The 65,506-nt window shown below is 47.5% G+C and overlaps 1 protein-coding gene across 1 annotated transcript; it reads right to left on the reverse strand.

Annotated features, from left to right (window-relative positions):
• Positions 1 to 32,539: 32,539 nt before the first annotated feature.
• On the reverse strand, positions 32,540 to 60,557 carry MYH3 (myosin heavy chain 3). Its single transcript, XM_026456292.1, has 40 exons — positions 60,503 to 60,557; positions 59,264 to 59,475; positions 57,290 to 57,433; positions 56,365 to 56,521; positions 55,221 to 55,248; positions 54,415 to 54,523; positions 53,068 to 53,160; positions 51,869 to 51,932; positions 51,689 to 51,787; positions 50,129 to 50,232; positions 49,907 to 50,045; positions 48,433 to 48,551; positions 48,200 to 48,349; positions 46,676 to 46,846; positions 46,272 to 46,578; positions 46,095 to 46,165; positions 45,124 to 45,211; positions 44,924 to 45,041; positions 44,416 to 44,539; positions 44,187 to 44,323; positions 43,850 to 44,105; positions 43,412 to 43,654; positions 43,150 to 43,326; positions 42,897 to 43,042; positions 42,726 to 42,816; positions 41,903 to 42,292; positions 41,669 to 41,795; positions 39,732 to 39,850; positions 39,371 to 39,567; positions 38,845 to 39,028; positions 38,021 to 38,186; positions 37,598 to 37,722; positions 36,471 to 36,779; positions 35,831 to 36,034; positions 35,630 to 35,755; positions 34,305 to 34,475; positions 34,110 to 34,214; positions 33,848 to 33,943; positions 33,603 to 33,740; positions 32,540 to 32,692 (listed from the first exon to the last, which is right to left on the reverse strand). Exons 2-40 carry the CDS (start codon positions 59,465 to 59,467, stop codon positions 32,666 to 32,668), a joined length of 5,823 nt encoding a protein of 1,940 aa, XP_026312077.1. The 5' UTR covers positions 59,468 to 59,475; positions 60,503 to 60,557; the 3' UTR covers positions 32,540 to 32,665.
• Positions 60,558 to 65,506: the final 4,949 nt, after the last annotated feature.

Here is a 65,506-nt window from a genome sequence, read left to right on the forward strand (position 1 = left end):
ACTTTGGGAGGCTGAGGCAGGAGGATCACCTGAGGTTGGGAGTTCGAGACCAGCCTGACCAACATGGCGAAACCCTGTCTCTACTAAAAATACAAAAATTAGCCAGACATGGTGGTACATGCCTGTAATCCCAGCTACTCAGGAGGCTGAGGCAAGAGAATTGCTTGAACCTGGGAGGCGGAGGTTGCAGTGAGCTGAGGTCACGCCACTGCACTCTATCTTGGGTGACAGAGTGAGACTCCGTCTCAAAAAAAAAAAAAAAAATAACAATGAGATAGACTTTTTAATCTTTCAGACTGGCAAAAATTAAAATGATCAATAATATCCAGTGTGACAGTAGGAGACAGGAAAACCTTTTTTTTTTTTTTGAGACGGTGTCTCGCTGTGTCACCCAGGCTGGAGTACAATGGTGCGATCTTGGCTCACTGCAAGCTCCACCTCCCGGGTTCACACCATTCTCCTGCCTCAGCCTCTCAAGTAGCTGGGACTACAGGCTCCCACCACCACGCCCGGCTAATTTCTTTTTGTATTTTTAGTAGAGATGGGGTTTCACCGTGTTAGACAGGATGGTCTCGATCTCCTGACCTCGTGATCCACCCACCTCAGCCTCCCACAGTGCTGGGATTACAGGCGTAAGCCACCACGCCAGGCCAGGAAAACATTTTATATACAACTAGTGGAGAGGTAAACCACCACCAGTATAACAACCTTAGAGAGAGTTTGTCAGTTGAATTACAGATTACACATATGCGTATCCCAGGGCCAGGCAGTTCCCTCCTTGGCCTCCCTGCTACAGAAACACTTGTACCACCCATAATCCCAGGACTTTGGGAGATCGAGGCAGGCAGATCACCTGATGCCAGGAGTTCCAGACCAGCCTGGCCAACATGGTGAAACCCCAACATGGTGAAACCCCATCTCTACCAAAAAATACAAAAATTAGCCTAGTGTGGTGGCACGCACCTGTAGTCCCAGCTGCTCTGGAGGCTGAGGTGGGAGAATTGCTTGAACTCGGCAGGCAGAGGTTGCAGTGAGCCAAGATTGTGCCACTGCACTCCAGCCTAGACTACAGAGTGAGACGTTATCTCAAAAACAACAACAACAAAACAAACAAAAAAACACAGGTACACACACACACTTGTACTAGTAGTGCATAAAATGATGAATAAAAGATATTCATATGCATCATGCTGTTTTTGTAATGGTAAACAGCCCAAGTGTCCATCACTAGAGAAATGCCTGAGTACACTAAGCCAGCCTTAGTATGGAGTCTAGGCAGCAAGTGACAAGGATGAGGTGGCTCTACATGTGCACGTGTAGAACTGTCCCCAAGACACTGTGAAATGCAAAGGCAAGTTGCACACACACAGATCAAATACGGTTTGTGGTCTATGTAAAATATCTGGAATGGAGAAAACATCTGGAATGGAAGTGTAGACAAAGAGACTTCAGCCTTATCTATAATTTTAAAATTTCTGCTAAGATTATGTATCCAAGTATTTTTTGAGCAATAAAAAATGACTTTGGGGAGTGAAAAAAAAAATCTGTGGAAATAATATACTAGATTAATGGTATGTTATGGTATACTTCACCATTTTTGGTCACAAACCTCTGATAATCTGACAAAAGTTTCCCATCCCCCACAAAGGCAAGAACATGTTTGTTCAATTTGAAGGAATTCATAGATACCCTGAAGCCCGCTCATAGACCCCTTAGGGCTTCCTGACCCCAAGTCGAGAGCTTCTGGGCTGCTCAGCCTTTAAGGGTTCTAAGTAGTTTTACTCTTCTGTCCTGGGCTCCATGACCCCTTCTTCTTCGTATGTGTCTCAGAGGAGTCATAATGTCTGACAGCTATTTTTATGAGCATCAGCAGCCCTTCTCCTGCAGATTCAATTTCACCAGAAGGTAGATTTTCGCTGACATCTTAATACTTGGAAAGGAGCAGATGATCCTTGAGGAGTGAGTGAACACAGCATATGGTTTGCTGAGCTGCAAACAGAAGCTGATCTATGTCAAGGAAGTTTCAAGTGTTACACATGTGCTCTTCAGCATCATCAGGTTCTGTTTTTAAGTTCTGCAGTGTCACTCTCCCCAAGCACACAGACCCTTTTCAGTGTTTTCCACTTGGCTTATATATGAAAAGAAGAAAATGACAGGAAAAGATTGTCTTTCCACTGCTGTATTTTCAATCGATATTCTGTTATTCCAAAATGGTGGCAGAACGAAGGTTGTTATTTGCCTTATTTTCATCTACCTTGAAGTGTCTTAAAGGGCAAAGCCGGTTCTCATAAAAATGAAGCTCCTTGGTAACCTACTTTTTATTAAGTCCCAGAGCTGCCAATAGATTTATGGTTCTTAGGTAGTAAGTCTGATTAAATGTGATGTGCCTGCCTTTTCCATGGATGTCTTGCACACACTGTCGACCTCGTCTCTGTGTGCCCACCCAGGTCCCCATTGCTGCTCACCCTGTAGCAGATTTGAGAGAGCTCTGAACAAGTTGACTACATGTGGATTTATTTCTCCTTTCTCTAGCCTCCCATGGATGCTCTTACATTCTAAGTAGGAAAAGACAGATCTAAATATTATATGATGTTATCTAAGAAATGTGGATGGTCATTCCTTTAAAAAAATAAACTATGGATTTTATTCAGTAGGGATGCAACTGGATATTCTTGAGTCCTTTCCCACCTGGAATAGTAATTTCTGCAGCTGGTATTGAAGCCTGCCCCTTCATGAGCTGGTCCAACCTCTCTTTGCAAGTTCATCTCTCATGCTTTCTCCGTGAACTATTGCTCCCAGCCACATTGGCATCCTTTCCCTGATGAAAATCCTTTTTGTTCTTCTGCGTCTTTACTCATGCTCTGCTAACTTGCCCTCATATGGCCCCTACCATGTTCATTTATTTTATTCATTATCATCCAGATGCAAATCTAGAGTTTTCAGAAATTTGAGAGAGCTCTGGACAAGCTGACTACAGATGGATTTATTTCTCCTTTCTCTAGCCTCCCATGGATGCTCTTACATTCTAAGTAGGAAAAGACAGATCTAAATATTATGTGATATTATCTAAGAAATTTGGATGGTCATTCCAAATGACCATCCAAAAATTTCTAGAAAATCTAGAAATTTCTGTAATATCTAGATGTTCATTCGCCAGTCAACCCCATCAACAGTGCTGAGTCTCCTTTGTATCTTTGCAAAACCTTGTCTCTTCTGCTCATAAGGTACTTCACTGTGAAAGGTGGCATTGTACCTGCCCTCAGTAAATGTATGTTGAGCACTGACTGTATTTCAGGCATTCTTCAGTTTCTGGAGATATGAACAAGTTTTGTTCTCATGGAGCTTATCTTCAAATATGTGAGGCAGGATAAATAAGTACTATACACAAATAAATTCAATGATTCCAAAGAGTGAAGAAAATGAAGCAAGATGGTATGATAAAGTGACTAACGAGGGAGAGGCTGCTCAGTGAAGATCTTTTGAGAAGAACGCATTTGACTCGAAATGTGTATGATAGAAGGTGATAGTCATGCAAAAATGAGGGGAAAGAGCCTTCCAGGCAGCGGGAATAGCAAGTGCAAAGGGCCTGTGGTAGGAAGGAGCTTGGCATGTGGGTGATCAAAACTCCTAGATGGCAAAGGATTTTTTAAAAGATATTTGTATTTCTCCTACATCATCTAGCACATAATAAAGCAATCAGCTGCAAGACCTTTAGCTCCATAAGGGTAGATTTCATGCCTGTCTTCCTTCCATGACCAGCCCAGTAATGGCACATATAGGCACTCAAATTAATGAATGTGTGGATGGATTTTCATTGAGTAACTGAATGCCTTATCTCTGATCCGACAGCAGTTTTGCAGCAGAACCAGAAAGGACAAAATAACTCCATCATCTCCTAGAGGCTACTCTGTGCTGAGCCAGCTTCTCTCAAATCTCTATCTCCATAGTTTGGTGTCACCATTCATTGAATGAAGTAAGAACAGGGCACTTCCTTTCTGGAGGAACGTTGTACAGTTAAGTGCAATTGCATATAGGAAATGTTTGGAACTTTTGGAAGCAGCTCAGTAAATTCAGACAATTCCTACGGCATGGCTCAGCAGGCAGGAAGCCAGAAGTCATTGTATATTAAACTTTACCCACTCAACAGTGGGAATGCAGTGTGATCAGTCCCTGTCCTCGCCACTATGGGATTTCCAAGGCTGGCACCCTTTTAAGCTTTTGGAATGTAGATAAAGCATTCCATCATGTTAGCGGGCCCTCTTTTACCTCCCCTGCTGCCGGGTTTATTGTAGTACTAATTCCAGGGCTCCCATCTGGCTCTTCTCTTGCATTCTCCCATGGAGAAGCCTGTGTTACACTCATTCAAAGTAATCCCTACTGGCACGGTGTTTTTTAGCGTATGGAAGATACGCTAAAAAGTCCATTCATAGAAGCAGTAATGTGGTAAGATCATTTTTCAAGAGCATCAGGTTTAATAAAGAATAGAATCAAAAGGTTTCTTAAAGTCAGGAACCTCCCCAAAACTTCCCCACCCCCTCAAAACTATAGTTGAAACTGCAGGCCTGCTTTGGTTTTCAATGGCAATGAAAGAAGCTTAAAACTACTGCAGGCCAAGCGCGGTGGCTCACACCTATAATCCCAGCACTTTGGGAGGCCACGGCAGGTGGATCACTTGAGGTCAGGAGTCCCAGGCCAGCCTGGCCAACATGGGGAAACCCCACCTCTACTAAAAATTCAAAAATTAGCTGGGCATGGTGGCAGGTGCCTGTAATTCCCAGCTACTGGGGAAGTTGAGGCAGGAGAATCGCTTGAACCCAAGAGGCGGAGGTTTTAGTGAGCCGAGATCTGCCATTGCACTCCAGCCTGGGCGACAAGAACAAAACTCTGTCTCAAAACAAAAAACCAAAAAGCTACAGTATACATTTTTGAAATGTTTAATTTCTTCTCTCAGTGTGGCAGTGGATTATTAGAATATGGAATTACAAAATGGTAAAGATAGGGACCACTTTATTCAAATAGGGAAACTGATGCCCATATGGATAAAGTACTGTGATACTCTCCTTCCAACAAAACCAAGACAAGCCAGTTCACCCTACGAAGAGGCCAAATTTTTCCTAAACAGCAAAAAGTAGATGCTTTACAAGCAATAGTTCCTAAAAATGATCCTCATTCTCAGCACTCTGCTGCTGTTAGCACTGCTGATGGCAGTCCGGAGCTGAATACATGTGCAGAGAACTTCCATTTGTTAACAACCAGTTGGGGAACCCAGGAGCCACCCTAACTTCAGAGCTAAGCTTCATTTTTTTGCCCAACAGCATTTATTAACACAACCTTGTTGTTTTTAACCAATCGACTCTAAGTGTCAGGTCCATCCATGACCTGGTGGTGGCCAGGGTTTCATATTGTGTGTACAATAATATGTAGCTGACTAAGGTGGGAAGGAGAGTTGGAATGAAATGGTAGGGTCCACACCTTCTGGCTTATCACCTGTTACCACCTCACAATTACTATCTGGGCGGGCAATGCTTGAGATAGAGTTTGAGCTTAGACAGACACGTTAGTGATGGACCTAATCATTTGACACACCTGTTTGCCAATTGAATTGGAGTCCAGTTTGGTGGCTAAATTCCCCAAATATTTCCTGCTTCACAAGTCACACCCCCAAAGCACTGGCCAGTCGGTAACATCAGAGGGTCTCCTACATCCCAGGACCCATGGTCCAGATGGCTCCTACGCCAGGCAACCACAGTCATGCAAACACAGTCTGTGGTTTCTCTGGCTGGTGTAGAACCCAGTCTGGAATGAACTAGGAAGTCTCTCATAGCCACATGGGGGCACATTAGGGGGGAGTATTATTTGCCAAGCAGTTAAAATAGAACTTATTGCTATTTGGTTTCTACCAGTTTCCAGTATAAGCAATATCCTGTCTTTTTCACATGGTTCCCAAAAAGAAATATTTGACTATTGGAAGTCAGTAGATGGGGAAAGTCTCCTTAAATCCTTCTGAATAAAAATCTTCCTATTAAATCCTATGTGTCATCACAGCCAGTTTTGACGACAAACCTTCCATCTTGGACCACATAAAAATTCACAATTAGGAGGTTCCAACCTAAGGCTAAAGGTTTGCTCAATGGACTGACACCGGTTTTAATTTAACTTTCCCCCTTTATTCTTTCATACTTTGGGTAGTGTGACTCTGAGTCAATTGCTGTGAGCCATAGAGTCTGCAAATGCAAACTAAATCCTATGCTACCATTCATCTCCAAAGTCCTAATTATATTTCCTAATTAAAGCTCATTTTGGCGGGGCGCGGTGGCTCAAGCCTGTAATCCCAGCACTTTGGGAGGCCGAGATGGGCGGATCACGAGGTCAGGAGATCGAGACCATCCTGGCTAATGCAGTGAAACCCCGTTTCTACTAAAAATACAAAAAATTAGCCGGGCAAGGTAGCGGGTGCCTGTAGTCCCAGCTACTAGGGAGGCTGAGGCAGGAGAATGGCGCAAACCCGGGAGGCGGAGCTTGCAGTGAGCTGAGATCCGGCCACTGCACTCCAGCCTGGGCGACAGAGCGAGACTCTGTCTCAAAAAAAAAAAGCTCATTTTACACATTTGCTCATACAATAGAGAGGACAATAGATATTTTCAGCCTCCAAGATGCATTTAGTATGATAGGACTGGTACTTACTCACTCTGAGAGTGAGTAAGATAAGGTAGACAACTGTTGCCTCCACAGAGTCTAGTGGGAAGGACTCATGAATTAAAAAAAAATAGCAAACAACAATATGTTAGGAGCTAGATTTGAGAGTGTCTTCTCACAGTGTGGCAGGAACACAGTGGGGACACGAAAAGTAATTCTTGCAAGGGTAGGAAAGGCTTCCCTGAAGAGGAGACAACATTGCAATTTATTATTGAAAGAGGGATTGGTGGACAGGGAATGGAGGAAGAGCATCCACAGAAGGTAGCACCACACGAGCACAGATTCCATGTGGAGTGGTAGGAAAGCCTGATAAGTTTGGAGAAAAGTCAATGGTCCAGGGTGGCTGCTGTATAAGGTATGGCAGGGAGAGTGAGCCCAGAAGCATCTGGAAAGATAGGTAGAGGTGGGAGTCAAAGGGTCTTCAGCTAATCCGGTTGTGGATACTATGAAACAGATGCAACTGATTAGTAAAACCCAAAGGGCTCTCTCTCCCACTCATTGTTACGGCTGTGAAACCCCGAGAGTGGGATGTAGGAAGGAAGAGTGTGGACCTTGGTGCATGGAAGACTTGAGTGGCTTTCTGAGCTCCGAACCTTAATATGTGTGGTTTTAGCAAATTATTGACTCTCTCCAAACCTCAGTCCTCACTCAGGCTCATTATCTGTTAAATAGGGATAAGCATGGCACCTATTTCTTAAGTAGGAACAAAAGGAGCAATTAAAAGAATGTATGTGAAGGACTCAGTGTTGTGACTGGCCCAAGGTAAGTAATCAACAGATGCTGAGTTTTTAATAATACATGATTGGTAATATCTGATGAACAACGTGCGATTGATGATAACATTACCTTGGTCAGGGTCAGTAGAGAAACCCAGCCTGTCAGGTAGTTCAGCTGAGGTCAGGTTTCCTCATCACTTGGTTTCTGAGAATAGCCCCGGAGGGATTTGCAAGTTCAGCCCCATCCCTCGGCCAGATCTGCAATGTCAGGAGGACATGACTGGCAGGCTCATTCTGTCCTCAGATTTCTTACCCCATGGGGATCAAGGAGGGGGAGCCCAAGCCTTGGATTATAAAGACATTCTTGCATCTCCCTGTGTAAAATGATAATGCCAAAGGATCCTGGCACCAGGCAAGGGCATGTGGCCCCCAGCCAAGTCTCCTTGTCCCCACATCGATTACTAGGTGCCTACTGATATTAGACCCTGGGGACTGTCTTGAAAGTCCTTGTTTCATTCCCCTTAATGTATTTGTTCATTTAATAACTGCATTGTACAACTGGGTATGGTGTGTATTTGTGTCTCCTGGCAGTGGTTGTTGACTTTTAAAAAATGTTTTAATCCCAGCACTTTGGGAGGCCAAGGTGGGAGGATTGCTGGAGGCCAAGGTGGGAGGATTGCTTGAGGCCAGGAGTCCGAGAGCAACCTAGGCAACATGGCGAGATCCTATCTCTACAGAAATTTTTTTTTGAAATTTAAAAATATGTTAATACACTTTAATTTTTAGAACAATTTTAGGTTTATAGCAAAACTTAGTGGAAAGTACAGAGATTTCCCGGATACTCCCTGCCTTCATACACAGCATAGCCTCCCCGATTGTCAACATCCCACACCATGTGGTACATTTGTTACAGTCCACTGACACATCATTATCATCCTTTGTCCACAGTGCACACTAGGGTTCATCTTAGTGTTGCACTTTCTGTGGGAGTTGACGTTTTACACCAGTAGTTGTTCTGGGGAAGCCTCTCCAAAGAGCTCGGGGCTAGGCTGGTGATGCTAATTTATTTCCAAATAACCTGTTTTGGAAAAGGGGTTTAAGATTGAGTAGAAGTGCAAAAGAAAGAAAGAAAGAAAGGCATGGAGGAAAGAAGGGAAGAGAGAGAAGAGAAAAGAGCATCCACTCACCCAGGCCAGTCCCACCCCCAGTCTCTGAAGCTCTTGGCAGGTGAAGGCTAATGCTGTTCTTGCCTAAGATGTCCACACTCTTCTCCTGTTCCCTACATCTCCTTTACCACCCTCTTTCTGGAGTAATAGTGCTGCCGTTTCATCTTTTCCTTGCAGTTTTCTCCCTGCACACCCTCCAGGGCTGCATGGTGAGTGCCCATCCCCACCCCCAAACTGGTATAGGGCATGGTTTTATTTTGAGATAGAAGTCTCAGGAAGGGACTGAGGCTCCTCTGGAGAAATTTTTTTTTCATCACCTAAGATAACTTATTTTAATTGCTCTTGCAGTGTTCTTGTAAGGAATTCTAAGTAAGCTCCTGCTCTGACAGATGAAGCCTTCTGGGAGGTTTGCTGTCCTGGGAGCCCTGGGTGATGCTGAGATGTCCTTCCAAACAGGGACCCAAACAGCTGAAGGGCTCCAGTTACCCTAGAGGGGAGTGACACGGACACTTCCTTTGCCAGCTGGAGAAAGAGAAGGAGGAGGGGGAGGGAGGTGGTGAAGAGAAGGAGGACAGTGACAGGAGGGTGGGGGGAGTAAGGAAAACTGAAGGGGAACATGAAGAGCCACGGCTGTCCCACAGACTGGCAGAAGGGAGTGGAAAATCCTTTCTCGGCCTGCACCCTCTGCTGTACTCTAGGGCACCAGGGTGGCACCCTACTTTAAACCTCAGGGTATGAGTAGTGATTTACCAACACAAATTACACCCCCTCTGAAGTGGCACCATTCTGCCTGACTCCCCTGGGTATCATTAAGCGACTGCTATAAATGAAGCTAGCCACCTGTGTGCTAACAAGTGGCATTTGTCCTAAGTCTTTGATTCAGGATTTAAATACATATTTTACCCAAGCCATGAATTAAAATGCATGCCTATTTGCATATTTCAATTTTACCTTGGTTTTACTCACTTGGAATTTCCGTATATTTCTATAACAACTACGGATTGCTTTGGTCATGAAAAAAATAATGATTTTTAATTACAAAAACTGAATTGGCCAGGTGTGGTGGCTCACGCCTGTAATCTCAGCACTTTGGGAGGTCAAGATGGGAAAATCGCTTGAGGCCAGGAGTTGGAGGCCAGCCTGGGCAACATAGCAAGACTCTATCTCTATAAAAAGCAGAAAAAAAAATTAGCCAGGCATGATGCCTCGTGCCTTTAATCCCAGCTACTCAGGAGGCCGAGGCAGGAGGATCACGTGATCCCAGGAGGTTGAGACTGCAGTGAATCCCGAATGCACCATTGCACTCCAGCCTGGGTGAGAGAGTCTCTGTCTGAAAAATAATAATAATAATAATAACAATAATAATAACAACAACAACAACAACAACATCGGTTTGAAAAATTTTGCAAAACTATTTTAAACATTTTTATAGAGAAAGGGACGAAAGGATACATATCCAATTGTTAACCTAAGTTAACTTGTGGTGTGGGGTTGGAATTGAAATGAGAGATGAAATATAGTCTTCTGTAACTGTCTCTGTACTGCTTGACTTGTGAAATGAATACCTATTACTTTTTTAGCTTTTTAAGCAAATTCAAGAAAGAAAGAAAGTTAAAAGAATTATTTTGCCATGTGTTTTTAAAAAGCAAGGCTTTTTCATTAAGTGAAATACTTTTATCTCACTATTTTTTAAATTATATAGAAGTTTTGGTTTAACTTTAAAAAAACAAAGACAAGGTCTCATTCTGTCACCCAGGCTGGAGTGCAGTGGTGCGATCATAGCTCACTGCAGCCTCGAACTCCTGGGTTCAAGCAGTCCTCCCAGCTTGGCATCCCAAAGTGCTGGGATTACAGGCATGAGCCATCGTGTTTGGCTCTCGGGCTTTATTTTATTAACCCCTTAGCAAATTCCTTCTGCCAATTTTCTTTGTGTCTGTATCCCTAAGAAACATTGAGTTTTGCATTTGTCTCTCAATAGGACAAGGCAGGCTTTTCTGTCATGATCAGATATTTCTACCCAAGGAGTTCATGTATATATTTTTGACTCAGAGGCTTCAATGGCTTAAATAACTTTTTTTTTCAACTATAAAGTTTGAAACTGACAGAAAAGTTTGAAAACATAAATTAACAAGTCTCCATGACCCACCGTCTAGATTTAACAAATGTCATTTTTCATATTTGCTTCCGATCTTTAAAATAATTGCAATAGTAAAATACTGTACTTATCTCCTGCCTTCATCCCAGGGGCAACTGTTTCCCTAAAGTTGGTGTGTATCTTCCTGTCCAATGCTTTACGCTTTTATGATATGTGTTTATATCCATAAGCACTGTGCACTATTGTTTTATATTTTAAAACTACACCAAAATAGTATGGCACTGCATATATATGTATATGTATTTGCTGTTTTTCATCAATTTTTGAGACATATGTAACTCTTATTCATTCATTTTCAGGGCTGTATAGCATTTCATATGATTCTAGCACAGTTTATCTATCCTGTTTCCAGTTGATGAACATTCAACATATTTCTAATTTTTCTCTATTATAAAAAAGTAAGCATTGAACATCTTTCTTTATGTCTTCTTGTGCACTTGAATCAGAATCCATCCAAGGGACTTTCCCAGGAGTGGAATTGCTAGGAAATTGGTTGGTTGAACAGTCTTTTTAAATATAAAAGTGAGAGAGAAAAAGAGACATGAACAAAGTCTTAGGTTTTCTTTAGATTGGTTGGTTTAGATAAGGATTCCAGGTCGTCTCATTTTACCTGAGTATAAATTTTCCAATTCCTTTCATCACTTTTCTCCCAAATTTAAAAACTGGGAAACTTCTTAATTAAAGCCCTGATAATGGAGAATTTGTTCAAACTCAGAGAATTAACTTATCTTAAAGCTGAACTGAGAGGGAGATGGGTGAATATGTTGTTTTTTCTCTCCTTTCTCTCAGAATATTGCATATCGCTTTAGAATATATTAAACAACCTATCAAGATTAATGAGCTTATTCAAAAAAGAAAGTAAGTCCTGATAAGTAGAATAATAAATTTAAAATTCTGAATCTTTAAACCCAGGCTGAAAGATGGCCTCCAGCGTAAGCTGCATCCCTGCGCTGTGACTTTATGAGCCTTCTGTAATGGTATTTTCCCCTCCTGCTAGATCAATTTCAGCATGTTTGTATCAGCAGATTCCAGGTGATGGATAGGCAGCTTCATTTTAATAGTCTGTTGGTACAGGGTGACCTGTAGCCTTTCCAAGAGAGGTAAAATGAATCCTCCGGTTATCACCCCCTCCTTCCTCGCTCCAATCCCATCATTAACCCCTGTGTGAGGATTTGAGTGCTGCCAAGGACTGACAGACTCCATGAGGGTCAGCTGCTCCCTCGTACCTGTGGTCACCTGCAGCTTCTTCAGCCTCACATGTGAGTGACTCAGGACAAAGGTCTACAACACCTGCCTTAGACCTTCCCAAGTCTTCCCAGCACTCCCAGTACCTCAGTCATCTGTGTTTCCAAGTGTGATACATGCACAAGGCGTGATGTACAGCAGGAGCTAAGGTGGTCGACTGCGAAGTCCATCGCATCTTAATTGTTCTTAATTTTAAGGTGTATTTTACTGATTTTTATTGCTGAAGACAGGGCTAAACAGCATTATGTTTTAAAAATCATTTTTTAAAAAAAGTACATAGAGGCTGGGCGCAGTGGCTCACACTTGTAATCCCAGCACTTTGGGAGGCCGAGGTGGGTAGCTCACTTCAGGTCAGGAGTTCAAGAACAGCCTGGCCAACATGGTGAAACCCCATCTCCACTAAAAATACAAAAATTAGCCGGGCGACCCGGCGTGGTGGCGCATGCCTGTATTCCCAGCTACTCAGGAGGCTGAGGCAGGAGAATCACTTGAACCCCAGAGGCAGAGGTTGCAGGGAGCCGAGATCACGCCACTTGACAGAGTGAGACTCTGTCTCAAAATAAGTAAATAAGTAAATTAATTAAAAAGTACATAGAGATGCATGTGGCTGTGACCGTGTTGTGAGGATTGTATTCAAATGACTAGATCTTGGAGACATTGACTGCAGCAAAGCACACTCTGACTTAGGGTCCCAGATAAGCCCCTGAATTTATGTGAGTGAACTTTGGGCACATTCTTTCAGTTCCTTGGGTCTCAGTTTAGCCCCTGGAAAATCCAGGCATTGGACTAGACCAGGGATTCTCAGCCCTGCCTTCACCTTTGAGTCACCTGGACAAATATGAAAAATGCTGGCATCTGGGGCCCTCTTCAAATCAATTTCATTAACAACTTGGGGTAGGGACAGGGTTAGACCAGGCATCTGTATTTTTTTTTTTTTTTTTTTTTTTTTTTTTTATTTGAGAAGGAATTTCGCTCATGTTGCCCAGGCTGGAGTGCAATGGTGTGGTCTCAGCTCACTGCAACCTCCATCTCCCGGGTTCAAGCAATTCTCCTGCCTCAGCCTCTCGAGTAGCTGGGATTACAGGCATGTGCCACCACGCCCGGCTAATTTTGCATTTTTAGTAGAGATGGGGTTTCACCATGTTAGTCAGGCTGGTCTCGAACTCCCGACCTCAGGTGATTCACCCTCTTCTGCCTCCCAAAGTGCTGGGATTACAGGTGTGAGCCACCACGCCCGGCCAGCATCAGTGTTTTGTAAAAGCTCCTCCAGTGATTGTCATGTGTAGCTAGCATTGAGAGTCACTAAATAAGGTGATTCCTGAGGTTCCTTTCAGATCTAAGGTTGACTGATTTTCTGATCCCATGGGTAGACTGTAAATTCAAAGGAAGTTCTGATTCCGTAACAGTGGAGGAGGCTCATTATCCCTTTCAGGCTCAGCCCTAGCAAGTGTGATGTTTACTCACACTCCAGGATTGGGTCAACAGTAGTCTGGAAGCTCCCTGAGGGCAGAGGCTGTGTCCTTTATCTGGGTTTTACCAGTCCCTACCATAGAGCTTGGTAGACAGTAGCTGCTCAGTAAATGTTAGATGAGAGAATGATAGGTTGGATTCAGGAATGTGATTTATTAGGGCATCTGGAATTAATCAAGTGATCAGAAATTGGTTCATACTAACCAAACTCACAAGGCACTGAGTGTTCTACCAGAATTCCAGTTGATGATTAGCTTATTAAGGGAACTCTTCTGGGTCTAGGAAGTGAAACCAGACTCTGTTCCAGAACATTCTCTTTGTGGTAAACAATATCAGAAGGTCACTTGGTGAGCACAGAATAAAAGTTGGATCTTTTTTTTTTGGAGACCGGAGTCTCACTCTGTCACCCAGGTTGGAATGCAATGGCGAGATCTCGGCTCACTGCAACCTCCGCCTCCTGGGTTCAAGCAATTCTCCCACCTCAGCCACCCCAGTAGCTGGGATTACAGGCACCCACTATCACACCCAGCTAATTTTTGTATTTTTGTACAGGTGGGGTTTCACCATGTTGGCTAGGTTGGTCTTGAACTCCTGACCTCAGGTAATCCTCCCACCTCAGCCTCCCAAAGTGCTGGGATTACAGTCATGAACCACTGCACCCAGCCAAAAGTTGAAGCTCCTTATGTGCAATTTCCATCAAACTCTGAAGGTCTGATGGCTGGACCTCCTTTTCTGTAAGCCTGTTTTTATGTAAAGTGTCAGGATCAGTCATCCAGAATCCAAGTGGGTGTTGAACCTCCTGGTGACACACTGATAGGTTTTCATTTCCCAACTTCCCCTTTGCAAATACTCATACGACCACCACCTTGCCATTTGCATTCTTGTTACCACAACACACAGTTTACTAAGTGTTGAATTGTTTTGCCGTTTGCTAATGACATACTCAAGAGAAACACTTTAATCTCCTCTGCAAGGTCACTCCAAATCACTCTGCAAGACGGGTTACTTCTGGAAAGCTGCCCTGTAGACAGCTAATCCCATCCTTCTTGTAGGCTTGACTTACGGAGATGGCATTTGCTGACCTTACATTTTCAAGAGCCATCTTATTTTGAGGGCTGTAGCACTTTGCCCACCATCTACAATTACCATGACTAAAAATACTTCGGAGGGTGAAGAATCTTCAAGGGGACTTTGCAAGCTGGAGACCGTATTCCTTCTATTTTGGTACCATATTTCAAGGCAATAGCTTTGTTCTTGTGTTGAACTACACATTACCTGCCAGACGAATATTTCACTTTGTAGTTGATCGGAAGCCAATCTTGAAGCGGAACCTTGTGATTATGTCACCCTTGCCCCCTCGAATGTCCCCAACAGTGATTTTCTTGACAGCACCTTGACTGCTTAACCACCGTGGACAGATTTAACCACCTTCCCTGTGCATCTTGCCAGGGCTGCATTCTCCCCCGTGGAAATGGAAGCCTCCATCCGTGCACGTCAGCCGTAATCCTCCACATACCATCTCTGTCTTCCACCCCCTCATAGTATAACTTGACGGCTTCCACATAAACCTAGGATAGGAGAAACAGAGATGTATTTTGTGGCCTAGGAGCCCGTGTTTGTCTGGAGAAAAGTGTGGAAGGTGCCGCTGCAGGTCCAAACGGAGCTGTGCGCATCGCACATCTTTTTAGGTCACTGACTTGAGCAGTGATGTGTCACTCAGGGTCACTCACGTGCGAATAGGTTGCCAACCTCTGATTGCAGGCATAAATGTGTGAGGCTCTGCCACTCCCTGCTTGTTTCTGAGTGTGTTTAAATAAAAGGAAGTGCTTCTACCATGTAAACAGGTTAGAGTATTGGGAGGCCGAGGTGGACAGATCACAAGGTCAAGAGATCGAGACCATCCTGGCTAACACAGTGAAACCCCATCTCTACAAAAAATACAAAACATTAGCCGGGCATGGTGGTGGGCACCTGTAGTCCCAGCTACTCGGGAGGCTGAGGCAGGAGAATGGCGTGAACCCAGGAGGTGGAGCTGGCAGTGAGCTGAGATCGCGCCACTGCACTCTAGCCTGGGCAACAGAGTGAGACTCCGTCTCAAAAAAAAAAAAAAAAAAAAAAAAAAAGAGTAACTCTGAGGATTTGCTCATGTATTCAGGAAGCTCTTCTTTGAAATTAATTTTTTTTTTTTTTCCTACACCCTCAGTCTGACTGGACTGTAGGGGAAGTGTGTGTGTGTGTAGGTACCTGTATGTGAAGAGACCATTCATGGAAGGACATACAAGAAACTGCAAACAGTGCTTACTTCAGGGAGAGGCATGGATGAACTGGGATACAAAAGAGACTATTTTTATTTTCAGATCTTTTGTGCTGTTTTAGACTGCTTTTTCTTCCATTAAATAAGAGATTAGATCTGAATGGCCATGTGATCTTCTGAGTCCCATCTGTAAAAATCTGCATTTCTGCGGAATTGGGGGTACATTTTACATTTTCTTTCTCTAATCTTTCTACTTTACTGAATTCAACTCTGACGATTATACAGAAACACCTCATTTTCCTAGCATTACCTGAGAATGAAATTTCCCACGCTGAATTCTCCAGGTAAATGAATCTAATCCCTTTATGTTGTTGAGGTTTGAAGTAATTTCTAATGGGATATTTAGAAGATGTGTTACATACCTCCCTCTCCTCTTCATTTTACAGCTTGAGGAGACACATTCACATGCCATAACACTCACTTACTAAAAGTTCAGTGGTTTTTAGTATGGTATATTCTCTGAGATGTGCAGCCATCACCACAAGCTAATTTTAAGGCATTTTAACACCCCCAAAAGAAACTCCATACTCATTAAGCACTCACTCTCCATTCTTCCCTTCTCTCACCTTCTGGAAATGAATCATCTATTTCTTTCTCTGTGGATTTGCCTATTCTGAGCATTTCACAAACATAGATTCATACAATGCATGGTCTTTTGTGTTTCCTATCGTCTTAAACAGAGTGCAGTTAGTAGCATGTTACTTTTTCTTTACGATTTAGATTATGATTGGCATTGTGCCAAGCTCATGGCAACCTCAAGAAATATTTAGATAGGGCCCCTGTTTGCCTCTTATAGATTCCATGGCCCATTAATGTACGCATGGCTTCCTCTGGGCTCTGTGGCTGGGCCACCAGGTGACTGCTGAACACTTTGTCTTCTGATCCCTGAACTCTCATGTTAACCATCATTTCCTTTCTGGTCCCCCCATTTCTGCAAAGTTAGCTCATAGGTACATAAATGAGATCAGGCCTCAACCCTCACGCCTTCGCTTGACTCAGCCTCATAAGGTCACTCCACTGCGAGCCTTTCTGGTGTGTTTCTGCCTTTCTCCTGGAGTGATTAAACAGGCTGAAATCTTTTCTTCTTGCATTGCTATCTTCAGCATCTTATACCGTGCAGTCAGCTAAATTCCATCTTAGTGATAAATCCCCCACAAATATTTTTTTGTGATCTGTCTGATCTAAGCAGCGTTAAACCCTTTGATTCCTTGTATTCTTCCTCTCCCCTTTCTTAAAATAGTCTGCAGCGTTCATATCAAGGACCTGCTCAGCTTCCCTTTCTCTAAAATTGCATAATCCTACAAGAACATTTTCCCTTCTTTTCCTTGAGGAGCAAACATTCTCAAAACATTCTTAAATGCAAACCCGCAGGCACAGCACGTGTCTGCCAACTCCAACAGCATTTGGATGTTCGGAGGGAGAGGATGTTTGACATCTAACCCGTCGTGGGAAGTAGAGTCTTTGTGAGTATTTCTTCACTTCTTGGTAGGAATAGGGTGAAGGAAGAAGAGTCTGATTTAGGGCATTGTCTCAGCTCTGGGTCAGACTCTTATGAGGGTTATTTGAGGTTAGATGAGTCAACTTGGCAGGGAGAGAGTGGTTACTGTTCTGAATTTGGCTAAGGGCGCATGGCAGGGTCCAACTACGAGTATAGTATGGGAATTTCAGGTTTGGGGGTTTCTCATCTTATGCCTGTTGTCAGGGTAAGCCCGTAAGTGCGGGGGGCACCCTTGCAGAGAGCAGCCCAGGTTCATTCTGAATTTGGAGAGACCAAGAAATTTCACTCTGTGTCAGAGAAAACGACCCTTGGTTTGGGCCTGACCTTGGGCCAGGGAAGGGATGTCAAGTAGAACAGTGCTTGGCACATAGAGGTACCAGAAATATCTGCTGAATGACGGTGCCACTGATGTCACTGAGCCGTCGGTAGCCACGGTCTGGCGTGAGACGCCGAGAAAGATTCTCAGGCCAGGCTTGGCGGGAAATGCTGTCATTTACGAGTGCTTTGCCACAGGTGCAGGTGAGTGAGTGGAAGGGGCGCGATGCAGGTGCAGGACCTGTGGTGGGACGTCAGTACTGGAGTCTGAAGATGTTGCAGTGACCCTCCATTGCAGATAGGAACCAGAGAAGAGTCTGGGCACATCCACTTTTGGATAACCTGACACCAAGGGACTCTGCTGAGCTCAGACCTGGGCAGATTAGCAGACAGGACACCCCCAGACTCAACACAAGGCGGTTAGAATTGAGGCAGCCTCCACGCCAGCTACCCTGGTGGGCCTGCATTTGACGGGCCGTAAAGTGATTCCCCTCAAGAGTGACCCAGCCCTGCCCTCTGGTGGTCATTTCCATCAACTGCACCTTGGTTTAAAAGGATTGGTGTGGGAGCTCCTTTTCCTCACCACTTAGTGGATGTCCTCAGCATTGGGGCTTTAGGACTAATTTTACTAACCCACATGAACCCAGTTCTGCTGTGATGTGAGTGTAATAAGCAGGAAAAGTCAATGTACTTCAAGACTCCATCTGGTTCCACCCATTGTCTGAGACAATTCAGTTATGGTTATAACGTGATAGGCATCATGCAGGGCCTTGTATTTGCTTCGTAGCAGAAATCCTTTAGGGCAGGTACTATAATTATTCACATGTTACAGAGGAGGAAACTGAGGCTCGGAGAGGAACTCACTCTTGCTGCAACAATATGACATTCAGCTGGGTGTGATGGCTCACACCTGTAATTCCAGCACTTTGGGAAGCTGACAGGGCAGGATTCCTTGAGCCCAGGAGTTTGAGACCAGCCTGGGCAGCATAGTGAGACCCTGTCTGTAGAAAAAATTTTAAAAAATTATCCAGACGTAGTGGCTCGTGCTTATGGTCCCAGCCACTGGGGAGGCTGAAGCAGGAGGAACGCCTGAGCCAGGGAGGTCCAGGCTGCAGTGAGCCGAGATGGCGCCATTGCACTCCAGCCTGGGTGAGAGAATAAGACCCTGTCTCAAAAAATAGATGATTGATAGATAGATAGATAGATAGATAGATAGATAGATAGATAGATAGATAGATAGAAAGAAAGTATATGACATTCAGTTCTGGGTGCCACCAATCTGTTAACGATAGGACCTCCCCACCTTACCCCACCCCATCCCTCAGATAATGGGATTGAGGAGAATGGACAGGGCACTTTCTATTTTATGTTTCACAAACATATTTTTATTATGAGCATATGTTATCTCTATAATTCTTTTTAAAATTGTAGACTAAATTCTGGGTGTCATCCCTGATGAAGGGATCTTGCCAGTCTAGGAAGGAGGGGGCAGGATATAGGAACTGGAGCTCCTTCACCTTGAGAGAACAGGGGTTCATAGGAGTATGGTGGCTGTCTAACGACCCTGGAAGATCCAAGAGAACAGGTTTATTCCCTGTGTATCTCCAGCGCCCAGACCCAGGGCCAGGAGATGGAGTTCTCAAAAGGGAGTTCAGCTGTGTAACAAAGCATATTGCTAACCAGGAGGGGCTGCCCTCTGCTGGAAAAAGTGGGATAACTTTGAAAGAGCTTGGGTTGGAAGTTACTGGGATGTTTATACAGGAGAGTAAGTGGTAGGGAGAAGATTGGGCTTTAAAGTCTTAAAGCTACGGCAGGGTGCTGTGGCTCATGCCTGTAATTCTAGCACTTTGAGAGGTTTGAGGCTGGAGGATCATTTGGGCCCAGGAGTTCAAGACCTGGGCAACATAGTGAGACTCTGTCTCTACCAAAAACAAAATTTAAAGCATGGTGGTGTGTGGCCAGGCGGGGTGGCTCACGCCTGTAATCCCAGCACTTTGGAAGGCCGAGGCGGGCAGATCACGAGGTCAGGAGATCGAGACCATCCTGGCTAACACGGTGAAACCCTAAATTAGCCAGGCATGGTGGCGGGCGCCTGTAGTCCCAGCTACTCCGGGAGGCTGAGGCAGGAGAATGGCGTGAACCTGGGAGGTGGAACTCGCAGTGAGCCGAGATTGTGCCACTGCACTCCAGCCTGGGCGGCAGAGTAAGACTCCATCTCAAACAAACAACAAAAAAACAAAACAAACAAAACAAAACAAAAAGCATGATGGTGTGTACCTGTAGTCCCAGAGCCTGAGGCAGGAGGATCGCTTGAGCCTGGGAGGTTGAAGCTGCTGCGGGTCGTGATTGCGCCCCACCCTCCAGCAGAGCCTTTGATGTTCGGCTCTCCCAGTCTGTGATCCTACCAGTGGGCTGCAGTACCCACTCCTGCCTGTAGGTGACAGCCTTGGCTCTGTAAAACCCGGGCCTGTTTTTGGTGCCCTGGTTCCCACCCTTGGCCGGGTATTTTTTTCATCTGGAGATTTAGGGTATTGCAATCTACCGAGGCCTGGGGCTGCACTTCCGGATATTCTGATTTAATCGGTCTTGGGTGGGACCTGGGCATTGGGATTTTTGAAAGCTCCTCAGGTGGCTGTAAACCAAGATTCGGAGTGACCTAATGCTTAGACTCTGACATTTCTGTGGACTCGGTGGGCAGATTGTATCATTTTATCTTTTTTCACTGTACTCTGGAGGGGGAGACTGAACCCATGGAGAGAAAGTAGGAGCATTAAAAGAGATGTCACCAGAAGCTACAAAACATACCAGCTTTTTAAGATAGAGACAATAAAATAAAATAGGTCCCTCTACAAACAAGAGAGAGAGAAGAAACAGGAGCTTAAACAGTGCCCATGAAGGAGTTACAGGCCTTTAACTCACCCAGGAAGTGAATTTACTCCAGCCACGCAGAGGGCAGGGGAGTGCTCCAGAAGGCAGGGCAACACGCTGGCTGGGGGCCAGAGACCTCGCTTTCAATAGCAGTGGCTTTCGCATGCGGCCAGGCAGGGGCAGTTCTGGAATTCAGGACTCTCTGGGAACCTGAGGGTATGGGCTGGCAAAAGGGGATTCACAGGGAGAATGAGGGGCCTGCGGGGAATTGGCTCCAGCCAGGGACAGCGAACTGAACTGACCCAGCCCAGCGCCTCTGTCCCTAGGCATGGTGGCTGCCCTCATATCTGCCCCAGCCCAGCACTGGGATCTCACAGAGAAAAGAGCTATTGCCATAACTCTTCAAGATGCCGGACCACAAACCACATTGCTGCGGCCTTCGCCAGGACTAGAGGGACGCAAGTGAGGTACCCTCTTCAGGCTCAAATCTAAGGGGACTGCAAAAAACCCTCAGTAATCAAGGCCAGGCACAGTGTCTCATGCCTTTAATCCCAGCACTTTGCGAGGCCAAGGTCGGTGGATCAGCTGAGGTCAGGAGTTCAAGACCAGCCTGGCCAACATGCTGAAACCTGGTCTCTACTAAAAATACAAAAATTAGCCGGGTGTGGTGCCGTGCACCTGTAATCCTAGCTACTAGGGAGGCTGAGGTAGGAGAATTGCTTGAACCTGGGAGGTGGAAGTTGCAGTGAGCCAAGATCACACCACTGCATTCCAGCCTGGGTGACAGAGTGAGACTCTCTCTCTCTCTCTCTCTCTCAAAAAGAAACAAATAAAAAACCCCTCAGTAATCAAAATTAATCATATTGTATTGCAATATTTTTTAAAATTGAGGTGAGTGCAAAAAACACCCACCATGAACAAAGTTTTAAATGAAGACGGGATGGGTGTTCTTGCCTTTATGAGCCTAAATGGCTTCTCTTGCCTTTACTCTGCTGTGGCACAGCACGGCTGTGGACTTCTGTAAGGGAGTCTTCTATTTTTCACCCACACCTTGCAGGAGCCACCAGTCAGCTTTGGCATCTCAAGAACTTTAGCACTCAGGGTGAGGCGAGGCTGGAGACCCTGATGCCTGGCAGAGCAGCGGTGCCACCTAGTGGCAGGCTCTGGTGCCAAGGCATGAAGGGTGATGCCAGACAGAGCAACAGAGAGGGCCAGGAGTGGTCTGGGAGAGAGGGTTTTCCAGAGCACTGGAGCACGCGAGCCTCTGCTTGGGCAGCTGCACGGGTGTCAGCTGAGGTGGGGCAGCAGGGAAGCTGCATGAACAGATGAGGCAGGAGCAGGAAAGTGAGAGTCAGTGTTGCTGAGACGGATTTTTCCTGCAGGCAGGAAATTCCCATGCACAGTCTTAGCACAGCCACAGGCAGATGGGGTGACCTGGAAGCAGTCGCTCCTTCTTGTCCTCATCTATGAAACAGGAGGGTCAGCACAGACCGTCTGTCTCTGTGGCTTGCATACTCTTCAGAACTTGTGCCCAAGTTTCCAGTTCCAGGGACGGGTGTGAGAAATCAGCTTCCAAGCAACAAAACAGCCTCCTGTTGGCAGCTCCAGGCCACTTTTTTTTTTTTTGGAAATGGTAAGTGGTGGGGAGAAGTTGTTTCTTTTTTTTTTTTGAGGCGGAGTCTTGCTCTGTCGCCAGGCTGGAGCCCAGTGGCGTGATTTCGGCTCACTGCAAGCTCCGCCTCCCAGGTTCAAGCTATTCTCCTGCCTCAGCCTCCTGAGTAGCTGGGACTACAGGTTCGTACCACCATGCCTGGCTAATTTTTGTATTTTTAGTAGAGATGGGGTTTCATCATGTTGGTCAACATGGTCCCAATCTCTTCACCTCATGACCTGCCCACCTCGACCTCCCAAAGTGCTGGGATTACAGGCATGAGCCACCGACCCCTGCCAAGACTGGGTTTTAAAGTCTTAAAGCTATGGCAGGGTGTTGTGGCTCACTTTCCTTCTTTCATTCTCTCTCTCTCTTTCTCTCTCCTTCCTTCTCTCCCTCCCTCCCGCTCTTCTTCCTTTCTTCCTCCCTCCCTCCCTTCTTTTCTTTCTTCTTTCCTTCCTTTCTCAGACAGAGTCTCACTCTGTCATCCAAGCTGGAGTACAATGGCATGATCTTGGCTCACTGCAACCTTCGCCTCCAGGGTTCAAGTGATTCTCCTGCCTCAGCCTCCCGAGTAGCTGGGATTACAGGCATCCACCACCATGCCCAGCTGATTGTTGTATTTTTAGTAGAGTTGGGGTTTCACCAGGCTGGTCTCGAACTCCTGACCTCAGGTGATCCACCCACCTCGTCCTCCCAAAGTGCTGGGATTACAGGCGTGAGCCACCATGCCTGCCTCCCGGCCACTTTTGACATGACAGCCCCAGGAGTAGCATCACCGGCCACCACATATCCAATCCGAGGGAGAGGAGGGAGGAAGGGACTTCTCCATGTGGATGTCTTCACCCAGCCTCGAGACTGTGACTTTCTGGAAACTTTTATAACAAGTGCTGTCTGTGCCAACACCTTAGCACTTGGTGATACTGTTAATTAATTCCCAGAATCTTAGACACTAGGGTGGTGAATAGGATTTTATGAGTGCCTGAGTGCCAGAGTAGATTAGCAAGAGAAAACAAACAAACAAACAAACAAACGGAATGGAGAGATTTCACTCTTGGACATGGAGTTTTGAGAAATCCTCCAGGATCTGGTTCTCAAAGGGTGGTCCCTGGACCAGCAGCATCAGTATCATCAGGGAACTTGCTAGAACTGTAAAACCCTGAGCCCCACTCCAGACCTGAGAATCAGAACCTGGAAGGTGGGGTCTGGTGAGGTGGGTTTCAGCCAACATGCCCTGCAGAGTATTCCGAGGCATGTTCAAGTTTGAGAATCACTGATTTTGTGCCATGCTTCTCAAACCCCGCTGTGCCTGCTGGTCACCCAGGGATCTCGTTAGAATGCAGATTCTGATCCAGTGGCCTAGGAAGGGGTCAGAGACTCTGCAGTTCTGACAAGCTGCCAGATGACACAATACTGCTGGTCTTTGGAAAACTTTGTGTAGCAGGGATCTAGGTCTGCATTTCCCAGACAAGCTTTGCAATGAAAGTCACCTGGGTGCTTATTAACTATGCAGGTTACCAAGTCTCCTCTGGAAATTCCTGTTGGATCTGGCTTCGGGCCCAGGAATCCGCTTTTTAAAACAACTGCTCTAAAAGTTTACCTTTAGGCTGGTCATTAGAATCACCAGGGAGAGGCAGGCGGATCACGAGGTCGGGAGATCAAGACCATCTTGGCTAACACAGTGAAACCCCGTCTCTACTAAAAATACAAAAAATTAGCCAGGTGTGGTGGCGGGCGCCTGTAGTCCCAGCTACTCGGGAGGCTGAGGCAGGAGAATGGCGTGAACCCGGGAGGCGAAGCTTGCAGTGAGCCGAGATAGCGCCACTGCACTCTAGCCTGGGCGACAGAGTGAGACTCTGTCTCAAAAAAAAAAATTAATAATTAAAAAAAATGCAGATTCCCAAGCTCCAACCCAACCTACTAAATCAGAATCTCTAACAGTGCAGCCCTAAATTCTGAATATTTTTTTAAAAAGTAAACCAGGCAGCCAGGCATGGTGGCTCATGCCTATAATCCCAGCACTTTGGGAGGCCAAAGCAAGTGAATCACAAGGGCAGGAGTTTGAGACCAGCCTGGCTAATATGGTGAAACCCCGTCTCTACTAAAAATACAAAAATTAGCCAGGTGTGGTGGTGGGCGCCTGTAGTCCCAGCTACTTAGGAGGCTGAGGCAGGAGAATCGCTTGAACCCCGGAGGTGGAGGTTGCAGTGAGCCGAGATTACACCACTGCACTCCAGCCTGGGCAAAGGGTGAGACTCCATCTCAAAGAAAAAAAACGTAAACCAGGCAATGCTGATGCCCAGCTAGGTTTAGAAACCCTTGAAATAGTTCAGACCTCTCCTTTTTCAAGTAACTAACCAGAAACCTGGAGACTGAGATGACAAAGATTGTGAAAGAAACGGGAAGGAGTTTAGACAGAAACCCAGATTTTCTCATTCCTACTTGAGTGTTCTTCCAATGGCTGTGTGTGTGGCTTTGAAAATACAAAGCATTGGGAATAGGAACTGTGACACAAACAAAGGTAAGTAAGACAGCGTAAGTCGTGACTGCTACTCAGGGAGAGTAGAGGGAGTTTTTTAAAATGCCCCTAAAAAGGTGCACAAAGGATAGCGGCGTAACCACTGGTGGGTGGGGAGGACCAAGACAGCCTGAGGTGTGTTAAGATTTCGAGGGGAGGTGGCTGGGTGGGAGTAGCGAAGGGGAGCCATGTCTGCAGGCACAGGTGGAAGGCCAGGTTGAGCATCCATCTGAGGAGGCTGGGCATGGTGGCTCACGGCTATAATCCCAGCACTTTGGGAGGCTAAGGCGGGTGGATCACAAGGTCAGGAGTTGAGACCAGCCTGTCTAATATGGTGAAACCCTGTCTCTACTAAAAATACGAAAATTAGCTGGGTGTGGTGGTGGGCACCTGTAGTCCCAGCTACTTGGGAGGCTGAGGCAGGAGAATCGCTTGAACCCGGGAGGCAGAGGTTGAGTGAGTGGAGATAGCGCCACCGCACTGCTCTCCAGCAGAGCGAGACTCTGTCTCAAAAAAAAAAAAAAAAAAAAAGCCAATATCCATCTGAGTCAAGTGTACCAAACTGTTGGTGGGCCGGGCGGGGGCATTGACAGTGTCTGGGAAGAGCAATGACCAGTCAGAGTTGTGTTTCAAATAGGCTTGATTAAGGATGACTAAGCAGTATTAACTAAGTTGAATGGACTCAGCTGTGACATTGTCTGTCTTGAACACTACACACTTCGGGGCCAAATGGCTGCTGAACCATGTGTACCCCAGCTCACCAGATCTTCATATCACCAGCCTTTACAAGCCAAAAAGTGGTTTCCATTGAGCCATGTCATGCAGGAAGAGACTGCCCAAAACTGCCTCTTCCTTTTTCTGTAACACTTAATATTCACACTGTCTTTTTAACTCAGCAACACAGGATGATTTAAACTATAGACCTAGTATTAATATTTCCTTACAGAGGTGGCAAGAACCACCAAAACAAACAAAAAAGCTCATGTTCATCTCCACCCCTGTATTTCAGACAGTGACACGAAGGCAGTGGATTCTCAGCATTACAAGGCAAGCCAGAACTTGAAGAAGAAGGCTGGGAGGAAACCGAGGTTGAATGAACACTGACTCTGTGCTCAGCCCTGAGCTGGCAAGCAGTGGAAATGCCCCTGGGCTGTGAGCCAGGGATTCAAATCCCAGCTTGTAGAGCTGTTCTGGGGGTGAGAAGTTTGGGGTCCTCATTGCTGCACCCATTCCAGGTTTGGGGCTGGTGCTGCCCTTCTGACCCCTCCCTAAGGTGGGCACAGGAGAAGGAGCGGGGAGAAGAAACAGGTGGCCAGAAGACACCCCGTTGAGGGCTCCCTCTGCTTGCAACAGGACCTGCTGAGGTTGCCATTGAAGTGCTGGTCTTCCCAGAGAAAATGACCCCTCATTCTCAAAGGATGAGAGTGAGCCCCACGGGGCTGCGTGCTCTTGGCCATGGGAGATCAACTGTGGCCACATCCAGTGTAATCAGTGTGTGTTTATGGATCACTCACTACATGCAAGACCAGGACACAGCCGGGATTTGCTGTGGGACTGAAAGCAAGTCACTTAAAAAGGTAAAAATTCATGTCCTTTTAATCTGCTTTTCAACAGGGAACATCACGTCTGAAAGCTCATGGCCTCTGCCTACCTCGTGGGACAGTGCTGGAAATTATATTCATGTTTAGACAGCATTCCCTGAGAGTGCTGGAAATGACACTCGTGTTTAGATAGAATTCTCTGCGAGTGGCTGCTGCTGTCCTTCCGTGGTCAGCACAGACAGGTGCTGGGGTACCCACCTTGGGGTGGGGTGGCAAGAGAAGGCCAGCTTGTATCCACCTCATTGTCTTCCTTCCTTCCTGACTTGACTTTCTCCTCTGTGGCCTTCTCTGGAGGGGGATGTGGTTGAGAGGAGAATGTGTACTTTACCCCTCACCAGTCCAGAGACGGTCACATAGCCCAAACCTCTCCCCTTCCCAGAAATCTGCAAGTCCCCCTCGGTGCGCCCGTGTGATGAGAGGCAGGCTCCGATAGCCACAGGCTGGTGGGCCACTAGGGAAGCAGAAAAGCAAGACATTGGATGATTCTAGCTGGAGATAATGAATTGAAAAGCTAGTCTTTGTTTCTGGAAATGATGCCACGAGGCCCTCAAAATAAACATGCACCTGTCTTTCAGATCTCAACACCTGTTGCTCTTGGGACAGAGACCCCAGGCCCAAAATAGGCACAGCTGCTATGGATGATCTTCTCACCCTTCTGGAGCCGAGGCTGGGTCATGTTTGGAAATACATCTCCCTCCATCCCCTCCTCCCATCCTCATTCGGAGCCTTAGGGCTTTAAGAGCTCTTTCTTCATTCCCTCTCCCCAGTCTTTCTTGGGTATCTCTGCTTCTCCCATCCCCTGTTCCTGGGCATGTCATAGGCAGTTGGTAAATGACAGATGAATGAATACATGTATAAGGAAACACAGATCTGAAATTTCTAGCAGTAAAGTTTGGAGCAGGAAGCTCTGGCTGGCCCTGGGCTTTTTACTAATGGTGTCCTGGCTTTGCCCGGCAGCATCCCTCCCCCCCAGGCCTTTGCCAGGACGCTCGATCCTCTCTTCAGGCTTCTGAGCAGTGTACATTGCAAACAGCCACCCCCACTCCCCAGGCCAAGAAAACCAAGTTCATGGCCAGGATTGCTCACAGACTTGTCAGGAATGACTTCTGCCTTATTTATTCTCTCTTTATTACCGAAATGTGGAGGCAGAAAGTCAAGAGAGAAAGAGTTTGTTTTCCTCAAGGCCACACAGATTGCCCCAACACTTGGCTTTTCCTGCTAGAAACTCAGTCCAAAAGATGGGCTTTCTTTGGTTCTCTGACTATAAAAGCGTGCCACCCTGACCCCGTCCTCTATCACGCAGGACCCCTAATGGGCTTGGTTTGGTTTTTTTCTTTCATCACTATTATTTGGGAAGTTTTATTTCCTTTACCTTCCTTGAGGTGTGAGGCTTCACCTTACCTTGTCTCCCTTATCCCTGAGTCACTGAGGAGTCCTATGTCAATGACACCTCTCCCTATGCTTTACCTAAGCTGCCCCTTCTCTCAGCAAGCTCTCTCCAGGCCTCCCCATGAAGGCCACCTAAGGGTGTCTATCATCCCCCTCCTAAATCTCCCCGGGACTTTGAACAAGGACCATGTCCCATTTAACGTCACCCGAAGAAGACTCATCAAAGCCCAGGAGTTGGGAGTTCTTGCTCCTCACTACCTTGGCAAGCATGAAACATCTTAGATAAAAACAATCTGTGCCATCCCCTGGCTCCGGATGGCCTGTAGTTGGGGCATGAGCGCCTCCAGAACGTCTTGGCATGGCTGAGGGTAACCGGATCGCCGCTCAGATCCAGCAAGCAGCCTCAGAACCTCCCAGCCGCTGTTGCTTTTAGCACTGGGATTATTGATAGGGGTGTAAATAGACATCTGTGTTCTGAGTGGCTCGCTCACCCCACATTCCTAGGCACACTTGTTTTAATAAAGCTCTCAGCTGTCGGGTAATCCAGGCGTGGAGAAATGAAAGGCCGCCCTCACCAGCCGGTGGCGGGCTGCAAACTGCAACTAGTTTTCCCCCATAAGGACATGTTACTGCTATTAGAAACTGTGTCCCTCACATGTCCTTAAGAAGGGGGCCATCTGCCAACCATAAATCAAGACTTCAGCTGTTCCAAATAAAGAGTCTACCCTCCTTGCTGGCGGTCCTTTTATAGTTGACAGATTTTTTTTTTTTAATCCTGTGCTTGGCCGTGTATTTATTGTGTAATTAAAAAATTATAAAAGTAATAAAAAATACAAATCCACTGCTAAGAGATTTAAGACTCAATAAAAAATTCAGAAAGCCAGAGGTTTCCAGATAGTATGAGGATTACAGGGAGAAGGTTAATACATTCCATACCCCAACACCAGAAAGAAAGAATAAAAGAGAAAAAGCAAGCTGTTTATGAAAGGGAAAAGTAATTAGAAATGGCCCTTAATGGCTGCATGCGGTGGCTCATACCTGTAATCCCAGCACCTTGGGAGGCCGAGGCGGGTGGATCACCTGAGGTCAGAAGTTCGAGACCATTCTGGCCAACATGGCAAAACCCTGTCTCTACTAAAAATACAAAAAAATTAGCCGGACCTGGTGGCGTGTGCCTGTGGTCCCTGCTACCCTGGAGGCTGAGGCATGAGAATTGCTTGAAACCGGGCGGCGGAAGTTACAGCGAGCCGAGATCGGGCCACAGAGCTCAAGCCTGGGTGACAGCGCGAGACTCCTTCTCAATGAAAATAAAAAATATGATAAGAAATGGCCCTTGGCCGGGCGCGGTGGCTCAAGCCTGTAATCCCAGCACTTTGGGAGGCCGAGACGGGCGGATCACGAGGTCAGGAGATCGAGACCATCCTGGCTAACCCGGTGAAACCCCGTCTCTACTAAAAAAATACAAAAAACTAGCCGGGCGAGGTGGCGGGCGCCTGTAGTCCCAGCTACTCCGGAGGCTGAGGCAGGAGAATGGCGTAAACCTGGGAGGCGGAGCTTGCAGTGAGCTGAGATCCGGCCACTGCACTCCAGCCCGGGAGACAGAGCCAGACTCCGTCTCAAAAAAAAAAAAAAAAAAGAAATGGCCCTTAATTTGGAGAGGCTCACCCAAAAAAGTGAGACTCAAGGCGCCCTTCATTCTTTTGCCACCCTGCCCTGGAGCCCAGGTACGAAAGAGCCGGTGGATATTGCAAATGAGCTAAAGTCACCTAAGTTCCTACTGAATGGCCGAAGGTCTTGTCTTAAGAGAGGCTCCCTGAGGATGGGGTGGACTGAGGTGGTGAACAAGAGGAGAGTTATAGAGAAACACCTGGCGGACGCTAACAGAAACAGTCCATCATCGAAAAGAAAACACGAAGTACGCTTTGGGTTCTAGCAGCCCAGTTTCAACACAGCTGTGCCCCATGCTCCAGCTCTTTGAGGATTTCACCTGTCTATGTGGCCAGCTGCCCTGATAGAAGGTTAGTACCTTGTAGGGTAAAGGAGTCTTAGGATCCAGAGGGAATTCCAGCTCTGCCATTTTGACCTCAAACAAATCACTCAGTGGTTCGTGTCTTCATCTGTAACGCAGGGTTGATAAGGTCCATCTCCTCATGGCTGAGTCTGCGTGCTGAGGGCACGAGGGAGTGCATGCCAAGTGCACACGGATAGAGCTCAGTCAGTAAATAGTGGCTGATCTCATCCTTCTCCTCTCCATTGTCGGAGGAGACCCCTCCCCGGCTCGTGCGGCACAGCGGTTCCTGATTTGGAATGGAATTGGTGCTTTCATTTTTCTCGTAGTAACACAGCTTACATTTTCTATAGTCGTGGGCATCCTTTTTTGATGGAATAAATGAACACTGGTGACTTTGGTCATAATATTCACTCTTAGAAAAGGAATCTTTTCATTTATCCTTCACAAAATCAGAGCCTAGTAGAGATCGTCATACGTCGCTTCCAGCACCAAACTCCACACCTTCTCCTTTGTGGGAAATGTCACACTTTGCCAATAAGTGGACACAAGGGGTCCCACGGTCCCAGATATTTTCAAGTTCAGAGGCACCCCAGTTCTGCATAAAATGCATCAGGGGCCTCTTTTATTAATTCTTTAAGTCTTAAAATTCTGTAAAATAAGTTTACTTCAAAGATCTGTCGCTTACTCTTCCTTTCTGGTGTGTACGTATTTTACCACTTTTTTTTCTTTTTTCTTTTGACAGAGTCTCACTCTGTCGCCAGGCTGGAGTGCAGTGGCGTGATCTCAGTTCACTGCAACCTCCTCCTCCCAGGTTCAAGCAATTCTCCTGCCTCTGCCTCTCAAGTAGCAGGGACTACAGGTGAGCACCACCACGCCTAATTTTTGTATTATTGGTAGAAACGGGGTTTCACCATGTTGGCCAGGATGGTCTCGATCTCCTGACCTTGTGATCCGCCCACCTCAGCCTCCCAAAGTGCTGGGATTATAGGCGTGAGCCATCACATCTGACCTTTACCACGTATTTTTAAAATATAAGGACTATCTTAGAAAGCATAATCACAATATCACATTATACCTTAAAGTGAACAATAATCTCATATCACCAACAATATCCAGTCAATACTCAAATTTACCAGTTGGACTGTGTGTGTGTATGTGTGTGTGTGTGTGTGTGTATTTTTTAACAGCGTGTTTGTACAAAGCAGTATCCTAACAAGGTCCACACAGTGCAATTGGTGGATAGGTCCACTAAGTGTCTTTTAATCTACAGGTCCCCCTTCTATTTGTTTTATACTTTTCTTTTTTTTTTCTTTTTCTTTTTTTTTTTTTTTTTTTTTTTGAGGCGGAGTCTCGCTGTGTGGCCCAGGCTGGAGTGCAGTGGCACCATCTCGGCTCACTGCAAGCTCCGCCTCCAGGGTTCACGCCATTCTCCTACCTCAGCCTCCGAGTAGCTGGGACTACAGGTGCCCGCCACCACACCTGGCTAGTTTTTTGTATTTTTAGTAGAGACAGGGTTTCACCATGTTAGCCAGGATGGTCTCGATCTCCTGACCTCGTGATCCACCCACCTCGGCCTCCCAAAGTGCTGGGATTACAGGCTTGAGCCACCGCGCCCAGCCTGTTTTATATTTTTTTTCTTTGCAATTTATTTATTGAAAAAGCTAAATGATTTGTTGAGTTCCCCCACATCTGGGGAGAACACCCCTTGGCCTTTCATTCTCACCTGAGTCAAACTAGGTCCCCTAATCTGGAATCAGACAAAGAAGGGAACTTGGCAACTATTGCTAATAAATTTAATGATGACAATAAACAAAGGATCCCAGGCTAGAAGATGCTCTTTCTAGTAGCAAGTCAATCAGATGGTTATTTGACTTCCTGCCTTCCTTCCCTCTTAAGGTAAAGACAAGATTATCTTGGGTAAGGGGTGGGATTTTCTGTTGTGCAGCTTTGAAATAGTGCACACTGAGCTAAGATAACAGTAGTAGATTTAGACTGAGACCTTGAAGGGGCCAGCCTCTTTTTTTTTCATTTGTGTATTCCTGATAGCACGGTGCTTGCGTGAACAACAAATATTTACTAGATTTCAGACGTATTTCCCCAACAGAATGTAAAGAAGGGGAATGTGAGCCTTTGCTTTATAACCCTATTCAACTTGAGACAAGGGCTTTTCATGAGCCTACCTTTGTGTTCCCTTCATGTCATATTAAGAGACTTGGAATCAACCCAAATGTCCATCAGTGACAGACTGGATTAAGAAAATGTGGCACATATACACCATGGAATACTATGCAGCCATAAAAAAGGATGAGTTTGCGTCCTTTGTAGGGACATGGATGCAGCTGGAAACCATCATTCTTAGCAAACTATCACAAGAAGAGAAAACCAAACACCGCATGTTCTCACTCATAGGTGGGAACTGAACAATGAGTTCACTTGGACTCGGGAAGGGGAACATCACACACTGGGGCCTATCATGGGGAGGGGGGAGGGGGGAGGGATTGCACTGGGGAGTTATACCTGATGTAAATGATGAATTGATGGGTGCTGACGAGTTGATGGGTGCAGCACACCAACATGGCACAGATATACATATGTAACAAACCTGCACGTTATGCATATGTGCCCTAGAACTTAAACTATAATAAAAAAAATAATAATAATAAAATAAAAAAAAAAATAATAATAGAGATGACTCTTTTGAAAAGCTGTCCCTCCCACTCCTCCCCAAAGCAAAGGTTAATCCAGAAGGTTTTTTTTTTTTCCTTTTTAATTTAAGCCAAAAGTCATCACTCCCTCCGCACATGCACACACCAGTTGAATGTACCGAGCCATCTGCTTACAAGGATTTCACCTCTGACCATACAAACCATCAAACTAGGAACCATTTCTGCATGGGAAAGAGGAAAACAAATATGGCGAAACAGCCCCAGATTGAAATAAAGCAAAGTTTATTGCATGTGAAAAGGAGTCACATGGACATTAAGTATCAATGGTCAGGAACCAAGAAAATATACATTTTGCATATCTTCTGTCCTGCTCCGGAACGGCTGGCTCACTCTTCACTCTCGTGGACCACCATCTGGGAAGAAAGTAGGCACCTGGAGTTAAGTCGGGTGGCAGAGGCACATTCCCAGCCCACCACTTCGCCGGCTGGCATCAGAGAACTGCTTGCCTATTTCAATGGGACACAGGATATTTTTTGGACCTTGGGAAAATGCACGATTGCATACATGAAGTCACCCCATAGCCTGAGAAACTGGCCCTCCGAAAGAGCAAGCCCCGAACGCTGGACAGCCAGCGACCTATTGTCTGATGCCTTGTGTTCAGCGGACTCTGGAGGAGCCTCCTGCAGCAGCCTTTTATTACCAGCAGGGGGCGCGTGAGAGAGCTCAGTGGGACCCGCTCACTCCTTTTCAGGATGGCAGTTTATTTTGTTGGGATACATGTGCAGAACATGCAGGTTTGTTACATAGGAATACATGTGCCATGGTGGTTTGCTGCACCTATCAACCTGTCATCTAGGTTTTAAGCCCCACATGCATTAGCTGTTTGTCCTAATGCTCTCCCTCCTCTTGCTGCCCCCACCCCCGACAGGCCCTGGTGTGTGATGTTCCCCTCCCTGTGTCCATGTGTTCTCATTGTTCAGCTGCCAGTTATGAGTGAGAACACGTGGTGTTTGTTTTTCTGTCCTTATGATAGTTTGCTGAGAATGATGGCTTCCAGCTTCATCCATTTCCCTGCAAAGGATGTTATCTCATTCTTTTTTATGGCTGCATAGTATTCCATGGTGTACATGTGCAGGATGGCGGTTTTTGCTGTGACTCACAGACCTGGATTCTAGCGAGGGTCCAGTCGGCTAAGTGACTTTAAGCACTTTCTCTTCCTGAGCTTGAGACTCCCCACTTCTAAAGTAAAGGGTTCTCTGAGGTTCCTTCCAGCTGAGAAGTTTCTACAGTCCCTGGGGGGCTCCTCCCAGGTTAGCGACTCACCCTGCTGGAGGTGAAGTCTCGAGTCTTAGCGCGGAGCTTGTTGACTTGAGATTCTGCGATATCCGCACGTTCCTCCGCCTCCTCCAGCTCATGCTGAGCCTTTCGGAATTTGGTGAGATGAACGTTGGCTTGTTCATCCTAAAACCAAAGAGCCAAGGCAGGTTAGATCATCACGCACCCCTCTCAGAACTCACCATGGGAAACAGCCCAGTCTGCGTGCCGCAGTCAGCACCTATCTCACTTACAGCCTCCTCTGCCTGCCTCTTGTAGGACTTGACTTTCACTTGTAGTTTATCCACCAGATCCTGCAATCTCAGCACATTCTTCCTGTCCTCTTCACTCTAAGAATGAGAAAGTGGGAATGTCACTGGAGAGGAGGCAGCAGATTTGCACACGGCATGGGCAGCTTTCTGGGCTAAAGTGTTTCTTTCCGTAGTTTGGTGGAGAATCTGGAGTGGCATTTGCATGTCACAGAGGACACGATCATGGCGTTTGCTTTCCACTTACCTGGTATGTCAGCTCCTTGACCCTCCGCTCATACTTCCTCAGGCCCTTGACAGACTCTGTGTTCTTCTTCTGCTCCCCCTCAAGCTCAAACTCCAGCTCTCGGATCTGGGGGAGAGGGTGGGGATATTAGTCAGGGGCTGGAGCATGATCGGGAGGTTAAAAAACTCGGTGCAGGCGGGGTTCCTCTGCACACACCCTGGTCTCCAGTTTCTGGATCTGCTTCTTCCCGCCTTTCAGGGCCAGCTGCTCAGCTTCATCTAGACGGTGCTGCAGGTCCTTCACCGTCTGTTCCAGGTTCTTCTTCATCCGCTCAAGGTGGGCGCTGGTGTCCTGTTCCTTCTTTAGCTCCTCAGCCATCATGGCGGCCTGAAAAGCACATGGAGCTCGCTAGGATGCAGAGGAAGCTCCAGTGCCTTGGAACTGTCAAAATCTGGACCTCAGAGGACCAGAGACCATGCTAAAGAAAAAGGACAGGCCAGGCTTGGTGGCTTATGCCTGTAATCCCAGCACTTTGGGAGGCTGAGGTGGGTGGATCACCTGAGGTCAGGAGTTCAAGACCAGCCTGCTCAACATGGTGAAACCCCATCTCTCCTAAAAATACAAAAAATTAGCTGGGCGTGGTGGCAGGTGCCCGTAATCCCAGTTACTCAGGAGGCTAAGGCAGGAGAGTTGCTTGAACCCAGGAAGAGGAGGTTGCAGTGAGCCGAGATCTCGCCATTGCACTCCAGCCTGGTCAATAAGAGTGAAACTCCGTCTCGGTGGTGGGTGGCGGGTGGGGGAGGAAAGAAAGAAAAAGGATGATAGGTGAGACTGTGATGAAGCACACTCTGCCACCCTGGAAGAGGGCCAGAGCTACACCCAGTAGATAAAATAACCTAAGCAATGAGGCAATGAGAACTTCAGGGACAGGCTGGGAAACAGTTTCTTCCCTTTCTTAAGCTGGCCTCCTTTGAAACCCTCTCCTGTCCCAGGGAAAATTTGTTTTTTCATTATCACCAATATATATTTTCAAAGGAGCTTGAGCCTTAGTCTGATTTGATACCCAGCCTCACAGTTTTGGGAATAGTGAGATTAAGGGAAGGCCTCTGGAGAATGAAAGCTATATAGGAACAGCAAAATCATTTCAAGGTAAAGTTCTGCCGCCGGGCAGCAGGTGGCGCCATGAGCGCTGTGGGCCGCTGGGAGAAAGCCTCGGAGACCCAGGAAGGGAGAAATGTGTGGGATATTGACACCTCAGGTTCTTGTTTTCATATTTGGAATAAGTCAGATGTTGAAGGAAAGACGTGCACACCTCTCCATAGGCAGACCTACTAGGATATAATCCCTTCCTGCCTTTTTTTCTTATGCCCTTCTTCTAAAGTGCAGGAGGGAACAGGAGAGTTTGAGCGGAGATGGGAGCCATTGGGGAGCAGAATGTGCACCAGGTGTGTCTGGAGGAGACCGCGCCTGTCTAACTATGAGAGGGCTTTAATGCAATGCAATCCTGGCAGCCCGAGGGCAACGGGAAGGAGATGCCTTACGTCCGTGATGGCCTTCTTGGCCTTCTCCTCAGCGTTTCTTGCATCCCTGCTGGCATCTTCTACCTCACTCTGGAGCTGCATGAGGTCTGTCTCCAGCTTCTTCTTGGTGTGGATGAGGCTCGTGTTCTAGGGCAAGAGGAGGGCTGTTACCCAGGTGCGTCTGAGGCTGGAACTCGCCTCTCTTCCTCTCCCTCCCCTCACCTGGGTGTGCAGCAGCTGCACCCTCTCATTGGAGTCCAGGAGCTCCTGTTCCGCCAGTTTCCGGGCCCTCTCCGTCTGCTCCAGAGTGGCCCGCAGCTCCTCCACCTCGGCCTGCAGCAGGTTGGCTCTGCGCTCCACGATCGCCAGCTGCTCCTTCAGGTCTTCCTGGCCCCGGAGGGCATCATCCAGGTGGAGCTGCGTATCCTAGCCAGAGAAAAAGGAGCATTCTATTTGAAGTTGAGGTGTTAGGACCACGAGCCTCATCTACATCTCTAAGTTGTTGTTGTTTTCGTTTTTGTTTTGAGACAGGGTCTTGTTCTGTCACCCAAGCTGGTGTGCAGTGGCGTGATCTCAACTTACTGTAACCTCTGCCTCCTGGGCTCAAGCAATCCCCCCATCTCAGCCTCCCAAGTAGCTGAGATCATAGGCTGTGCCACCACGCCTAGCTAATTTTTAAATTTTTTGTAGAGATGAGGTTTCACTATATTGCCCAGGCTGGTCTCGAACTCCTGAGCCCAAGTGAGCCTCTTGCCTCAGTCTCCCAGAACGCTGGGACTACAGGGGTGCACCTCTGTGCCCAGCCTACATTTCTGAGTATGTGATGACGGGAGAGGCTTTTCCCCGGGGGGTTCTCTCAAACCTTCAGCTGTCCCTGGACACTCCTGAGGTGTTTGAGGGTCTCTGCCGCCTGGCGGTTGGCGTGGCTCAGCTGGATCTCGATTTCATTCAGGTCCCCCTCCATCTTCTTCTTGAGCCGGATGGCTTCATTCCTGCTCCGCACCTCGGCGTCCAGGGCGCTCTGCATGGTTTCCACTGTTCTCTGGTAGTTTCTCTTCAGCTGCTCGATCTCTTCATCCTTCTCGGCGATCTTTCTATCAATTTCTGATTTCACTTGTGTCAGTTCAAGCTGGATTCGGAGGATCTTGGCTTCTTCATGCTCAAGAGCAGCCTTTAAGAAACAAAAACAAATCAAATCGTGTCCGTGATGGTATGAAGCCAGCTCCACTACCCTGCAAGGTAACAAAGCTTCAGGGGAATAGCCCTAAATCTAATCCTACAATATTCACAACTCACTTTTTAAACGTCCCAAATTTGGCCGGCCACGGTGGCTCACGCCTGTAATCCCAGCACTTTGGCAGGCTGAGGCGGGCGGATCACCTAAGGTCAGGAGTTCGAGACCAGCCTGACCAACATAGTGAAACCCTGTCTCTATTAAAAATACAAAAATTAGCTGGGCATGGTGGTGCCTGCCTGTAATCCCAGCTACTTGGGAGGCCGAGGCAGGAGAATCACTTGAACCTGGGAGGCGGAGGTTGCAGTAAGCCAAGATAGCACCATTGCACTCCAGCCTGGGCAACAAGAGTGAAACTCCATCTCAAAAAAAAAAAAAAAGTCCCAAATTTATCTTCAGTGCATAAATAAAACTATGTTTCATTGCTTCTTGGTTTTCATTATACTATCAACCAATAATAATGTTTAAATCATCATATTTCTTAGGAGCGTAAAGCCCTTTGTAGATATTTTAATTCATCTAATATTTTGTAAAATCTTGTCTTTAGGCCTATTTTAATATGACAGTCTTCTCCAATAAATTTAAGATAATTCTCATTCAGCCTCACAGTTTCGCTGTGTGACAGGAAAGGAGCAGGCATTAGGACTGTGATTTGACAAAGGCGAAAATGAAGACACAGTGTGGAGTGGCTAGACTCCCCGAACGGGGCTCACCATTGACTGCGTCTGCACCTGCGCCTGCCTCCCCGCACTCACCTCTGCTTCCTCAAGAGCCAGCTGGATATCAGCCTTTTCCAGCTCAATCTGCTTTCTTGATTTCTCCAGTTCATGGATGGTTTTACCATTTTCAGCAATTTGTTCTGTGAGATCCGCTATCTCCTCTGTAAAGAAGTAAGTTTCAATTGCATATGAGCGCCTCTGCATGTGTTTTCAGACATGCAGAGCATTGACTCGGTGCTTTTTACCTGGTTTATTATAATCCTAAGCTTTCCTGTTTCCCAGAGATAAGATATTGTGTAGAGAGAGGCTAAAAGTAACCCGTCAGATGGTGAACACTTTCTGTGTGTGCATTAACACACATGTGTGTAGGAAACTGAATGATGAAGCCGCACACGCCAGCATGCTCTCAAGCAATACAGCATGAAAGGAGGAAGTTTCAGAGGATTTCGAGTGACTTACGCTCTAAGTTCTTATTTTCCCGTTTCACAGTTTCAAGTTGATCTAAGGCTTCCTCATAGGCATTTTTCAGTTTGAAGAGCTCAGTGCTCAAGGAGCGGGACTCCTTCAGGGATGCCTCCAGCTCTGCTTGGCTCTCCTCACACTTTGTCTTCCACTCTGCCAACACCTGGAACACCGGGACGGAAGGTCTCTCCATTTCTGACCTCTCCTCTAGGTTTCTAACTAAATACTAAATAACTAAATTAAATGCAGACTTAGAGCTACCCTTGGCATCACTTACCTGGCTCCTTGTTATTGATTATTGGGCTAATCAAGATTTTGTTCCATAAATGTACTCAAGGTAATGAGTCAGGAACAACTGCTATCTCGAAAAAGCAAATAGATCCTTCGAGAAGGAGTTAGCTGGGCATAATTGCCCTTTTCCTAACACAAAAATAGCCCCGTGCTTCTGAATATTTCATTAAAGCATTGGTTTCAGTCAGCTTTATCTGCCATCTTGAAAGAAGGGCTTCCAGAAAGCCTCCCAATGGGACCTCAGCTTAGACAGACCAGCAGTATGGAAAGGAAAAATGCTTAGGGCTGCACGGACATTGTAGAAACTGGTTTGTTTCCATGGACAACATTTGAAAGGGACCACTACCCCCAGCCCATTCCCATTCGGTTTTGCAGATGAGGAAACTACAGCCGGGGGAAGTTCAGGGACTTGCTCAAGGCCACACTGCTGGTGAGGGCAGAGTCAGGTCTGGGATGCATTCTCCTCCTTCCACAGCTATTAGAAATCCCCTGCATCATGGCATTCACCCAGCACAGAGCGGACCCCACACCTTGTCAAAGTTCCTCTGCTTCTTGTCCAGAGCGGCGGCCAGGGAATTGGCTCTTTCAACATCAACCATCAGATCCTCCACCTCTCCTTGCAGCCTCTGCTTGGTCTTCTCCAGTGAAGCACATTTAGCATTCACTGCCTCAACCTGTTCCTCAGAATCTTGAAGGCGCTGAGCAAGTTTTTTCCTTAAAGAATATGAAAGAGAAGCAACTGATATTTAAGTTTCCATCCACTTGAACATCACTATTCATCACGTTGGAATCACTAATCTATGTGATTCAGACACGCATGTGTTTCTATACGCCAGGATAATTTCCTGTCTACTCAAAATCTGGGATTAATAACTTGCCTTGTGTCTAACCAAGATCAAAGTTGTTTGTTTTAATGAAACGTGCTAACGCCAGGTCCCTCTAATGGCCCAGCACCGCATTTAAAGACACATGAGATGGGGAAACGTCTAGTAATAAAAATAAATTCATCAAATTCATTCCCAAGTAGTTCTTCTAAAAGCAAACAGAGCTGCGCACTTGGCCTCCTCCAGCTCCTCTGTGCGCTGGATGGCGTCCGTCTCGTATTTGGTCCTCCACTGAGCAACCTCACTGTTGGCCTTGGACAGCGCCCTCTGCAGTTCAGCTTTGCCTTCCTGCTCCTCCTCATACTGTTCCCGCAGCAGGTCACAGTCGTGGCGGGAGGACTGCAGGGCGTGCGCCAGGGCGTTCTTGGCCTGCAGAAGTTAGAAGAGCACCTGATATATTCAGTGCCAAGTGCATGATGCAATCCAAGTGTGTCCCTTCTGTCACCACCTACTGAATGAAGTTGCCTATTATTTTTCCTCCCGCAGGTGATATTTAAAAATCTGAGCAAAGAAGCCTCCCTTCAATGATGTACCTTGTTCTCTTCCTCCAGCTGCCTCTTGAGCTCTTCTATTTGCTGGGTAAATGCTTGCTTGCTCCTGGAAAGTTGGGATACTATGCTTTCCTTTTCTTCCAGCTGACGACTCAGCTCACCTGTGTCCAGAAGGAAACACTTTCATTTCATTCATTCACTCATTCACTCATCAAGTTTCTATTACATGTGAGGCACTGTGCTAAGATCTGGGGAGAGAGAAAAGGATAAGGTATAGTTTCTTCTTAAGGGAGAAGGTATATTGTTCATGAAAAGGAAACTGACAGCAGAACTGATTAAGATATTATTGTAAACTACTGGAAGGTGGGACTGACGTCTGTCAAAAAAAAAAAATCCATTGAGAAGAACTGTAAATGTAAATATTACCAGGAGCACCTAATAACTCACATCAGACCTTCCCAGTGGCAGGTGTTTCCAGCTGTTCGTTGATTTGTTATCAACAAATACATAGAGAAATACTTAGAGCTTTATATCTATGGTTAGACTATTGGGTGAATAGGGTAAGTTCAAGTTTATATGCTTACAAAGAGGTAAGAGAAAAACATGGAATAGAGCTTTATGATTTCAGAGGTGAATCCTCCAACATGACTGTAAAAGTGGCTACCATAGACCGGGCGCGGTGGCTCACGCCTGTAATCCCAGCACTTTGGGAGGCCGAGGCAGGTGGATCACGAGGTCAGGAGGTCGAGACCAGTCTGGCCAACACAGTGAAACCCCGTCTCTACTAAAAATATAAAAATTAGCCGTGTGTGGTGGCATGTGTCTGTAGTCCCAGCTACTCAGGAGGCTGAGGCAGGAGAATCGCTTGAACCTGGGAGGCCGAGTTTGCAGTGAGCTGAGACATGCCATTGCACTCCAGCCTGGGTGACAGAGTGAGACCCGTCCCAAAAAAAAAAAAAAAAAAAGTGGCTACCAAACTTCTTTTCTTCATTGTCTTGGCTGTGACTGCCAGCCAAGGATGGAGTCACCTGTGAGGATGCACCAGGGCTGGGTGGAGCCACATTTTCTAGGCAAAAACCCCAAATAAACTTCCCTTACTTTTTTTTTTTTTTTTGAGACGGAGTTTCACTCTTGTCGCCCAGGCAGGAGTGCAATGGTACAGTCTCGGCTCACTGCAACCTCCGCCTCCTAGGTTCAAGCGACTCTCCTGCCTCAGCCTCCCAAGTAGCTGGCATTACAGGCACCCGCTACCACGCCTGGCTAATTTTTTGTATCTTTAGTAGAGACAGGGTTTCACCGTGTTAGTCAGGATGGTCTTGATCTCCTGGCCTCTTGATCCGCCTGCCTCGGCCTCCCAAAGTGCTGGGATTACAGGTGTGAGCCACTGCATCTGGCAATTTTTGTATTTTTAGTAGAAACGGGGTTTAACCATGTCGGCCAGGCTGGTCTCGAACTCCTGACCTCAGGTGATCCGCCCTCGGCCTTCCAAAGTGCTGGGTTGACAGGCGTGAGCCACCACACCTGGCCTCCCTTATATTTTTATTATACACCAGGACCTTTAAACAGTGGCCATGTTTCTCTCTTTATTCTCAAAAACTTGGATGCAGACAATGAATATTGGAGTTAAGGTGCAGAAAGAAGTAGCAAGGCCCCGGTTCTTAGTTTCTAGTCTCATTTCTGCCCATCAGAGTCTGTTTGATGCAAATTTATATTAATTTTGAAAGAGTTTGAATAAGATGATATTTTGAGCCCCTTCTCTTTCTGGTCTACTCCTCTTTCTCTCTCGTTCTTACTGAACTCTTCATGTTGTCTCCCTTCAGGCTATTTCAAATGACTCTTTCTGTGAGTTATTTCAATTTCTTCTCTCCTGAAAAGATGCTTCCCTAGAGATTCTCCCCCCAACACACCCTGCCCTTTGTTTTGGCCAGCTGCGCCCATTGGGTGCCAGGAGGTTTTGGCCCCACTGGTTTTCTGCTCACCAGCCTCGGTCTGCAAACGAGACTTCTGTGTGGTCAGCTCACTCAGGCTCCTCTGAATTTCCTCATTCTTGCCCCTGGCCTCACTTAACTGATCCTCCAGCATTCGGCAGATCTTTTCCAGATTTGCCTGAAGGATTCAGAAAGGGGAGCAAAGTCAGTTGGCAAAGTCAGGTTTGAATGACCACGGAGTCTCTCTGATGGAAAGCCTTGAGCCGCCCCCACCCCCGACAGCACCTTAGATTTGGACACACTCTCCATGCTGCTGGAGAGGTCATCAATCTCCAGCTTGAACTCGCTCTTCTCCTTCTCCAGCTTCTGCTTGACCCGCTGCAGGTTGTCAATCTGCTCCCCAAGCTCTGCCACACTATCCGCGTGCTTCTTCCTCAGCGTGGCCACCGTGGCTTCGTGCTGCAGGGTGGCCTCCTCCAGGTCCCTGCGCAGCTTCAGGAACTCTGCCTCCCGCTTCTTATTGAGCTCTATCTGCGTGGAGGTGACACCTCCCGCCTCCTCCAGCCGCTCGCTCAGCTCCTCCAGCTCCCGGGCATAGTCGCTGCGCTGTTTCTCTGTCTTCGCACGGGTCGCCCTCTCTGCCTCTATCTCCTCTTCCAGCTCCTCAATTCGAGCCTGTGGAGGGCAGCAGTTCACCCCGTGGGCAGTCGGTTCCCCACGGGGACTCTGATTGTCAAAAACAGGCTTGTTTCCCTTCCCATTAGACAAACTGAGTCTTAGACTCCCCCCCAATGAATATTGCAAATTTCCTTTCACATGAATTTTTTTCTACTTGAACATGGTAATTACTCCTGCAGTGACCAAACCTGAACATTTTCCACTCAACTAAATGTTAACTTTTAGTTGTTAACTTAAATACTTTAATTATGGATTTTGTCAGATGTTATGGGAAACGGTTCATCATGGCCAGGCCAGCCTAGCAGAAAGGGAACCATGAGGCGGGTGGCCCCACCGCCTTGCCCACTTGCTCTGAATGACTTATAGCAAACAGCACCCAGCTCACTGTAAGTGGCCTCCCACGGAAGAGAGAAATGCAGAGGGCTCCTACCTGCAACTCTTTGATTTTCTTCTGAAACTGGAGGCCCAGTGTCTGCTCATCTTCTACTTTGCTTTGAAGTTGACAATATTCAAAATCTTTCCTGTGAAGAGAAATGGAGAATGCATGAAGATAAGATACACAGTAACTTGCAAAATGGAAGCCAGTGGTTGAGGGGCATACTTCTTGAGCCTTTCGTCTAGCTGTTGCTTGTCATTCTCCAGATCTAATATAGACTCTTGGGCAAGCTTCAAGTCTCCTTCCAATTTCCTTTTGTTTCTTTCCAGGTCTACGCGGAGCTTCTTTTCTTGTTCTAGGGAACTTTCCAGCTGAAAAAGGCACCATTTCCTTTTGGAACAAATGCTTTGCAAGAGGACCCTTGAGGGCTCTTCCAACCCTGGAGTTCTAGGACTCCTGATGAGCATTATTTACTTACGTCTTCCACTTGCTGTTCCAGTTTGCTCTTGGTTTTGTTCAAAGAATTGACTTTGTCTTCTTCAGCTTGGAGGTCATCCAAAGCCTGCTGGTGGGCCTCTTGGAGGGCCTTCTTCTCCCTGGTTAACTTTGCAATTGTTTCATCTAATCCGGAGAGTTCCTCAGTAAGGTTTTTAACCTAAGAAGAATCCACAGGCAATTATAAGCTTAGAGTTTAGTTTGCAATGACTATATCAAGCTAGACACACCTACAAAAAGAATACCTTGTTCTCTGTGGCATGTTTCTCCTTCTCAACCTTGGCCAGTGTCAGCTCAAGGTCATCAATGTCTTTCTTGAGCTCCGAACATTCATCCTCCAGTTTCCTCTTCTTGGCTGTCAGCTCAGCATTGATCTCTTCCTCATCCTCAGCTCTCTCTGTCACCTCTTTGATCTTGGCCTCGAGCTGGAATTTGGCTTTGATCAGCTGATCGCATCTTTCCTCGGCATCCAACAAATTTTCACTTTCCTAAAAAAGAAAGAATAATAATTTCCTTTAATGATATAAGGTTTGCAACATTCCAGTATTTTGCTATATATGAAGTTCTTTATGAAACATTTCAACTAAAAAGCAAAAATCCCCACCAATAACCCAATTTTTCTAAACACATAATCAAATCTAGAAGAGTTAAAAAAAAAAAAAAAAAGGTTGCTAAACACATACAGCTTGAACTTGGAGCTGCAGGTCATTCTTCTCTTGGACCAGAGTCACCAGTTTTTCCTCTAGCTCCTTCCTTTTTGCCTCCGACTTGGCGAGTTCATCCTTGGTTTTCTGGAATTCTTCCTTCATGGTGGCCATCTCTTTCTCGGTCTCTGCACTCTTGAGGAGGGGCTTAATCTTGAAGAATAGTTTCATCCAGGGCCAGTGCTTGACGTTCATGAATGAGCGAATGTTGTACTGGATGCAGAAGATGGACTCCCTAAAAATAAGACATTGCTTATTTCTGAGAGAGACTCCCCTTCCCCAAAGAGCTCATGTTTGAACAAAGACCCTGCTGGACCTCCTCTGCACCATCTTCTGGAATTCCACACGCATGAGGAACCCTCTGCACACAGCCTGTGTCCGGGTGATCAGTTTGGCCAGGCGGTCATCCCGCATCTCTTCCAGGGTTCCCAGCAAGCCAGCCTTGAAGAACACCTTATGGGGCAGAAGGTGACACAAGTCAGTTTCCTGGAGAAGCTGTGTCAAGAGGACAAAAAGGCCAGCATCTGTCAGGACTGATGCATTACCTTGGTATGTCCAAATTTGTACTGAGTGTGGTCAATATCGATGGATGCCAGAAGCTTTTCACAGGCTTTCTTGCTGTCAATGAATTGTCCCTCAGGGATTGCGCTGGCATTGAGCACTCGGTATCTGCATTGTAGACACGGAAATCATCACAGACTGTTGGCAAAGACACAAACCTTGGAGAACATGCAGTTCAGGCCTCTCTTCCTATAGGCAGAAGGCCAAGGTCCCAGGAGATGAAGGAACTAGCTCGGAGTCACATTGCTCGACAGCAGTCTAGAATCTAGGTCTCTTGACTCTTCGGCTGGAGCTTTTCCTGCCATTTTGTATATCAGATAAATTCCAGAGAAAACCATGGAAGAAACAAATATATATGACTTGGTCAAATGGTAGGTTGTTCAGTTTGCATGGAGGTCCGTAACTGCTCTTTTCATACCAATCTTTCTCCCTCTCAAATTCCAGTGTTCATACATCTCATCCCCAAGCATATAGAACATGTTTATTACATACCTTTGTTTAAAATCCCCATAGAGAATCCTGTTTGGGAATCCTTTCCTGCAGATGCGGATACCCTCCAGGACACCATTACACCGCAGCTGGTGCAGGACAAGGCTGTGTTCCATAGCCCCTGGGAACAGAAGCAAGATATCAGCCTGACATAGAATTTCTTAAAAACTGAGCACCACCTAGCAAGCCAGCAGGTGTCTCACCTGGAGTTTTAGTTTCATTGGGAATTATACAACGTACAAAGTGAGGGTGAGTAGTTCTTAAATTTGACATCAGCTTGTTCAGGTTTTCCTAAAAGAAGAAGAAGAAGAAAAAAAGACATTTGCCAGCCTACTTTAGGTTTTTATGAAGACAGAGATCCATTGTAATGAAAATAAGATCTATGTTTAAAATTTATCATAAGTTCTAAAGGATAGTGAAATGATTTAACTCTGTCTTTTTTTTTTTTTTTTTTTTTTTTTTTGAGATGGAGTCTTGCCCTGTTGCCCAGGCTGGAGTGCAGTGGCTCGATCTTGGCGCACTGCAACCTCTACCTCTCAGGTTCAAGCAATTCTCCTGCCTCAGCCTCCTCAGTAACTGGGACTACAGGCACATGCCACCACACCCAGCTAATTTTTTTGTATTTTTAATGAAGACGGGGGTTTCACCGTGTTAGCCAGGATGGTCTCGATCTCCTGACCTCGTGATCTGCCCACCTCAGCCTCTGAAAGTGCTGGGATTACAGGCGTGAGCCACTACGCCCGGCCTAACTCAGTCTTTTAACAGTCCTATGGCTGGAGGTGGAGGCTAGTAACTGATACAATTGCCTTGTCTCCCAGTGAGCCAGAGGCTCACCAAGTACAAAATGCTTTCTGAAATCAACTCAGGGGATGGATCCACTGGGAGCGTGAGATCTGTTGCCGGTTTCCTTTAGGAAAATTGGAGAGTTTGTGCTGGAAACTCAGACCAGCCAACTCAGCTAACTTTGGTACAAGATAATAGTGATATTGTCATCCCACATTGGTTAGACCATATTTATTATATTTCATCGTCTGTCACTTCACCTCAGTAAGTGACAGTAATCAGATTAAGACAACACTACTACTCTCGAACAAACCAAGTTTAGAATCTCAACATTGCTCGTTCTGATATGACTTAAACCAATCATAAGCAAATAAACTTGTATTTTTCTTACCCTGAAAAGGGCAGAGACAGTTTGGAAGGAAGAACCCTTCTTCTTGGCCACTTTCTTCTTTCCACTGTCAGCTGAAAGCAGTAAAGGAGGGCACGTGTTATAGGTGCATCTAAAAGGTTTTTTGTTACTGTGGAACAAATGGAGGGACATCACATGAACACATAGCACTCCTGTTACCATCTGCTGTGGCAAACGTGGCATAGAGGTGTGCCAGGAGCCTGTTGGAGGACTTCTGGTACAGCCCGACCACGGTCTCATTCAGAGGGTCCTTGTTCTTCTCCAGCCAGCCTGAGACACTGTAATCCACGGTGCCCGCATAGTGGATCAATGAGAAGTGGGCCTCGGCCCTGCCTTTGACCACCTTGGGCTTCTGGAAGTTGTTGGACTTTCCAAGATGCTGGTCATACAGCTTGTTCTTGAAGGAGGTGTCTGTTGCTTTGGGGAACATGCACTCCTCTTCCAGGATGGAGAAGATGCCCATAGGCTGGATTGAAGGCAAAGTGCAGAGGGGTAAATGTGAGCTGCCGTAACGAGCAGAAGAGTCTGTGAGAAGAGCTGATGGTGGGGATGGAACTGGATACCTTCTCGATGAGCTCGATGCAGGCAGCCAGGTCCATCCCGAAGTCAATGAACGTCCACTCGATGCCTTCCTTCTTGTACTCCTCCTGCTCCAGCACGAACATGTGGTGGTTGAAAAACTGTTGCAGTTTCTCATTGGTGAAGTTGATGCACAGCTGCTCCAGGCTGTTATACTAACAACAAAATATAACGTTCATGTGAAAAGTTAGACTTCTTTCAAAATCAAAGACCATCAACATTCCTCCTCATTGCCCCAGGTTCTTGTCAAATGCATTAATACTTTCAGATACAGTCACAGTCTTCAAGGCCTGCCTCAGACCACATCTCCTCCTTGGAGTCTTCTGCAAACTTCCAATTAGAAGGTATTTCTCCCTCTCCTGAGTTCCCAAGGTCTGGGCATCTCTTATGTACTTTATTTTGTAGTTACTCTTCCATGTGCCATATAGATTTCTATTTCTTCTCTACTAGACTACAAGCTCATCTATTTTTTCATCTGCATGTCCTGTACCTGGGAAACACTAAATATACACTTTGATGAGTGACTATGCACTTTTTTTTTTTTTTTTTTTCTTCAGACGGAGTCTTGCTCTGTCACCAGGCTGGAGTGCAGTAGCACCATCTCGGCTCACTGCAACCTCTGCCTCCTGGGTTCAAACGATCCTCCCGCCTCAGCCTCAGAGTAGCTGGGACTACAGGCGCGGGCCACCAAGCCCATCTAATTTTTGTATTTTTAGTAGAGACGGGGTTTCACCACGTTGGCCGGGATGGTCTTGATCTCTTGACCTCGTGACACACCCGCCTCGGCCTCCCAAAGTGCTGGGATTACAGGCATGAGCCACCACGCCTGGCCGTGGCTATGCACGTCTACCACAGAACAAGTGGTATATTTATAGAAAATAGTTCATGATTAACGTATCAAACTCTCTGTATCTCTTTTATGGCAGTCCCTAATCAGTGATTGCATTTAATTTTTTTTTCTTTTATCCATTTGAAAATGTCCTTTAAAATTCCACTTGATAGACATCTTCCCCTCTTTTAAAATAATACAAGCCCAGCCGGGTGCAGTGGCTCACGCCTGTAATCCCAACACTTTGAGAGGCCAAGGCGGATAGATCACTTGAGGTCACGAGTTCGAGACCAGCCTAGCCAACATGGTGAAACCCCATCTCTATTAAAAATACAAAAATTAGCCAGGCATGGTGGCACACGCCTGTAATCCCAGCTACTCAGGAGGCTGAGGCAGGAGGATCCCTTGAACTCAGGAGGCAGAGGTTGCAGTGAGCCGAGATTGCACCACTGCACTCCACCCTGAGTGACAGGGTGAAACTCAGTGTCCAAAAACAAACAAACAAAAAAACCTAATACGAACCTTTCCAGTAAGTACCACTCCTCTATTCCATCCAGTCTCCATCTAGTTTCTTACAGGAAACCACAAGACAGCCACCTTGCTCTCTTCCCTTTAGGATCATGAAACTAATTTCCCTCACATGAAGCCATATGAAAATATGAATGTAACTAACACAAACCTCAAAGATTTCAAAGCCTGCAATGTCCAAAACGCCAATGAAGTGTTGTCTTGGAAGCTTCGTATCCAGTTGCTGGTTAATGCGAGTGACCATCCACAAGAACAACTTTTCATAAACTGATTTCGAAAGAGCATTGACAGCATGGTGAACCTGTCAAGGGAAAGACCAGCTAGTGGGTATGAAGGCAGTGGCCAGCAGGGTCCTGCCCCCTTTCCCAGCCTCGAAACAGTTACCTGATCCACAGTTTGACCTTTGGTAACGTACTCATTCCCAACTTTCACTCTAGGAAAGCACAAAGCTTTCAGGAGGTCCGAAGAGTTCAGGCCCATCAGATAGGCTGTTTTGTCAGCCACTGGCAAGAAAACAAGGACAAGACTTAGAAAAGCAGAGGAGCTGCTTTGAAAATCATCCACAAATTTCAAAGGTTGGCTGAGTTCATCTTGGTACATCTGTGCATTCCCTGTGGCTAAACTGCATATACGTGGCCAATGGAAGCTAAGTCACTCAGAGAACGTGATGGACGTTATGAACAGGCAGGGCTGGGTTTCAGAAAGCCCTGGTCATCCCTCACTGCATCCGAAACAAGACTATTCGAGTGATTCAGCAAAAGCGAATGGTAACAACAGCTATGGGCACCTGAGGCCCAGAAAGGGTCATTCACTTCTCCGGATGGAAGGATTAATCGCTTTCAGTTGTTTTTGTTTCTGTTTTTGAGACAGTCTCACTGTGTCACCCAGGCTGGAGCGCAGTGGAGTGATCTCAGCGCACTGCAACCTCTGCCTCCTGGTTCAAGAAACTCTCGTGCCGGCCGGGCACGGTGGCTCACGCCCATAATCCCAGCACTTTAGGAGGCCAAGGAGGGCAAATCATTTGAGGTGAGGAGTTTGAGACTAGCCTGGTCAACATGGTGAAACCCTGTCTCTACTAAAAATACAAAGAAGTTAGCCAGGCACGTTGGTGTGTGCCTATAATCCCAGCTACTCGGAAGGCTGAGGCAGGAGAATCACTTGAACTCGGGTGGAGAGGCTGCAGTGAGCCGAGATGGCGCCACTGCACTTTAGCCTGGGCGACAGAGCAAAACTCTGTCTGACTCTTGTGCCTCAGCCTCCTGAGTAGCTGGTACAGGTGTGCTCCACCGTGCTCAGCTAATTTTTTTTCTTTTCTTTTCTTTTCTTTTTTCTTTCTTTTTTTTTTTTTTTTGAGATCGAGTCTCACTCTGTTGCCCAGGCTGGAGTGCAGTGGTGCAGTCTCAGCTCACTGCAAGTTCCACCTCCCAGGTTCACGCCATTCTCCTTCCTCAGCCTCCCGAGTAGCTGGGACTACAAGCACCTGCCACCATGCCTGGCTAATTTTTTGTGTTTTTAGTGAGACGGGGTTTCACCGTGTTAGCCAGGATGGTCTCGACCTACTGACCTCATGATCCACCGGCCTCGGCCTCCCAAAGTGCTGGGATTACAGGCATGAGCCACCATGCCCGGCCTAATTTTCTTTTAGTAGAGATGGGGTTTCACCATGTTGGCCATGCTGGTCTCCAACTCCCGACCTCCCAACCCAGGTGATCTGGCCCCCTCAGCCTCCCAAAGTGCTGGGATTGCAGGTGTGAGCCACCGTGCCTGACTGGATTAATTGCTTTCAAAAGCAGCACCAAGTGACCTCAGCGGATCAGCCACCCACTCTGGTTTGTGGCCTGTCACACTGATTTTGTACCTTCTGTGCCGTCCGGTTCGGCCTGCTCCTCTCGCTGCTTCTGCTTGAACTTCATGTTCCCGTAGTGCATCACGGCTCCCGTCAGCTTGTAGAGCCCAGATTTCTCTTCCGGGGTGAAGCCCAGGATGTCAATGGCGCTCTGGCATGGAAAGGGCAGCACGTCAGCCGGTTGGCCCCGGTGATGGAGGGGGAACACCCACCCCCGCTGTTGGTTCCACTTACATCTGTAGCCAGCAGCTCCTCCGCATCATCTATGCTGGCCACGAGGATCTCCCCCTGGCTGATGAACGGGTAGTCGTAAGGGTTGGTTGTAATAAGCAGCAGCTCTGAAATGCCGAATCGTTCCAGGAGGTCACGCAGATGCAAAGAAAAAACCCACCCAGTGGGTGTTTTGAGCTTCTGCACCCTGGGCTGGAACTTTTACCGCTGGATCCCAAATTGAACTTAACATTAAAAATCTTTTTTTTTTTTTTTGAGACAGAGTCTCGCTCTGTCGCCCAGGCTAGAGGGCAGTGGCGCGATCTTGGCTCACTGCAAGCTCTGCCTCCCAGGTTCACGCCATTCTCCTGCCTCAGCCTCCCGAGTAGCTAGGACTACAGGTGCCCGCCACCACGCCTGGCTAAATTTTTTTTGCATTTTTTTAGTAGAGACGGGGTTTCACCGTGTTAGCCAGGATGGTCTCGATCTCCTGACCTCGTGATCTGCCCACCTCGGCCTCCCAAAGTGCTGAGATTACAGGCGTGAGCCACTGCGCCCGGTCAACATTAAAAATCTTTTAGGCAGCTCCACAATACGCAGGCTGTCATGGAAAATATAGTCCAGGGAAGACTTTTCAGTCTCCCACACAATGGAGAGGAAGGACCCTAGGGAGAACCTTTAAATTCCCTTGCCTTGCACGCTAATGGTGCATATCAGTGTCGGCTGGGAGAAGTTAATAGAGAAAACTGGCTGAGTGGGGGTCAGGACAAGATCCCACCCAGGTCATTTGGTATAATCATAGCCTTTTCTAAAATCTGTTGAAATGCTGCAGCCTGTTTCCAAGCTGGAGACCAGAAGGCTGAGCAAACACAGCCAAAGAGCAAAGAAAGCAGTGTGCATGGAGACCACTGTGAAGCGGGGACAAGGGACGTGTGTAGTACCTCCATGGGCTTCCTTATTCTGTTTGCTTTGTTGGCGCGTTTGGCCATAGATTGCTTCTATTGCAGAACACAAGGGGGCGCCAAAGGACAGTTAGATGTTCAGTTGCTCAGAAGGTTTTTATAAACCAGAGCTGGTCAGGCGTGGTCTGTTCTTGTTACCCTCTGTTTCATTAGGTTTTTCAAATTGGCATGTGACTGCCCAGATAGTCACATCCCATTTCTAAAATAAACTTTTCCTGGCCAGGTGCAGTGGCTCACGCCTGTAATCCCAGCACTTTGGGAGACCAAGTCGGGCAAATTGCTCGAGCCCAGGAGTTCAAGACCAGCCTGGGCAACGCGGTGAACCCTCATCGCTACAAAAATTACAAAAAGTAACCGGGTGTGGGGGCATGTGCCTGTAGTCCCAATCACTCAGGAGGTTGGGGCTGGAGGACTGCTTGAACCTGGCAATGTCAAGGTTGCAAGTGAGCTGTGATCATGCCACTGCTTTCTAGCCTGGGCAACAGAGTGAGACCCCATCTCAACATAAATAAATAAAATAAACTAAACTTTCCCTGTTGACTGTAGAGTGACCATACGTAGATACAACTGTCCTCAGTCTAGCGATCACAGTCAAGACCAGCCCCACTGGTGACTTCCTCACCTATGAGTTCAGGCTTCTTATTAGAAAGTATCTGGTAGAAGATATGGTAGCTCCTTTCAGCCTTCAGCTGGAAAGTGACCCTTGATTTTTCCAGCAGATCTGGAACACAAACATAGGACTCTCTTTCAAACTGTTCCCAGTTACTCTGAGACGCCACTGAATTCCCATGGATCTACTTACAAGTTTCAATATCTGCAGAGGCCAGCTTCCCGGTGGTTCCAAAATGGATTCGGATGAACTTGCCCTGTATGGGGCGAGATTCAGGAGGAGACCAGATTCCACCATGGCCCAATAGTTCCTATTCATCTCATGGGTAATGTGAGTAAGAGCCTATTTCCCCTAACATTTCTGTTTTGTTTTGTTTTGTTATGTCTTTGAGACGGAGTCTCGCTCTGTCACCAGACTGGAGTGCAGTGGCACGATCTCGGCTCACTGCAACCTCTGCCTCTCGGGTTCAAGTGATTCTCCTGCCTCAGCCTCCTGAGTAGCTGGGATTACAGGAACGTGCCACCACACCTGACTCCTGACTAATTTTTGTATTTACAGTAGAGACAGGGTTTCACCGTGTTGGCCAGGATGGTCTCGATTTCTTGACCTCGTGATCCGCCCACCTCGGCCTCCCAAAGTGCTAGGATTACAGGCCTGAGCCACCGTGCCTGGCACCACCTACAGTTTGAAATGAGATATGTCCTTCCTCTTCTCCCTTCTTCTCTGTCCAATTTGGGGTTTCTCCTTATTTGCTTTTACTTGTGCCTTTTATTCTATGCTCCTCCCCCACCTCAACATATCTAGTCAACAAAGCAACTAGAGTGATTGTTTCAAGGTGTAAATCAAACCATATCACTCCCTGGCTTACAGAATCCCTCAGTAGCTTCCTCTTACACTTAGAAAGGAATCCAAGCTCCTTCTCATGGCCTATGGCTCCCAAATGACCAGTTCTCTCTCTCTCTTCCACCTCATCTCATGGACCTGGGCCCCCTGCCCTCCTTCCTACAACCACACAGACCTTCTGTAGGTGCCCTGACTGCACCAGGCCCTTCCCCGTGTCGGGGACTGCCCTTGCCCTTCCTTCGTCCCCACTCCTTCCTGTCATTTTAAGTTGGGCTCCTTCTCACGCTATAACTCTCAGCTCCTGTGCCAGCCCCACAGAGAGGCCCTCCCTGCCCACTCTGCCTAAAGCAAGCCTGGCCCCCAGTTCCTGTCTCACACACGCTGTTCATTGAACTTAGCCTGAATTTATCTTTATCTGAAATGGTCCCATTGGGTTGTTTTGTTTTTCATCATCTGTCACCTCTGGTCTCTCCACTCTTTGAGGACAGGGCTCTTGCCTATTTTGTGAGACACAAAGCAAATTCCATCTTAACCAAACTCAGACTCACGAAACGGGAGGAGTTGTCATTCCTCACGGTCTTGGCGTTCCCGAAGGCCTCCAGCAGGGGGTTGGCACTGATGATTTGATCTTCCAGCGTCCCCTAATGCAGGAATTGGAGGAAAGAGAGGAAACTTTTTTTTTTTTAAGACGGAGTTTCGCTCTTGTTGCCCAGGCTACAGTGCCATGGCACGATGTTGGCTCACCGCAACCTCTGCCTCCCGGGTTCAAGAAATTTTCCTGCCTCAGCCTCCCAAGTAGCTGGGACTCCAGGCATGCGCCACCACGCCCGGCTAATTTTATACTTTGGGGTTTCTCCATGTTGGTCAGGCTGGTCTCAAACTCCTGACCTCAGGTGATCTGCCTGCCTCAGCCTCCCAAAGTGCTGGGATTACAGGTGTAAGCCACCATGCCCGGCCTGAGGAAACAGTTTTTTATTTTTTTATGTATTTATTTATTTATTTATTTTCTGAGACAGAGTTTTGCTCTTGTTGCCCAGGCTGGACTGCAATGGCACGATCTTGGCTCACTGCAACCTCCGCCTCCCGGGTTCAAGTGATTCTCCTGCCTCAGTCTCCCGAGTAGCTGGGATTACAGGCATGCACCACCACGCCCAGCTAATTTTGTACTTTTAGTAGAGATGGGGTTTCTCCATGTTGGTCAGGCTGGTCTCAAACTCTCGACCTCAGGTGATCCGCCTGCCTCGGCCTCCCAGAGTGCTGGGATTACAGGCGTGTGCCACCGAGCCCGACCTGAGGCAGCATGTTTTTAAGCCACAAAATGACAGTAAAAAATGCTCACCCGCTCGGCCACTCTGGCTTGCCCTGATAAATCCCCACCCTCCTTGACTTTTCCAATCTGAGGACCAACCAAATCAGCAGTACGTCTTACTCAAAACGCTTTTGCTCTTTTGTTATATTTGGCGCTACAGCTGGGGGTCTCTTGACTGAACATTCCTTTAACACTTCAATCCCTTGATTCTCCAGTCAGTTGTCCATATTCACTTCATGCTGCTGTAATACATTTGTTTCAAAAGGCCAGGATATGCTATGAGTCACTCACATTGGTATATGTGTTTCTGCCATAAAAGAACAAGCTCTCTGAGCTGTCTGTAGATTGACCTTTAAAGTGTAGCCCTAGAGCTTTGTCTTCTAAGAAATCCCGGGATCTAGTCCTACAAGATCAACTCCGCACTGTGTTGTCTAAGCTGACTGGCTATCCTTCAAGATAGTAAATCCTAGCCTGCTCTCCATTCCCCAAAGAGCGGGGAATGTGAGGGCATTTGGCCCCCCTCATTCTGAGGTTAGGATCACGGTTAAAAGTGGAAGCAAAGCAATCCCTTCTCTCCCATCCATACCTTCATTTTGGAGTCCTTCTTCTTGGCCAGGTCCCCAGTAGCTGCAATTGTTGCAAAGTACTGGATGACCCGTTTGGTGTTCACAGTCTTTCCTGCCCCGGATTCTCCGCTGTGCAGAGTGATCAAAAGAGAGAGAAAGAAACAAGTTTGTTAGTATAAACAGGCTTTCCAGGATGTCATACTGAGGCCTGGGCATGGTCTGAGCCACCTCTGACACACACCCATCACACTCATGTGATAGACCACTTGAGAAGGCAGAGGCCCAGGGCACAGGTGCCACAGCCACTTGCTCAGTTGACCCAAGTATGGGTAATTCCATTTTTCTGAGGCCTTATGCAGACCTTCCTGCCCATCCCCAAATCGATCTTTTTATTTATTTAATTTATTTATTTATTATTTTTTATTATTATTTTGAGATGGAGTCTTGCTCTGTCACCCAGGCTGGAGTGCAGTGGTGCGATCTCGGCTCACTGCAAGCTTCGGCTCCCGGGTTCACACCATTCTCCTGCCTCAGCCTCCCAAGCAGCTGGGACTACAGGCACCCGCCACCACGCCCGGCTAATTTTTTTTGTATTTTTTTAGTAGAGACAGGGTTTGACCGTGTTAGCCAGGATGGTCTCCATCTCCTGACCTTGAGATCCACCCGTCTCGGCCTCCCCAAGTGCTGAGAGTACAGGCGTGAGCCACCACGCCCAGCCTGATCTTTTTATTACAGACTCTGCTCCAAACACTTTCCAATGAACAGAATAGAGCCAGTGGCACATTTGGTCACAGCTATGAAACCATTCTATGCCATGGATACTTACGTGATCAGAATGGACTGGTTTTCACGATCTGCCAGAGGAGAAAATAAAATAGAGTTGATGGTGATATAAAAAGAGCTTCCTGATTCGACCCAACTCTGAAGCAGCCAGAGTTAAATTGCACAATTCCTCTTCCTTTACATTTTTTGTTTAGCCTCAGGTGGGAATCTGAAGAGCCTCCATCTGCTTTTTATTTTATTTTATTTTTAATTGACAAATAATAATTGTATATATTTATAGGGTTCAATGTGATGATTTGATATATGTTTATATGGCAGAATGATTAAATCAAACTAACTAACAAATCTATCACCTCACATACTTATTTTTTTGGTGGAGAAAACATTTAAAATGTACCATTTTAGCCATTTTGAAATATACAATGCATTATTACCTATCAGAGTCACCATTCTGTGGGACAGATCACCAGCACCGATTTCTCCTGTCCAGCTGTATCCTTTGGTCAATATCAAAAGCCTCCTTCTTGAGACTGAGACTCAGAGAGGTCAAGTCTCTACTCAGAATCAGCCAGTGGCAGCCGGGTGCGGTGGCTCACGCCTGTAATCCCAACACTTTGGGAGGCCAAGGCAGGTGGATCATGAGGTCAGGAGTTTGAGACCAGCCTGGTCAACATAGTGACCCCCGTCTCTATTAAAAATATAAAAAAATAGCCAGATATGGTGATGCACACCTGTAATCTCAGCTACTCGGGAGGCTGAGGCAGGAGAGTCACTTGAACCCAGGAGGTGGAGGTTGTGGTGAGCCAAGATCGTACCACTGCACTCCAGCCTGGGCAACATAGCAAGACTCCATCTCAAAAAAAAAAAAAAAAAAAAAAAACAGCCAGTGGCTTCTCGTTGTTCTTGTCGTATTAGGGTAAACTATATTAAATGGTCAGTTTTTAGTTTTGACCCATGAAAATACTCATATCCGTTTTGCATGTTCTACCTTGCATTAAATCCAAACTTGTCACCTTGGCATGCGGGGCCCTACGTGATGTGGCCCCTTTCTGCCTCTTTTGGCTCCTTCTTCCTCCTTTCCCGGTGCTAAACACCAGATGGGGTCCGGCCTGGGACCAACGGGCAGCTGCCACACGCCTCATGCAATGCCTGCTCCAGCACCCCGTGCTTCCTCCTGGGAGACTCACCAGTCAGCATGAACTGATAGGCGTTGTCAGAGATGGAGAAGATGTGGGGCGGGGCCTCCTGGCGCTTTTTGCCTCGGTAGCCTTCCACCACCTCAGGGTTGTACACTGGCAGCCACTTGTAGGGGTTGACAGTGACACAGAAGAGGCCCGAGTAGGTCTGTGGGAGGAAAAACATGTATGTGTGTATATGTGTGTATGTGCATATGGAAAATCCCTTGCTAGTATTATTATTATTATTATTATTATTATTATTATTATTATTATTTTGAGATGGAGTGTCGCTCTGTTGCCAGGCTGGAGTGCAGTGGCACAATCTCGGCTCACTGCAACCTCCACCTCCTGGGTTCAAGTGATTCTCCTGCCTCAGCCTCCAGAGTAGCTGGGACTACAAGTACGTGCCATCACGCCCGACTAATTTTTGTATTTTAGTAGAGATGGAGCTTTACCATGTTGGTCAGGATGGTCTCAATCTCTTGACCTCATGATCCGCCCGCCTCACCCTCCCAAAGTTCTGGGATTACAGGCGTGAGCCACCGCGCCCGGTCGCCTTAATTATTATCTTATGTTTCTTTGGGATAAACTTATAAACGGGGGAGGCTACCATTCCTATTTATAGTGAGGCACTGAGACTCAAAAAGGGGAGTAGAGAACCCTCCCACAGTTGGTAAGTCACAGCGCCACGTGACCAAGCCTGGCCCCCACTTCCCCATTCTCCGGCTCCTGGTCCTCCTCCCCACCTTCCTTCTTCCTGCCCCATCCACCTCTTGCTTTCTTGCCTTCTTTCTCCTCCCTCTTTGTCTTTTATTCATCAGCTAGGCAAGCAGTCATCTTCCAGAATCCTGCAGCCCACACACATACGTCTGCCTCCCTCCCCCGCCCACATATCTAATGCCCCAGGGAAACCACTGCGAAAGCCCTGGCTGACATAGATCATCCAGGATGTGTAACGGTCCTTCAGGTTGTACAGCACGGCTGGCTCGTTCAGGTGCGTCAGCATGGCCATGTCCTCAATCCTGTCGAACTTGGGGGGGTTCATGGCGTACACATCCTCTGGTTTGACCACCAGGGTCTAAAAGGGAAGAGGCACAGTGCTTCACTAAGATTGTCTGCACGTCTTGTCTGCCGCCCCCACCAAGAGACCAACAGACTCTGGAGCCTAGATGGAAGGGTCGAGCCCTCGAGCAAGTCCAGCTCACAGCGAGAGGAGAAAAGGCCATGGGGCGGCTTGTGGTGGTGCTGATGGAATGGGGTTTGTTTCTGTTACTCGGGGCTCTTTTTCCTCCCCAGTGGGCCTGAGGTGAGAAACGGATGTCAGAAATGAGAAAAGAGGATCTCTGTGGGTGATGTGGGCGACGGTGGCTGGGAACGGGGCCAGCCGGAACCAGTCAGTAACACTGCCTGGACCAAAATCCAGCTCCAGCAGCTGACTCCAGCAGCTGGCTCTTTCCTGTCTACTGAGAGAAAATGACCCGTATGTCCCCTGCAGTCGTGAGGCAGGAACCAAAGAGAATGAGGGAGGGAGGGCCACATGGATCGCCGGGCTGGTGCCCACAGATCGCCAACATTCTGAGCTCTCTGAAAGCAGCTGTCCAGCCCCTGGCCCACATCTTCCCCCTTCACCACCCAGCCCCAGCATGCTTAGGAAATGGCCCCTCAGCTGCCCTCCCCACCCCTTTCCTGCTCTTTCTGGGGTCAGAGTGTTGGAAGTCAGGCAAACGGCACCATGAGGCAGAGCAGTGGTTCCAAGCACCTGCCCTTCTCTCAAAAGGAGAAATCCCCACACCCTGGGGCTTCCCAGGGCTGCAGGACCTCAGGCACAGCGGGTGGGGAACTTGTCTTCCTCTCCCCTGCTCTGTCCTCACTCCTTTTTCTCTGTGCCCTCCTCTGAAATGGTCAGTTTTCCTGGTTTTGTCTCTGGACAGTGTGGATGGGAAACCTGCCCTTTTCTCTGTCTTCAAGCAGGGATTCATTCAAACCATCCCAGCCAATGAGCCCTCATTGTCTATGATGGTCTCTTAGGTTTGTCTTAGATTATCATTCACGGTATCTAGCTTCCCTGATGTGTTAGGAGCCCAGTCTTAGCTCCTCATCTGAAATACACAGAGAGCCACCTTCTGGGAGCGCCAATGCTGGTAGACCTGCAGGGCAGGTTTTAATGCCTTTTTCCTTCATGCCCAACCCAATGATACTATTTCCTTTACTTGTCTCTTTTATTTTCTTTTTCCTCTTTTATGTTCTTTCTTTCTTTCTCTCTCTCTCTCTCTCCCCCTCCCTCCCTCCCTCCCTCCCTTCCTTCCTTCCTTCTTTCCTTCGGACATTTCTAGATTCTCCTGATCTGGATTTTAGAATCTAGTGAGGTCCAGAATTCCTCTCAGCATCCCCACAATGGCTTGGACCAGAATGTAGTGGGCTGCAGTGCTCATCACCTTCATGATACAAGGAAGCTGCTATTTCATTGAGCTTGTGGTCCCCTAGGACCCCTAACACATTTTCCTTATTTCCTTAGTTAGACGGCCATTGCTAGAAGAATTTGGGACAAATCTAGGCTACCAAAGGAGGGTGTCCTAAAACAGCTGTCATTCATGTTGAACTCCCAACTCCACACCCTTGGGGCACGTGGAGCTGGGCCCCTCTGGCCTACAGTGAACATGGACAAAACTACCTGAAAACTAATTGTCTTCATCAGCCACAGCCAGACTCTAATCCCACCCTGGAACCTGAGGCCAGTATTCACTCTGCTTTCTCCGAGGACACCTGGGAAGCCCCAGGCTACGTGGTATGCGCCATTCCAGTGCTGGAGCCACATCTGGAGGTGGCTGGGGTTGGGCAGATGCATACCCCAGGCAAGGAGGTATGACCAGGTGGAGGGCCAGCAGCCTGTGGAGGTGCAGAGTCTTACCCTGTTGTCCTCAGTTTCCACGGTGACCTTCCCATCCTGAGAACTCTTGATTTTCCCCTTGGCGTATTCTTCCTTTGAGTCCACCACAAAGCAATACGTCTTGGCATCAAAGGGCTGGTTCTGAGCCTCGATCCGCTCCTTTTCTGACTTCCGTAGGAAAGGAGCGGCTATGCCGAACACTTCCATTTCAGTGTCACTACTCATGGTGTCAGCTGGAAGGCAAACCCACCTGGTGAGCTCAGCTGCCCCCTTGCTGGGCACCCGGCAGCTCCAGGCCTTTCTCAGCCTCCACTGTGTCCTCCTTCAGCCACAGGAGCCCTCAGAGTCAGGGCCCCAGGAACCAGGCTGTCCTCATGCCTCCAGGAGCTCCACCCAAAGGACTTCAGTGCTGGGAAATCACACGGGCGCATGTTTACTGAGGGGCTACTCTGTGCGACAGGCTTACAGCCTATTTAACACAAGCTCCTCAAGCATCTGAAGCTTGAATTGGCGATAAGGGGCCTTGGAAGTGAGCGCCACTCTTGGGACCACCTTTTCTGCTTCTGTGACACCCAGGTGTTGCTGAGGGAACGTTTCAAAATAAACACCATTAAAAAAATAAATGCCTTCTTCAAAGAGAGTGTGCTAATGGCAAAGAGCAAAGATATTTTTGAACCATTTCAATCAAGGTGGCAACATGCTCACATGAGGGAACCTGCCTTTTGCTTCCTTGGGTTGCTAAGAACAAAAGCAAGCATCTGACATCAGCATCTGTTTGACAGTACCCCAAATGCTACCTCTTCTCCTGCCTGACCTGTCCTTGTCTTTTTTTTTTTTTTTTTTTCTGAAACGGAGTCTTGCTCTGTCACAGGCTGGAGTGCAGTGGCATAATCTCGGCTCACTGCAACTTCCGCCTCCTGGGTTCAAGTGATTCTCCTGCCTCAGCCTCCTGAGTAGGTGGGATTACAGGCACCTGCCACCACGTCCTGCTAATTTTTGTATTTTTAGTAAAGACGGGGTTTCGCCACGTTGGTCAGGCTGGTCTCGACCTCCTGACTTTGTGATCCGCCCGCCTCGGCCTCCCAAAGTGCTGGGATTACAGGCGTGAGCCACCGCGCCCAGCCACGACCTGTCCTTGTCTAAACATGCTAGTTCCTCTCTCCCTCTGTGCCTTTATAGCCGGTGGGAGGAGGGAGGAACTGGCAAGCTTGGATTGCCTGGAGACCTCCAACAACCGAGGGACAGGGCCCAACTTCTCACCTGAGAGTCCCACCTGCACGATGAGAACAGAAGACAGCAGCAGCCAGGAGATCCCGGACCTGGAATAATACGCCCATACACAACTTAGCGGTACTTGGGGTGGCTGCGTCCATGCAGAATCGGCTTCTGATGAGTTAACTAAAAAGTATAAAAGGGCCAGGCGCCATGGCTCATGCCTGTAGTCCCAGCACTTTGGGACGCCGAGGCGGGCGGATGGCCTGAGGTCAGGCGTTTGAGACCAGCCTGGCCAACATGGTGAAACCCCATCTCTTACTAAAAATAAAAAATAAAATTAAATTAAAAAAAGCTGGGCGTGGTGGCAGGTGCCTGTAATCCCAGCTACTCTGGAGGTTTAGGCAGGAGAATCACTTGAACCTGGGAGGCGGAGGTTGCAGTGGGCTGAGATTGTGCCATTGCACTCCAGCCTGCGCGACAAGAGCAAAACTCCGTCTCAAAAAAAAACAAAACAAAAAAACATAAAAAAACACAAAGGACTAATACTTTAAAGAGGCAGGTTGGAAGAGCAGGTGGCACGTGACCCACAGGAAGCCAGGCAGGGAGGAAAAGCCCTCAACTGTGTAGAAATCTGGTTTCTCCCAGCCTGCACCGGCGCCTTCTTCAGTCTTCCCGACTCCTGTTTAGAATCGGACGGCAGGGACTGCATCCCTGCTAAAAGCCTATGGTTCCAGGGTAGGGGGTGGTCTCCTTGTCTGTGAACTGGTGTTATCTCTGAGATTAATTTACACACAATGGTCACAGCCAGTATGGTCTTGAGAGGACAAGACACCTGGCAAATGTACAGCCCAGGTGGGGACGGTGAGGGCAGGGTGAGGCCCCCGTCCCGTCGACCCTTCATGGGTCACAGAGGCAATGGGAGAAGGTCAGGCCATGGCAGCTGGGTCCATGGGGCATGCAAAAGGATCCTGCCCAAGAGGACACTTGGAGAGGAGGACGGGGAGGGGGGGTAGAGGAAAGAGAAGCTGCAGGGCTCCTGCTTGGGGGAGGAGCTGGAGCCAGAGGGTGCTGGGTGTTTGGGCCCAGGGAAACCTCGCTCTCTACACCTAGCTTATCCTAAGAAAACTCAGAGAGGCATGAGGTGCCACCTCACCAAAGCCAGGCGGGGACAGGGCGCCACGCACGGGGCTCCTCACCAAAGCCCGCAGGGCCAGGGCGCCAAGCACAAGGTGTGGATGTGCCCACCGGGTGGGTGTGCTCCAAGCAGCTGAGACCTAGAAGAGGAGCCTGCGACTTACCTCCACCCACAAGCGAGCCACAGAGGGCTGGCCGCTCCCCGGGCCTTTTATAGGCCATTGGTAACCCCCACGGCTCATTCCTTCTCTATATTTGGAAAGAGGATGAGCGGCCCCCCAAGCCGAGAACCAGCTTCTTCCACGCGTATTTTGGTCGTTGCCAAGGGAAAGGTATAATTAGAAATGAGCGGGATCCATCACCATTTTCCGACAGCAGAATGTCAGGAGCTTGGAATGCCTTTCTCTGAACTTGGGGCCGGTGCTCCCTCACCTGATGGGATGGGATGGCCTCACTTCGAGGGGGAGTGGGGGGCAGCCGCCTCCGTTCTCCGGTGCTCATCACACCCTGAACACAGCGTCAGCCCCTAGCTCATGGGGACCGAGGACTGAAGTCGGGGGCTTGCTTAGAAATCTCATCACATGGAAAAATGAGTAAGACTGAGGATGAAAGGTTGAAATCCTTTTGGAATTTCGAGCAAGATTGTGTCACACCCTTGGGTTGTGATTGCAAAATCTGTGCCAGGAATAATTAATAATAATAATAATAATAATAGTAATAATTCCCCTCCCCGCCTTGCCCTCTTCTCCCTTCTCCTTCTACTCCTCTCCTTCTTTCTATTCTCCTAAGTACATTCTGTCTCATTAGTGTCATTATTAACTTAATTCTTTCTGAAGCTCTAATAGGACCAGCAAGTGAATTAGTGACGTGGGGCTCTGCCGCCAGCTCATATTCCCAGCGACAGCTGCCTGAGGACCTGTGGCTATTAAGATAGATTACCAATTAGGAAAGACCAGCTGCTGGCCGGGATGGGGTAGGGGGAACGGCGGCGGCCTGCAGAGAAAGGGCGGACGGGGGGACTGTCTAACAAATGTGGTCATTTCTAAATCAGGAGTGGAAAAATAAAGCCTCAAGAGAAGAGTAAAGTATGTTGGACGCTTTTGCCCATTCTCGTCCTACTTTTTTTTTTTTTTCTCGACAAATCTTTGGGAAGATGGCTGGGTGGGCGTCCTGTGGTTGCTTATTCTAGTAGAACTGTTTGTCCATGTTTCCCGTAGAAACCGCCCCTTCCGTACACAGCAGTACCAAGCCCCGATGCGGAGGCCACTCCATGAGGTGTGCGTGGGACTAGGGAGGCAGGGCTGCGGTCTCAGGGCGAAGGCATGTGTTCAAAACACCCACTGCGCTCTGGCCCCTACACGCAGTGCTTCAAGAAGACGCAGAGGAAACAGAAGATGCAGCCTTTATCCTTAATGGTCTGTATTCTAGATGATGAATCCTGTGGACACTACAGACTCATTTACAAAACTGAGGCGATTTCACATCGAAGCAGCACATGTTTGTGAAGCGCCTGTTCAGTGAGTGCCAGGCAAGGCCAGTGGCCGCCAAGGGAGCCAGTTGGGCAGGGCTCACTCCCCCCTTGCCTGCCCACCAGCCACTGAGCGTTGCCCCCGCCTGCTGCCCCTCTCTCTCCAGGTGAGACTGACATGTCCATCCTTGGAGCCCTTCCTTACCCAAGGAGAGGGTAACTGTCACTCCTAAAGTGTCCATCCATGTCATGAAGGGAGTGGTCCCCTGGGGCTCTGCCCTGTTGGCCCAGTGATGCAATGGCTGAGGCTGCTGGGTGACTGGTGGGCTGTCTCCTTGGGAAAGCTGGTCAGGACAGCCATGGACAGGTAAATATCACTGAGGGGAGCGGCGGTGTTAACAAGCTCCAAGGGGTCAGGGGACAGGGCGAGCGGTCCTGGCTACATCTCCAGCAGTGGTGTATGCAGGGCAGGCTGTGGGTGGGGTTGGGGTGGGCGTGCGTGCTTACAGTTTCTACGTCAACACTCAGATGTGTTGTCAGGACGAACTGTGTGGAAATGAAACGGGGCAATTTTGCTTTTTCCCTTTTGCGGTGACCAATGTACTCGTCTATCTATATAACTACATTCATACTCACCTCCAGGAGACAGAAAAGAAATATTCCATTCAACATTTCTTTCAGTTCCCTTAAGAGAGAACCCATATTACGTCGGGACCTAACACAAGCTCTAAAATGCTGACGGCTTCTTGCCTGGCTTTCCACACCATCCTTCCTTCCTTCTCTTCATCAGAATTCTTCATCTTCAGCAAACAAATATAAGTGAATCTAGGAGAAAATGTCGTACACTCCCAGAGTGTTCAGCTGTGAGATCTTGGCAGTTTCTTTGAGTCTGGATCATTCCTCCTATCTTATGTATTTATGTTTCACTAATATAAACATCACTGGACACTTTTTATGTGTGTCAGGCACAGAACCCAGAACTTCCAGGGAGATCCACATGGAGACGGCCTGGTGGTTGCCTTCAAAGAGGCGTTCGTCTCTAAGGGTAAGAAGAAGAGGATGCATTCTCCCAGATGAACTGTGTAGTACAAGATCAAAGGTGTTGAGTGGGCCAAAAAGGCACCCATGCTGATGGCGTTCGAATGAGGGAGAAAGAACATCCCGCTGAACCGTCTCCTTGGCTGAACTGTCTCCTTTTCAGATGAGGAAACCGAAGGCAGGAGCCGCAGGAAGCTTGCTGGAGGCCGTGAGAAGAGGGCCAGCGTCAGGGATGAAGGTCAGCTCTCCAGGAGAAATCCCACGGTGGCTGGAAGGGACGGCACCCACCGTAGTCTGGACAGCAGTTGAAAAGCTGGATATCAGGAACCACAAAGTCTAGTCATTTGGAAACGTATCTTTAGGAGAGGTGAGAACTGCATGTACTTCCGCAGCAGCAGGTCGGAGCAGGAGGAGCATGGAGCTGAGAGTCCGACAGGCCTGGCTGTGGGTCCCGGCTTGCGTGCTCACACACCATGTGATGGGAGGCAGTGTGCTTCTTTCAGCCTTCGTCTTTCCCTCTGTAAAATGGGGGTGACATACCTGCCTCCCAGACTAGTTATGTGCATTCAGCGGCCTATCCCAACACTGCACACACCATGCCTCACGCTGTTTGGTACGTTGTAGATGTTTGCCTGGTGTAAGTTTTCTTCTCTACCTGAAGATTACAGCACAGTATGACTGGTTTTCTTAATGAGAACCCTGAGTAAATTACACTGAATATATGTCTTATTGAGATGGGGAGGGGGAAAGAGACATACGTAATATTAAAAAAAAATTCTGGCCTAGCGCGGTGGCTCACGCCTGTAATCCCAGCACTTTGGGAGGCTGAGGTGGGCGGATCACGAGGTCAGGAGATTGAGACCATCCTGGCTAGCATGGTGAAACCACGTCTCTACTAAAAATACAAAAAAAAAAAAAAAAAAAAAACATAGCCGGGCAAGGTGGCATGCACCTGTAATCACAGCTACTCAGGAGGCTGAGGCAGGAGAATGGGGTGAACCCAGGAGGTGGAACTTGCAGTGAGCCAAGATGGTGCCACTGCACTCCAGCCTGGGCGACAGAGTGAGATTCTGTCTCAAAAAAAAAAAAAAAATTTCTGTCCAGCTGGGCATGGTGGCTCACGCCTGTAATCCCAGCACTTTGGGAGGCCGAGGCAGGTGGATCACTTGAGGTCAGGAGTTTGAGACCAGCCTAGCTAACATGGTGAAACCCTGTCTCTACTGAAAAAAAAAAAATACAAAAATTAGCTGAATGTGATGGTGGGTGCCTGTAATCCCAGCTATTTGAGAGGCTGAGGCAGGAGAATTGCTTGAACCCGGGAGGCAGAGGTTGCAGTAAGCCGATATTGTGCTACTACACTCCAGCCTGGGCAACAGAGTGAGATTTTTTTTTTTTTTTTTTTTTTTTGT

The sequence above is a fragment of the Piliocolobus tephrosceles genome, chromosome 16 (genome assembly GCF_002776525.5).
Source record: "Piliocolobus tephrosceles isolate RC106 chromosome 16, ASM277652v3, whole genome shotgun sequence".
Lineage (NCBI taxonomy): Eukaryota > Metazoa > Chordata > Mammalia > Primates > Cercopithecidae > Piliocolobus > Piliocolobus tephrosceles.

Coding starts and splice junctions, on each gene's coding strand:
- MYH3 (XM_026456292.1), bottom strand. CDS start 59,467: ATGAGTAGTGACACTGAAATGGAAGTGTTCGGCATAGCCGCTCCTTTC. Junction 46,166..46,271: donor CACGTTTGCCACAGCAGATG/GTAACAGGAGTG, acceptor TACTGCTTTCAG/CTGACAGTGGAAAGAAGAAA. Junction 45,212..46,094: donor CTGTCTCTGCCCTTTTCAGG/GTAAGAAAAATA, acceptor TTCTTCTTTTAG/GAAAACCTGAACAAGCTGAT.